The sequence below is a fragment of the Eucalyptus grandis genome, chromosome 3 (genome assembly GCF_016545825.1).
Source record: "Eucalyptus grandis isolate ANBG69807.140 chromosome 3, ASM1654582v1, whole genome shotgun sequence".
Classification (NCBI taxonomy): Eukaryota; Viridiplantae; Streptophyta; class Magnoliopsida; order Myrtales; family Myrtaceae; genus Eucalyptus; species Eucalyptus grandis.
This window is the reverse complement of record NC_052614.1, coordinates 30,953,204-31,025,292: the sequence shown is the minus strand read 5'-3', so window position 1 is coordinate 31,025,292 and position 72,089 is coordinate 30,953,204. Positions and strand designations below refer to the sequence as shown.

At 39.3% G+C, this 72,089-nt stretch overlaps 4 protein-coding genes across 4 annotated transcripts in view; 1 reads left to right on the top strand and 3 right to left on the bottom strand.

Annotated features, from left to right (window-relative positions):
* LOC104437095 (uncharacterized protein At1g32220, chloroplastic) overlaps positions 1-1,735 on the bottom strand; it is a 7,926-nt gene extending 6,191 nt beyond the window's left edge. The window contains exons 1-2 of the mRNA XM_010049983.3: positions 1,485-1,735; positions 23-140 (exon numbers count right to left, since the gene is read on the bottom strand). Of these exons, the coding sequence (XP_010048285.2) occupies positions 23-140; positions 1,485-1,540 (174 nt within the window). The 5' untranslated portion in view covers positions 1,541-1,735. The remainder of the gene's footprint in view (positions 1-22; positions 141-1,484) is intronic.
* A 12,825-nt stretch (positions 1,736-14,560) lies between these two features.
* Positions 14,561-16,313, top strand: LOC104437096 (zinc finger protein CONSTANS-LIKE 4). The gene is made up of 2 exons (XM_010049984.3): positions 14,561-15,423; positions 15,619-16,313. Exons 1-2 carry the CDS (start codon positions 14,707-14,709, stop codon positions 15,940-15,942), a joined length of 1,041 nt encoding a protein of 346 aa, XP_010048286.1. The 5' UTR covers positions 14,561-14,706; the 3' UTR covers positions 15,943-16,313.
* Positions 16,314-38,248: 21,935 nt separating this feature from the next.
* Positions 38,249-45,251, bottom strand: LOC104439420 (probable protein phosphatase 2C 59). The gene is made up of 9 exons (XM_039309208.1): positions 45,082-45,251; positions 44,636-44,922; positions 42,946-43,073; positions 40,948-41,046; positions 40,583-40,741; positions 39,712-39,798; positions 39,506-39,597; positions 39,011-39,085; positions 38,249-38,746 (listed from the first exon to the last, which is right to left on the bottom strand). Exons 2-9 carry the CDS (start codon positions 44,872-44,874, stop codon positions 38,588-38,590), a joined length of 1,038 nt encoding a protein of 345 aa, XP_039165142.1. The 5' UTR covers positions 44,875-44,922; positions 45,082-45,251; the 3' UTR covers positions 38,249-38,587.
* Positions 45,252-59,186: 13,935 nt separating this feature from the next.
* LOC120291810 (aspartyl protease family protein At5g10770-like) lies at positions 59,187-60,018 on the bottom strand. Its single transcript, XM_039309550.1, has 2 exons — positions 59,730-60,018; positions 59,187-59,656 (listed from the first exon to the last, which is right to left on the bottom strand). Exons 1-2 carry the CDS (start codon positions 60,016-60,018, stop codon positions 59,187-59,189), a joined length of 759 nt encoding a protein of 252 aa, XP_039165484.1.
* Between the last annotated feature and the right edge of the window lie 12,071 nt (positions 60,019-72,089).

Here is a 72,089-nt window from a genome sequence, read left to right as displayed (position 1 = left end):
TATCCAATGTCTAGCAAAGTACCTTTTCCGTAGGTGGTGGAGGCATATTCACTGTCTCTGCTTCCTCAACTTTAAAGGGTTCATCAACCTTGTTAGATTCTGTTGAAAGATGTCTCCAACTCGTAGACGAAGATATTTTACTGTTTGATGACAGACACCAAGACCAAGATATGAATATTACTTGCAACTAACAAAATACATCAGGACAGAAAGACATTATTCAGACCATTTTCTACCAAAACTTCCACGCATCTAAAATTGCAAAAGTACATGACTGGCAATTCCATTAATGTGCTGCACTTCTGCTTCTAATTTTTGTCACAATGTCAATTTGCTCAATCAAAGATTCCGAGACCCTCTTAATTCATGTCATATTCAGATAATCCTTGGAGTTCAACTCTTCTTAATCCCACCATGTTATTAGCATGCCATATGTTGAAAGATATAATTTTTTCCACTCAAGCAATGAAAACACATGTTTAAAAACTTCAAAAATCAAAAGATGAAGGAACACTGAGAAATTACTATACTTAGATACAGGGAACGAACCCCACCAAACAGCAAAGAAAGTAAAGCATTGCATATGTCAAAGCAGAACATTCATAGTTATTCTTATTGGATAAAAGAGGAAAATAAGTAGCTATCATCAGAAATATGCATGAGGTTGTCATCTTGAAGCAACCGCTGCTAACATCAGCCAACGTAAATGATGGTCTCTCAAAACATCCAAGGTTAATGGCAATTACAACAATAGGTTTGGTGAGACAAAGTTACTCAAGATTCATTTCCAAAACAAACTGAGATTATCAAATGAGCATCTCTCTCGACCCCCTAACAGCGATTCCAGTATAGCAACTACATCAAATCAGCTTGCCATCTCCACTAAGCACGTTTAGCTTCAAAGATCTCCACGGGGTATTAATCTAACATGCCATTAAAGCTTCAATCACATTAAGCAAGCATTGGTTTCAAATGAGTGGAAAAGCAAGTGGGCTGACAGAAACATAGTCCACTGCCCATCACATAATCACTCGTCAACACCATGATAGATCATAATCACGAAGCATTGACAGCCACACTCAAGAAGATAAAAGTAAAATCGAAAGAACCACCCTCGAGACCTTCAAGAATCACATTTCCCATATCCACTCGAACATTCATGATCAGTCCACACTCATCGTTGGTCCATTACAATACACACATAAACAGACACGGGCCCTCCAAAGCCACTCGGCCCAATCTGACCAGCTACGAAATGCGTGAAAACACAACACTCATGAACATCAAACCGCGAGTCTAGAAAGACATACTATTCGACCCAGAACCGCATTTTCCTCAATTACTCAAGAAAGACGACGAAAATCACAGGCACGAGCCACGCGATCGAAACCCAGACAGGAACTAAGCGCAAAAGCCATAACCCAGCACCCGCAATCCTGATAACAAGATCATCAAACAAGGGAAGAAGGGGCGAGAAGTAGTACGGGAATGAAGCCAACGACGACTTCGAGCAGGCCAGCCGCGAAACCACCGCCTTCATTTCGGGATTCAAGGACGAGGGGCTCTCTCGAAATCGCTTGATGATGAATTCGACGCTCGCGGAGTCTCGGAGTTCTCGGCTTTCGGCAAGAGCAGCGGGACGACGTTCAATAGGGAATCGAGCGAAGGCGAAGCAAGCTCGAGGCTCGAGAGTTTTGGTTCGGGGGGACACGTGGCGCTAGCTCGAGCTGGACAGGTCGCGAGCCCACGTGGCTCGTCCTGCGCCCGTGACATTTCCAGGGCTCGCGCGCGCCTTGGGGTGAGGAGGGTGATTAGGATCCGGTGCTTGCGCAGCGTAGGTTTGCTTGGGGTGCACCCCCCCACCCCGCGGCGGCCGTCTCGACGTCGGACGGGGGCGATCGATTTTCGCGGGAGCTCGGCGCACGTGGACCGTCAGATTATGTGAATCTCATTAAAAATTTAATGATTTACGTGAATTGAACCCGCGCGAATTGAGTGCATGTGCGATGATGCAGACGAGTTTTGGGGCTGCATTTGATTTAACTTTTGCGAGCAATTTTAGACCTCGAAAGTGTTTGGTTCAAAGTTCTCTCAGTAAATGCTCAGTACTCGGAGCAATTCTCATCCTATCTTGAGCTTTGAATATTTTTGAATTACCCGGTTTAATAAATTTATTACCCTTTCAAATTGTCCTTTGCTAATTTATTTAAGTTCCAAATTTGCCCTCATCCTTATTTCTGCTGCACATAGGGTTGCCTAGGGTCACATGGCATCCGCGTCGCCTCACATGGGGTTGCTTTATCTTTAGCAGCCCGTCTCCTAAGCTCTTATCCGTGCTCCAATTCATTTATTATTTTTAAATTGGTTTTGCAATAAATATTGTGTTTACTAAAGGCTATTTAATTATTAGGATTCTAGTGGCCACTCTTCTAATATGAAAGAATGAGATGAAGTGTTCGAATCCACACTTTCTCAGGAAGTTGGATATAAATGATTTAATTTCAAGTGTGACTTTTGTAGAGTAAAAATCTGAGAATGAAAGTTAAATTAAAAATAGAATATAATCGACTAAAAAAAATCAAATGCCATTTGCTTTTCTCGAAAATTCTTGAGTCAAAAAGTCTTCTGCACAAATGCAAAGCATTTGGGCAAAGCATGGCGACTCCCTTAGTGCGATGTATCCCCCATACACTTTCAAATAAAATTTCCTAAAACACCGTTGAGATAATTTCAAATGTCCCTCTCACTTTTGTTCACCCTGTCAATTTGCACCGCCACTTTTTAATTTCTACACTTTGCACCCTGAATTGCAGTACTGAATTTCCAGCTACGTCTCTCACTTAAAACCACTGTCTACTTATTTATTATATCACCATTTATTTTCACAAAAAAAAAAAAAAAAAGGAACCTAGAACACAAGTCTCTCTCTCCTTACATTGCTTCTTGCCTCGCTTAGGTGGCGTCACAACCTTGACCAACCTGAGATTGAAAGTCATTGACAATCGTGACCTCCATTAAGGCCCAGATGGAGGTCGGTCCCCACCTTGATCTGGTCATGCAACTCCGGTTTGAGGCAACTTTGAGAGCGGCATGGGCTCACTCCATCATCGGGCAATAAAAGGTATGGCACAAATGGCTGGTCTAGGGTTTGGGTGTTGTGGTTGGTGACTAGATGGAGAGGGTAGTATTTTCCCCTTGGCCCTTGTTGAGAGAGGTAAATTGGTCTTTGGATTATGGAGATTTTTGCATGGAATGGCAAAATCGATATTATGAAATGTGAGGGTGCAAAATGATAGGAGGGCTTAATTTGGTAATGGTATTTCCAGAGAATATTTTGTGTACAAGGTCATGACAATGAATCGCTATATGTTATCATTTCAAATCATTTTTGGAAACATCGGAATGAGTTCATTGTCCGATCAATCACGGGTCAGCACAAGTCCTCATCTCTGGAATCATCTAACGTAAATTATTTGGTAAATTTTCTTTCTTCATTTTAGAGATTGTTCTCTCCAATTTCTAGTAATTGAAAAGTATCAGGTGCCTAATCCAAATTAATTTTGCAAAGAGTACGTTATTGTGCAGATAGAGTTCATTTTCACGACCCAAGCTGGTTTAGCTTGTGAATAATAGTGAAGCTGTGATTGGAGAAAGTGTCGTGTTTAAACCAATTTTCTTTGTTTGTATAAAACCCAAGAATCGAAAGGAGGACATCCAGATGCAAACCCTAATTGAAAGGCATAAAAGCAATTTGAATAAATGTCTTCTTGCCTTCGTGGCAAGAAAAACTTGATAGAGTTTTAGTTATCGACACTTGATTGCAATTATATTTTTATTTTTGTTAAGGGTGAGGTGAGCATGGTCTGGGTTGGGTCAATCCATGGGTTGGGTCAATCCACCCCCTAAACCTAAGATTGACCCATACAACGATGGTCCTCAATTTTAGAACCGAGGACTGACTCTATTGAACTTGAGACCGAAAATCAGACTAACCCAATGGATTCGGTCCGGTTCCAAAGTCAACTCAAGACCAACTGATAATTTTTTATTTCAATTTTTATACTCCACAAAAAGGTGATTGAGGATTGGATCTACCCAATGGATTCGATTTAGTTTTAGAGTCAACCCAGGACCAATTGATAATTTTTTATTTCATTTTTTATACTCCTTAAAAAGGCAACTGAGGACCAGACCCACCCAATGGGTTCGATGACGAGCGAGGTTAGCTAAGAGAAGGGAGCGGCAAGCGTTGAGTGGGATGAGCGTCGAGTGTCTAGCAAAGTAAGCGTTGAACGTCGAGCAAAGTAAGCGTCAAGCGGGGAGAAACAAGCCAGGCCAGCATCAAGTGATGAGCAGCACGAGTGACCCAAAGCGAGTGAGGCGAGTATCAAGTGACGAGTGGGGAAGTTATTTCTTTCGATTTTAGCAAATTGAAAACTAAAATGACAAATAAGATAAAAGAAAATGAGTATTAGAGAATAATGTTGTGATGAGCTATTTATGTCTTTTTTAACATCTCACAAAAACATTTTCTTCATTTGTAAATTATAATTGTCGATGCCGTAAAAGATATTAAAAATCTAAATTATTAACCAATAGTGTAAAATTACTTAAACTCCTCACTAAGGAGCTATTTAATGTTGCTAACGCCGTTTATTTTTGGGTTTTTTCTATATACAAAAATTATAAATAATATTATATATATATAGAATTAAGGTTGGTCTAGGTTAGACCGGCCCTAAACTTCTAGAACAAAGGACTAACCCCTATAGTGCTGGTATAGGAATCCTAGGATCAAGGACCAACCTAATCTTCCTAGGAATAAAATCAAAATCGGTATGGTTGGGCTTAGGGGTGATCGGTTCTCGATTCGGTCCGGTTCCAAGGTGGAACCGAGAACTGGACCAGGAGAATCGATTCCCAATTTTGGGAACCGTGGACCGGATCATTTAGTCCTAGGATCGAACTGCACTTAGGACCATCAATTTCGATCCGGTCCAGTCCGGTCCAATAGAATCGACACTTTCTTTTTTCACTAAAGAACGATCATGCTATGGACCGATCAATCCAATTCGATTCCCGAGCAATCTAATAAAACTACTCGCACATGTTTCCATGAGCAAAATATTCAAACTTCACTTGTGTGAATATCAATCACAGTTTATGTGTTTCACGCTTAATTTTAAGCATAAAAGTCATGAACAATGTGATTAAAGGTAGTGCTTGGCTTAGATTTTATAGACAATCTCTCTTTCTATGCTTTGAATGTTTAGTCGTTATGGGACTCTTTGAGACTTGAAGTGCCTTGTCGTTTGCAAGTGAGGGGAGCAAGAGAGAGAGTGTGAGCATGAGGAATTCATAGAGCCTTGTCCTATAAACTAACAAGTAAGTTTTCTCTATAAATAAAGAGTAACAACAACCTCAATTACAATTCCGATTGCAATAAGTTTCATATATAATATTCTTATATTATATGTGTTTATATATTATATGTATAAAAATTATATTAAAAAAAAAAAATTGGTCCGGTTCGATCGATCTAGTTCCCACCTTAAAACCGGGAACCAGACCAACCCGCCGCCGGTTCCAAGATTAGGAATTGGGAACCGGACTGCCAACTGTGGGAACCACACAAAATCGGCTGGTCCAATCCAGTCCCGATTCGGGCGGTTTCTGTTGCACACCCCTAGTTGGGTTAGTCCATGGTCAGTCCAAGGTTGACCATAGACCGATGCTCACCCTTGATTTTTGTGGGAAAAGTATAAAAAAAAATCCTAAATCTATTATAATGATACTAATTCAGTTTTAAACATTTCAATTAAATCAATTTAGTTTTAACATTTTCATAATAATATCAATTGAGCCCATCCGACTAATTTAGGACGAAATTGATGACATAGACATTGGTGTCATACATGACGTGGTTGGTGTTGATGTTACGATTTTTTAATAATTTTTTGAATCGTTTACTTTTTATTTTCTTTCTTCTTTTTCTTCAATTTTTTTTTTTTTTATTGAGCAAAGGCCATGGTCATCAATGCCTGGCCTCCCCTAGGCTAGGGTTGCCTTCACCACCACATGGCATAGATGAGGGTCAACTTTATTGGGCCTCACCCTTGTGCGGGTGATGCGTGGCGAGGCCAACCCTTGCTTGTGAGGTAAGGGCAACCTCGGCCTAAGCAAGGCCCTCACCGGCCATCAACAGAGGCCATGGAAAAAAAAATGGAAGAAAAAAGTAAAAATATATTGAACAATAATGAAAATGTCCACATTTGTCCACATCAACAATTTTCAGTCTCAATTGGTCAAATGAACTCAATTAATATCAATATGAAAAGATTTATGATTAAAACAATTACATTAAAAAATTTAATATTGCTAATCCAATAGATTTAAGATTTTTTGGTACTTTTCCCTTATATCTAGAGAATTTACTCGTGAGGCCATGCCAAATCATTGTTATCCTAAAGCCTTTTTAATACGTTGCCAAATTTTGGAGTGATCATCCACTCTACCTAGAAATAATAAAATCAACCTGAAAATTTAAAAAGTACGGGTTTCAGACTACACTCTTTTACCGGAGGTTGGCTTAATGTCAAATTTGAAAAGTATGGGTTTACACAAGCAAGAAAAACTATTGAGCACCTACCAGAAGAATCCAAGTTGCATGTCATGGCTGCGTTTGGTTCAGCTTTGGAAATGGGCTTTGAGGAAATGCAAATATTTTTAGCTTAAAGGGTTTTGGGGAAATGCGAATTGCATTTGGTAAAAAATTCTTTGCAAATCTATCTTAACGTAAAGAGTATTTGACGAATCTTTTTTTTTTTTTATAAAGGGTTTTTGGATGTCATTTTTCTTTTTTAGTAGAAAATATTAAACTTTTTGTCAACCCTAGTAAAGGTAAGGGTAGTTTTGGAACAATGAGAGGTAAAACCGAAAAACTACAAAATTTATGATAGTAGTTTTGAAAAAAAAAAAAATTAGCATTTGGCCAAATGTTAAAAGCCTAGAACTAGTCCTTATTAGCATCATTGGGCTTTCAGCTTTCTTAAAGCCAGCATTTGATTGAAGGCCCTTTGAACAGGCTTGCCAAACACCACAGTATTTCCCTAAAAGGCTTTGAAAGCTGAAAGTCCATTGAGAAAGCTGAATAAAACGCACCTATAGAGCTTTGCCTTGTGAAATATCAACTAATTGTAGTACAATTGCAAAGTGCCTGATGGGTCGAAAAGAAAGCCATGGATTATTGGGAGTATCATCAAAGATTGCTAGGCTTTGCCAGCCCATTCAAAAATGGTGAAAGTTGCCCACTGCCCCCGAGAGACTGATCAAGTTGCTGATTGAGTCGCCAAGGCTTATTGAAACAAGATCCTCCCTACAAATTGGTTGTCTTTACCCTCTCTTCCTCTATGGAATATTATATGTTCAAAAACTCAATTGTCTAACCCCAGTAAGGTTCCTTTCTTTGTATGAATGAATGAATATAACTTTCAACCAAAAAGAAAAAACAAAATGGTCTGGGAATTTGAAGAGTATGAGGTTAATGGAGAAATTTTGTCAATTCACAACTTATTTAATAGATGAGAACTCTCTTAGATGATGTTTTGCAAAATAGTTTCACTTTATTCTAAAAACACATCGTGTTCGTATCTACAATTCTTGCATGTTTATGCTAATTTATTTTCCTAATTTAAAATACATTTCTTTTATTCGAACCGTTTTTTCATTAGCTCATTTGTAATAGGTCAGCACAAGATTCATAAAAGTCTTGATAATTGACATTGAGATAGGACAAGGGGTCGGACTAATGCTAAACCGACTTGAATTTTGCATTTCAAGAAGATAGAGGTCTCAAGTTCAATTCATATTAAGCATAGCCACTTAACAAAAGGAACCCTTCCTAATTCCACGTGGATAACATGCCTTTGATTAAAGTAAGGATTGCTTTAAAATACCTTCTTAAAGTACATCCTCGAATGAAGTGCATTTAATATAATCCAACGGTTTCCTTTGATTTCTTTCTTACTGTATGATCACATTTTGAATAACAAAAAGAAAATTCTTGTACTGTATGCAGATTGTGCAAGTATTTTACGGTTTATTAGGAAGAACTTCCTCTTTAGTCCCGTAAGGAAGCATTTCAGGCAATGATTTGCATTCTTTAACTTGGCATAACCACACCAATCACGACACATTTTAAATCCGACTAGCTTTACTCTTAAATGTACAACAATTTCATTCTAGAGTGACTTTTTTTGGCGTCATTGTCACACTATCAATACACAAAATAGCTTTTCGAAATGTTTTCGGCCAATTTTCCAAGAAAAGTCAAAGCCGAAATGTTCACGGGGTAGACTCACATAACCCGTGCCAGTTTTGGACTTTTTAACACCAACAAAAGTAAAATCCTGGGCAACAAAAAGAGGCTGCTTCTGGTGTTTCATTCATTTCTAGGTATGTTGCATTGGGTTGCTTGCATAAGTTCAAATTAGTGAAATTGGGTAAGTTCAGTTCCTCCTGTTTTCCATCTTTCGATGCTCGAAGAACACATAAAATTTTCTGCAGAGTGATGATTTATCATGCATCATTGCCCCAAGTTTAACCTTAAAAAAACCATTTTTCTAATGGTTTTGTTGTTAATTCATGATTCGACACGACAGAAGTGGCATAATGCGAACAACCAACTCAATTTAGTAAGCCCCAGAAAGCAAGAGAAAGTGATATCGTGATTAGTTAAATGGAGACCCACGCGTATGCACGGTAAATAAATTACATTTAAAAAAAATTATAATGCGGAATTATTAACTTTTATTCTTTATTCTCTTGAACAAACCACAATCATTGCGCGATATATGGAACACTATATTTAGAAAGCTACATATAGAGATAGAATGAATGTCTCAGTAATAATTATCTCACTAACAGCCTTCATTGGACATCGAAGATGGTTGGAAAAAAATAAAGTTGAAACTAAAAATTTCTAACTAAATTTGCGATCTAAAAATTCAAACTTAAGCAGAAAGATGTTGAAAATTCCTATATTTGCTTTAATATATGAAATATTTACAGAAATTGAATAAGAAATTATTAGAATTGAAAAGAAAAGATTGAAATATGCCATTTCAGTCCATGATCTCCGGATGATGCCATTAAATAACTTTAAAAAAAGTACAACTATATATAGTTTGAAAATGCTATGCAAGAATTCCGTGACTCTACGAGAAAGCTTATCGTACCTGCTTTCAAATGGCTGAGACATAGCTGGACGCGTTACCTTTTTATATATATAGACTTATAGACTTATAAAATATGTAGTAGGCTCCTTTACCAAAAAAAAAAAAAAATGTAGTAGGCTTGTACTATAAAAGGAGAAAAGAACAGTCCAAGTACTATAACTTGGTACAAGAGGATACTTAGGGTATGTATTGATTTCTAGCCAGAAATTGATTTCTCAATTTCTATTTCAGAAAATAAGAAGTTAAAAATTTTAGTTTCTGATTTATTCTTCAAATTTATTTCTGGAATATAAATCTGTTCCAGAAATAGAAAAATAAATTGTGTTACCAAACGGATTTTTATTCTAAACCTGTTCTGGGGAACAGAGAAATAGAAAAATAGAGAAATAGAAATTTTATCATACTCGCCCTTAAGTGCCAAAATTTTAAAAAGTGACACTTAAGTGTTGTTTTTTTTTTAAATGAGACATTTGAGTGTTACCTCCGGTGATCTTCACCGGAAATTCTATATGATAATTTTTTTTTTATTAACTTTGATTATCTACGTGGCTCGTTGAAGAGTTAACTTAGTAAAGAAATATAAAAACGACGTCGTTTTGGTGCGGATTTGAATTTTAATTTTGGTGACGGCAAGGAGGCGGCGACGGCAAGGGCTAACCCCCTCAGTCGTTGTTCATCCTCTTCCTTTTTTAAAGAAAAATTGATTTTAAATTTAATTAAATAATTTTTATATTCCTTAGTTTGCCATGTCAGAACAAAATGACATCGTTTTTACACTTGTCTAGCCATATTAGTGTACAAAACGACGTCGCTTTGCACTTGCATTGCTAAAATATCGCCATGTCGACATCTTCGCTGGATTTTTTTACTATTGGAACTTAACTGATCCATTTTACTCTGATTTTAACATTTAAGCGTTACTTTTCTAACTTTTGACATTTAAATATCCCCGTGCTAAGTTTTGGTACTTCAAAAGTCCTTTTGTCATTATAAAAGGCAATAAATTTTTTAAATTCAAATAACTTTTAATTAACAATTTGGATTTAATAGGTGAAAGAAAAGTAAAGTCATTATTCAACTTACCAGATAAATATATAATTAAATATGAATCTGAATGTGAAATATCTTCTCATAACTATTCACCCAAAAAGTAGATCGAAAGCCATTGAAACGAGTAGTCGTGCATTACAACAAGATGCAACTCTCATATGAATGGACATATTATTCTACTATTAGATGCAACTCTCGTATTAATGGAGATACTATTTTACTATTAGATGCAACCCTTGATAAAAGAAAACACAATTCTACTAATTATTTTGAAGCTTATCGATTTGTAATAAGAAGAATTACGATAATACAACCATGCCCCATGATAGTAGCATTTAGATAGAAAAATGGGTAAACTATAAATTGAAGAAAAGGCTGGGAACGTGAACATTCAATTATGTTTTTCGACAAGACATAACAATCGCTTTAAAGGGAGGTTCCGTGAATTACTCAAACAAAAAATCGGTCGCTTTCAAATCAAGTGTTAAATCATTCGATCAATTTCACCAACCTGGTAACTTCTAAGTCCCCTATAACATCATGGATAGCCCTAACTCGGTTGTAAGCTCTAACAAACAATTTAGACATTAATTGCAATCCCGGTCGCATCATCTTGCTATTGACAACACGAGGAGAGAGAGAGAGAGGATCTGGAGATATCCCGTATCAAAATCCGGTCTACCATCTCCTCTGTGTCCGCATACGGATCCAACTATACAACTTCAGAGCTCCAAAATCTAGCTCTCCATACGCATCCAAGAGCCCTTTTCAAAGCCAACACTCGCGTCGTCGCATCGGTACTCCACCGTTTCCCACTTCCCGTGGGTCACGCCAGCTAACAGAAACTTCCCAAAGGCCACCATCCCCGTCCTTCCTGCTGAACTCTGCCCCCACCAATCGCGGTCCCCAGGTCCCCTCCACTGACATGTACGAGGCGACCCTCTTTCTGTCTAGTCTTTTTCTTGCTTGGACCAAGACGGAAAGGAATTGGAGACTCTGTCACGTAAGATTCCGCTTAAATTGGAGACGCGAGGGAGAGGATTAGAACCTTTCCCATCTTATGCGAAAGAGAGATTATCATTCTCTCCACACTGGCAATCGCTCTCCATTGAGAGAATTTTCTCAAACCCATTTGCGATTAGAGGAGGATGCCAGAATGTGGAGAAAAAAGAAAGTGGAGATGGAAAGATCCGCAGGACGAGATCTTCGCAAGAATGTGATTCAAAGAGACACAAGTTTGTAGAGTGAAATATGAGTCCCGCATGAAAGGATATGGGCAACTTGGAATGAACCCAAAATTTGAAACGCTATGGATTAATTGAATTTAAGAGATGTTGGCAAAGTGATGGAGTGTTCGACTTGAATGATGTAATCCATGTTTGAATTACAATGTCTTCTCCTCAAATTAACCTTAAGGATCACGCTCCTCATTTGATTCACAAATGAGACAGCCCAGTTACATTTAGTTGCATAAACATGCTTGAAATAGTCAAATACAATGTTGTCCACGAAAGGGAATCGGCAGACCTAGGAAAAGTCGAGTGGCTAAGCCCGTGCCGTAACCGAACTGAAATCAGAAGCAGTCCAAGCTGCTGGTTGCTGACTATTCCATATGATTTTCTAATCACGTATGCCCAAAATAATCGTAATTAGAAAACCCTAATAATCTCCCTCCCTCTCTCCCTCTCTCTCTCTCTCCCCGTGCAGCAGCTGTTGACGACTTGACACAACATCACCGACCACTGTCACAGTCGACCCCAAGATCACTCCAATCACTGTGCTCATCAGCACCTCCTCAATTCCTCTCTCTCTCTCTCTCTCTCTCTCTCTCTCTTGTTCCCACCGCCCTGATAGCGCCGTGCGTGTTCCGTGATCTAGCGACGTCAATATGAACACATGGACCTCTGGCAAACTTGGAAAGGTGAGTTCCTCCAGATGGGCTAGTTGGTGTCATGAAGCCGATGCCGTGACCCCCGCTACATGTTGGTAGGGTTTGCACAAAAAAGTAATCAAGTCATCCATAAGAATATGCACGTGACTAAAGTACAAATTATTATTAAATAGGTGAACAATTATTGACGACCGTAAAATTAGTTATTGATATGGATGTATATTGAAACCATTAATCAGCTGCCAGTATACAATGATATATAATCGGCGGTTATTAACAAGGATATCATTAAAAGGGACGATAAATTATCGATTGAAACACCAAAAGAAAGCTGGACACCTAGAGCGTGTCAAGATGCAGTTGTGGAATTTCAAAATGGAAACCACAGGTGGATGAAGCAACAAAGACCAGGAAATCGTGGAGTAAGAATGGATGTTGCAATGGATGGTCATGTAAGATCGAAATGTGAAATTAAGGAAGCATGTCACAAGATTCTTGCAGATGAAGAGGCATCGCTATAACTATAGAAGAGCTACTTTAGACGGTTACAGCAAGAACACTATAAATACCGGTGTTTGCACAAACAAAAAATATGTTATGTTTCAATTATCTATAAATTCTTGCATACTCGTTATAATTTAAAACCTCGTGTCATCGATTAAAATCCGGCATATTTCTTAGCTGTAATTTTTAAATCCACATTGTAAATAAATTTTCGGTGTTTATATTTGCCGTATATCATGAGTGCTTCATTGTTGACTATATTTCGACATTACATCTCTATGTTTTGAGGCTTTGCATCGATTAAATTCCAACATAATTTAGATACGTCTTATTCCATTAAAGTAGCTACATTCTTAGGTTTTGTCATCGATTAAATTCCAGCACAATTTGTATACATTTAGTCTTGTTTGAAGTGAAGATATCAATTTTCTTGTCTACTTGTATTATTTCATGTTCGAAATTGTTACAGAACTTGTCTCCTCTAATAGAAACTAAAGAATAATTTTTGGTAAAGGATATTTTATGGCAAATCTAATTTGAGCGAAATAGGGGCACCAAATAAGCCCGATGCAAAAAGGGAGGGGAAAAATAGTTCGCTTACCCAAAAGTCGCTCGACAAGTAGTTTGCTTACCTAAATGGGAGGAGGGACTAGGGTTGCTTGATTTGAAATTATGAAACAAAGGGTTGCTAGGCTGCATGTTTTGGAACCTTATCAATTATACAATATCTTCCCTATGGAGTAATTGGGTTGACAGTACCAAATGTAGAGATACTTCAATCATGTAGCTCATATCAAGGGTAGTATGGCCTGATGTTGGTGAGATCTTCTTAAGTTGAGACTTGCTCTAACTTCAGTCATATATATAGTTTTAGGTACTATTGTAAAGAGGTTTAGAAGAAAATGGAGTGGCATAACCTAATTTAGACCGGCGGTATTAGCAAACATAGTTTTATTGACTAACCTCTTTAAAGAGATAGGCTTCTAACAATAGGGATCGTATCACAATGGATGCCTTAGTCGATATCTAGTACAATTTATGCATGACCCTGTTTAGAAGACTTAACAGGCTTGTTCTTCCAATGCAATTGAAATGGAGGTATATGACGTAGTATCTTGGCATAATAAGAGATTTGACGTTCAATAGGAGAATGGAATGATGGACTTCAATGGATGATCGAAGCTACCAAAGGCAGAGATTTGGCAGCAAGGCTTCTCAAGGTATCATTTTCTTAGCAACAATATATTGTATTAGATGGAGCGTAACCGCGAACTTTGCAAAACAAATCAAATGATATCCATATTGTTTTAGATAATGTGCATAAAATCATTAAAGGTAGAGCCTCACTCTACCAGGATGTTAGGCCTTCCCAAGTCATTGTCGTATTGACTACTATGTAAAGACTTCGTATCTCCATCTTCACCCATTATCAGTTCTAATTTGTGTGGCTGGGAGATGCCCAAAGCTTCTGTACTTCATCCAATAATTTATATTTACACTTATGCAAAAAAAAAAAAAAAACCTGATGCAGTGAGTTTATGCTGGTCGTGGAGTTACGTATCACGGGGACGGAAGCTGTCGTCATCCCAAACCAATTCTGCTAACTTGTTATTACTTCCCAAAACCCGAATGAAACGATGTGTCGAACGCTATGATTCGGTGAGAAAGGTTCACACGTTCCTCACGTGGGTCCCCCCACGGCGACAAATCGACAAATTTCCCCCGCTGGGTAATAAAACCCACCCTCATCCGGCTAAGCCAGTGCCACGCGTCTCCATTCTATTGGTCAGGACCCAGATCTCCCGGGGCCCACCAGATAGACCCGAACAAGTTCGTCCCGCTCTCCTCAAACCCTAATAATTGCGCAACTTGCTATTCACGAAGAGAGAGAAGAAGAAGAAGAAGAAGAGGGGGAGAGAGAGAGAGAGAGAGAGAGAGAGAAGAGCTTCGCATTGCCCGCCGATCTGAGCTGAGTCGAGTCGAGTCGAGTCGAGACTCGGTGCGAACGGTGAGGAAGATTCGGTAATGGCGTCGAAGCTGTGCGACTCGTGCAAGTCCGCGACGGCCGCGCTGTTCTGCCGCGCCGATTCGGCCTTCCTCTGCCCGAGCTGCGACGCCAAGGTGCACGCGGCCAACAAGCTCGCGTCCCGCCACGCCCGCGTCGTCGTCTGCGAGGTCTGCGAGCAGTCGCCGGCGTACGTCACCTGCAGGGCGGACGCGGCCTCCCTCTGCATCTCCTGCGACCGTGACATCCACTCCGCCAACCCCGTCGCCCAGAAGCACGACCGCGTCCCCGTGGTCCCCTTCTACGACTCCCTTCCCCCCAACCATCATCACCACCCCGCCGTCGCCCCTCCCTTCGCGAAGCCCCCGGCCGCCGGCGACTTCGTCCTCAAGTCGGAGGACGACGTCAGTAGGGAGGAGGAGGAGGAGGCCGCCTCCTGGCTGCTGCCCAACCCCTCGAAGGCCGCCGAGAGCCCCGACGTGAACTCGGCCCACCAGTTCCTGTTCGGCGACGACGACGTGGATCCGTACCTGGACGTCGACTACGGCCCGGTTGACCCCAAGTTCGAGCCGAGCGGGGACCAGAACAGCTCCGGCACGGCGGACGGCGTCGTCCCGGTCCGCAGCGAGGGCGTCGTTCACGGGCCCTTCGTGGGGGAGGGCGGGTTCGACCTGGAGTTGACCGGTGGATCCAAGGGTTACGGGTACAGCTATGGCGCTCCCTGCCTGAGCCACAGCGTAAGCATATCTTACGTGTTCTGTCAAATCATTTGATATATCGCTCGTGATAGACAGACCGAACGTACGACTTGTTCAGATTATCCTTAGTACGGGATCGATGTAAATTTACTGTTTCGATGTCATTCGCTTCGGAAAATGAAGTACGAACATCCGAAAATTTAGCTTGACCGGGTGGATTCCTCATCGTGGCAGGTATCGTCGTCCTCTCTCGACGTCGGAGTCGTGCCGGACGGGAGCACGGTCACCGACATATCAAACCCGGGCGGGAGAGCGGTCGGGGTGGGTTTCGAGTCCCTGAGCCGGGCGCTGCAGCTGTCGTCGGTGGACAGGGAAGCGAGGGTCCTGAGGTACAGGGAGAAGAGGAAGAACCGCAAGTTCGAGAAGACCATCAGGTACGCCTCGCGGAAGGCCTACGCCGAAACCCGGCCCCGGATCAAGGGCAGGTTCGCGAAGCGCGCCGACATCGAGGCGGAGGCCGAGCGCATGTTCGGGTTCGGGGTCGTGCCCTCCTTCTGATGTCATCTGAAGCGTTGGAAGGTCTCTCTCTCTCTCTCTCTCTCTCAAGAGAGAAATTTTGGGCTCTTTTCCTTGCTGGTTTTGTGCTGCTGCTTTTCTCTTGCAGCGATATCAGTCTGTTTTGTATATACAGTAGGAGACTGTTGTGTGCTCCCTGGATCTCTGACCGTTGCCTGATCTTGAATGTTTTATGGTGAATTTTCATGGAATTTGATGATGCAAATTGAAGGGAAATTTGCTGAAGCCCGGACTTTGTAATTTAGGAATAAAGTGATGATTAGGGAATATGATAATGTCTAGGCAGATCAAAAATCCGAATGATCATTGGTTTTTACGTGATGAAATCAATCATTGTGACTGTCTTAACAGTGCACTCTCTATTGCTTGCTTTTCTCGTTGCTTTATCATCGGGAGTTGGAACAGTTGGTAGAGATTTATCATCATTTTTTCTTTGAAAGGAAGGAAACTCTTAAAGACAGTATTATTTGCTTTATTCAAGTGTAAAAGGAAATAATGAGAGTTCTCATAGACTATTCCTGAACATTCCCTTTCTTTTTCTTTTTCATCTTTAGGAGCATTGACATTCGGCCCCCTGAATTTAAACTTTGGTCCCTCCACCAACGAGTTTATTCCCACTTACGAGTGCCGAACCCAATCTTTCAAATTGGGTGGTCATAACTTTTTCAATATTATCAAATATTTTTTTTTTTGTCGAAAATGAAAGTGAGGTTCGTTACTTCAAGACAAAAACGTAGATCAAACAAATCAAGTAAATTGAAAAAACCCACTTGGTAAGGTCTGTATAGACTCATTTCTTTCATAAGAATGGATCTATTATATAATGAAAGCACAATTGTGGCTGATCATCAAATTTTGAATCAGCATTAGTGATGAGTACATGTTGAGATTTTTCTCTCCAATAGCTACGGTTTTGCCAAAAGGCGGTGGGTACCTAAATTGGGCATCCCCAACACCAACGGGTTGAAAAATCACATATAACACCTTGTAAATTCCAAACCTAAATTTGACCCAAAAAAATTGGGCTTTACTAGCATAATAATAATTGGGGCATTATAAAAATAGCAGTTTATTGAGAGTTATAAATTTTTGAAAAAAATAGATTTTATAACAATTCATAATTATTTGTGATTTGATTTTTTGTTATTTATAATAAATTTATTATTCTCACAATAAATTAAAGATCGTCATGCAATTATATCTCAAAAAAATTCCAAATCTATATTTAAATTGGATTTAAAAAGCACCTAAATCTAGATCTAGCTTTGGAGTGATGGAGAAGAATTGCCAAAGAGACATCGATTGATAACATAATCACTTTTAGATAATCCAACTGTGAAAGACAGGAGTATAGTAGCCTCTAGAGGATGTTGATCGCGTTGTCTACATAATCAACGAAGAAGTCTTGAAGAGAGAGAGAGAGAGAGAGAGAGTCCCTCTCTCTCCCTTCGGGATGGAGAATCAAAACATAGGGTAGGGCGGGCAACTTTAGAAGAGAGAAAACTCTTAATTTGATCAGTCTAGTCTTAAATTTTTTAACGATTTTTAATGTATTCCTTTTAGCTTATTTTTTACTGTAAATTGTTGACTTGGAGGCCGATTATCCTAAGTGGTATAGTCAATGTTTTTTTTTTTTGGGTCGAAAGTATAGTCAATGTTGACGTAGATGATTTTTGCAACTTTCTCAATTTTTTTTTCTGAATTTTTAAATTTGGTTGAGGGTGTTGCGTTGTTAAAATCATCCACATCAACCGTCTTCAACTATGCCACATAGGACGCCTAACGTTTATATTAGCAACTTTTGGCCAAAATTGACCAAAAGATTATATTGAAAAATTATTAAAAGGTTAAGGGTTAAATTGGCTAAATTGAGATTGAAAAATTATCCAAAGCATTTAGGACTAGATTCATTAAATTGAAAAGTTTATGATTAAATTAACTACCATTGCAATAACTTTATGACTTTTTAGACATTTTTTCCTTGATTTTGAATGGAGTTCACTAGTCAGAATTCTGAAAGATGCATCCAAATTGCATATAATTTAAATTACCTCCAAAATCATGTTATAGAAATACAATCTTTCGTTCAAATGCCTATATGTAACACAAAAATTTGTTGATATAGCTCAATGGAATCTTTTCCCATGGATCTACCTCAGACATCCTAAGTCAAGCTTTTCCTTATCAATTAAATGATGAAGAGAGGCAACCAATGCTAGCAACTCCTGGTTGACAATAAAGGTCTCACATCTATTAGAGAATGTATGGTCTTGAACAATGACTATTTCGCTCTACTCGCACTCTAAAGACATGAGGGTGGCGAGCCTTACACTGTAATCCCATCAAGATTCCAACAATCAAGAAGTCTCTCAATATAAGATATGCCACAATTAGGTAACATTACGCAAGCTATTCAGAGGTTTGCTTATGACGTGAATCGAATTCGTGACCTTGTAGAAAATGATAACTCTTTTGTCAATGGGTCAATCACTTGGTGGTATCCAAATTTAGCTTGACGTTCTTCATTGTGTCAAACTCATCTTATGTTGAATAAAAATTAAAAGTACGTGTGTTATCCATATAGAAATGCGCACACAAAGATTTATGAGATTGGGCTAGGGTGTTGGGACTTACTTTACAGAGAGCAGTAAATCCACTAGGAGATTACAAGTTTAAATCTATGTTTCTCTCAATGCTGGCTCTCACAATCTTGACCCAGTGTTTCACCCGATCTTTCGCGATTTATTCTTCTCAAAACTACATAGAAAACCCTAGAATCCATCTCGACGGGCTCTAGTATGTAATTCGACTAAAGCCCTAAGAAAATCAGCTTTGAAACGAGTCTCCAAAAAGTTCACGGCATTTCGTGAGCATTCGTATGTGTTTGTCCAGTTGCTCTCTTTACGCCCAGTGCCCCAAGCCTTGTCTGGTGCCCGCGCTCCCGGCCCTTGGCCATTAGCCACGGGACTATGGCCTGGCTTCACCAACCATGGCCGGCCATAGTTTAACTATGGGTGAACACAATGCATCCTTCGATGCCTCGCCAAACTCCTCAGGCCTATCCGACATCATTGGGATTCGATCCTTGCTTGAGTCCTCAGCCTAAACTTGAGACGTACACAACAACCTCCACCTTAACTTGAGTTTGTAGCCAAGTCATCGTCAGGCATTCGGTATTGTCGTTCTCTTAGCGCCCTCCACGGACACTTACCTACCTCAAACTTCTACTGAGCCCAAGTTGTGCTCGGATGTCCTTACAATAACAAACCTAGTCTACTATGTCCGAGAGATATTTCATCACAAGATGAAGCAAAGGTGCTGGTTTCTAACTCAGTTATCCTGTGATGCCATCGGCCAACATCGCTAACCAAGTTGCTCGATCACACAACCTTTTCTCTTCTTCTACCATCGCTATATTATAGGCCACACTCATGAACGAAACCACCATGATCTCTCAACGGCGCCTTCTTGCTCACAGCACTGCTCATGAAAGTAAAGGCACTTAGGTACAAACCACTCAGAGATCGACCACTTTCTAGCCTCCTATTTGACTCGGGTCAAAACACCTAGCTACTGGCACACTACCTAACCAACATCCTCTACAACACAAACTGATGTCTGCAGTTCCTAACAAAACCAGGAGAATCCATTTCATAGCATCACAACACAAATATGGATCGGCTGTATGCATTCTCCTAACAACATGTGATTTATTAGGCCTAGTACTATCAATGACATAAATTAGACGATCAACAATACTAAATGTAAAGCAAGGGTATATGTTCGATCTTTACACCAGTGCACTTTGATAGTATACATATTAAGTAGTAAATGAGTACTTACAGATTTTACAAACTACTTGCTGGAGTGTTTTCACACCTCCCAACTAAGTCATTTGCAACATTTCAACAATTTTCACTCCCTACATCTCCACGGCAGAACCATCCATGTTGCCCAAAATCATCTATCTCAAAAATTTCGTTGCATTATCACTCTAGCTCATCCACCTTGGTTTGCCAAAATTCGAGGCATACTTAACAAAACGGTTGGTCTTGACATGGGACAAATCAATATATTAAGATGATACATAATTGGTTCTAGGAAAATTACACAATTCTCCCCAAATTTAAGGGTAGTATATGTTTAGCCCTAGACTTTCGACTGCAACACACTACCCAGTTTTTTTTTTTTGGACGAAATTGCATCTACTTTCATTTACTTAGATAAGTTTGAAGCTAATACATTGGTAACATCAACACTTAGTAAATCTAGTAAGGCTATCGGGGGGTAGGTTACTCAGTTACAGGGGAGAAATTGTTGCCGTTGGGCTCTTGCAACCCAGTCCGCGGGCCTATTCGCTTCTCTGCTGCAGTGGGCCAAAGTTAGGCCCGGAAATTTTTTCATTTGCTCTCGGATCCGGTCCACCAGCCCTGCAACTTCCCAATTTGGTTTTGTCTTTTGTTGAATTGCTTGCACGAGTAGCAGGGAGTCAGAATGTACTTCCATAGCTTTGGTCGATCTGTTTGAGAGATATTCTAGGGTTTCCATGAGAGCTTCAACTTCTGCTTGTTCAGCTGAGGAGGTTGCAATTGTTTTCGAAAATCCACCCACCAGGCTACCCCGCGAGTCACGACAGATGCAGGCGATGGCGCTCCTATACTCGGTCTCTCCTCTGTTTGCCCCAAGAACTGGTGCGGTTTGTCCTTGCGACTCCAGATCTGGTGGTTCTTGCTCATGCCCGACAGGGGAGGCTTCGAAGTCACTCCAGTTCGCAATCCCGATGGGATCTGCCTCGAGGGCTTGGATAGTCGATTTTGGCTTGTTATTCTTATATCCTCCGGTTCAGCTGCTTGATCGAAGACTTCATTGGCAGCCCCTGCCCCTCCTACCTTGTACATGGTCGCTCCTTTGTTTTCCCCGAGAGCTGGTTCTTTCCAGTTCATTATGGTTACTATTTGTCTAGAAGCCTTCAAATCTGGCGGTTCTCTTTCATCCTTGCTGAGGTAAGCTTCGAAATCATTCCCGTTCGTGGTCCCTGCGGATTTTTCCTCGGGAGGTTGGGTCACCGCTTCTTGTGTTTTCTCCAGCTCTACTCTTTTTTCGGAGCTTCCGTTTGAATGCCCTGCGCAACCTTCCTCTGTAGCTAGTGTGCTTCTTTGCTGTTTTGTTTCTCTATAACCCTCTGGTGGTGTGTCAGCTGTTCCATCTCCAACGAGATCTTCTCTGTTCTCCGCCACAGTTCGACTTTCTCTGTACCCGGTCACATGACTCCTCTCCAGATCTGGTTTGTCGACTCCTTCCCCGACAAAAGAAGCATCTATATTGATGCTCAGTGTGTTTGGTGGCGGTGGAATCCATCCGTGCTTATGGGTATTGTTCTCTTTTGCTACTGCTGGCTTGCTGTTACAGCTCGTATAGTTCTCATGTAGAGATATTGCTTTAGACAGGGTCTGATATAGAGACAGGGGATGATGTTCAAACACAAATCAGTTTCGATCCTTCCAAATGCACCACATAGCCATGGCAATTAGGTTGAAATCTTGATCTTTACTTGGGTTTTCTCTGTTCGAGTATAGCCATTCATCTATTTGTGTCAATCCAATTTTGGAAATTTGGAGGTGCAGGGGACTCATTCGCCATAACTCTATGGTCCAGGGGCAAAGCAGTAACGCATGTTCAATAGTTTCAGCTTCTTTTTTGCAGATTGGGCATAGAGGATCAGGTACAACTCGCCTCCTGTGTAGGTTTTACACAGTAGGTATGGCATTCTGACACGCATTCCATAGGAACTGTTTTACTCTAGGTAGAGTATTTGATTTCCAAATGAGATTCCAAAGATCTAGCTTTGTTTGATGAGAGGAGGATGCTGTTGTGTTTGTTGGGTTGGCTGTTTGATTTCTGCAGTAGATATACCCGCTTTTCACCGAATAGTCCCCTGATTTGTTGCTCATCCATACCATCTTGTCTGCTGTTGACAGTAATCCTACAGGAGTTTCTAGGATTTCCTTAACTCTGATGTCATCGAACAAAGACCGTAGCATTTCCACATCCCATTTCTCATCCCGTTGCTATATTAAAGCTCCCACTTTTTCTGGCTCATTTCTTGTCGCTGGCCCTTCAATAGTTCCGCTTTTCAACCATTTATCTTCCCGAATTGATATAGTTTGTCCATTGCCCACTGCCCACATGACTTGAGGAGCTATCAAGTCTCTTCCCACGACGATACTTTGCCATCCCCACGACGGTCTAGATTCTTTTCCAGCGTTCCAAAAATCACCTTGTGGGTAGTATAGTCCCTTTATTAGTTAACTTAGGAGTGAGGAAGGTTGCTGGGATATCCGCCAATCTTGCTTGCTCAACATCGCCTTATTGAAGGCCAAGAGATCTTTAAATCCGAGCCCACCTTCTTCCTTCCTGAGTTTTTAGATTCTCCCATTTTTTCCAATGAATTCTAGCAGCCTTGTTTCCATTCCGCCACAAAAAATTTGCTATTCTCTTCTCAATGGCTTTGCAACTTGACACGGGGAGTTTGAAAATGGACATAACATATTGTGGGATAACCTGCACTACGGACTTGATCAATATTTCCTTCCTTGGTTTTGACAGCAAGTTATCTTTCCAACTCTCTAACTTCATGCTTACTCTTGCAAGAATCCATGGAAATACATCTTTTTTCGAACCTCCCAAATTTGAGGGAATCCCTAAATACTTCCCTGTTTTCTCTATTTCTTGAACTCTTAGCATCTTAGCCATGTTTCTTCTCAAAATTGTGGGGCAGCCTTTGCTAAAATGGATACTTGATTTGTTGAGATTAATGGCCTGCCCTGTGGCAAAACAATATTGGTGTAGGATGGCTGCCAAATTCTAACATTCCACAACAGTGCCGTGAAGGAAAAATATCGAATCATTCGCGAATAACAGGTGTGATAATATAGGGCAGCAATTGTTTAGCTTAATTCCTCTTAGGGTGCCATTCATAATTGTTTGTTTCATCAGGAGGGAAAGAACATTGGCCACTAGAATGAATAGATATGGGGAAAGTGGGTCACCTTGTCGTAGTCCTCTTGTTGGCTTGAAAAATGGTAGGGATTCACCGTTGAAGTTTACGCGAAAGGACACCGTTGATACACATTGCATCACCCATTTAACCCATTGGTCAAAATCCCATCTTCGTTAAGCTTGCTTGTAGGAAGTCCCATTCGATTCGGTCGTATGCTTTTTGCATATCAAGCTTAAGGACAGCTTGGAATTTACTCTTCCTCTCCCAAGTTCGCAGCTTATGTAACAGCTCCTGTACAATCAAGATATTGTCTTGGATTTGTCTTCCCCCCACAAAGGCACTTTGTTCTTCGGCAATAAGGCTTGGTAGTAAGGGTTTTAGTCTATTTGTCATTACTTTGGAGATGATTTTGTATATAAAATTACATAGGCTGATGGGTCGGAATTGTTCTAACTTTTATGGGTTTTGAACTTTGGGAATGAGGGTGATTAGGGTTCTGTTTAGGTCTGGGTTAAAGTGTCCTATTTCAAAGAAATTATGTACTTCGCTGAAAATCCCCTGACTTAGATCTGGCCAATGATTTTTGTAGAACAGCCCATTCAACCCATCCGGTCCAGGAGCCTTATTAGCTCCTAATTGCTGCATTGCCTTTGTAATCTCCTCTATTGCAACAGATTTCACCAACCTTTGATTCATTCTTTTGTCTACTAAGATTGGAATTTGTTGTATGACAGGTTGAAAGTCGCGAGCCCCCATTGACAAATATAGGTTCTTGAAGAAAGTTTCTGTCATTTCTTTTAAAGGCTGATCTTCTTTCACCCACTCACCGTTGGCATCCTTGAGTAAGGTAATTCTGTTTCTATTTCTTCTCTGAATGGTTGTTGCATGGAAAAACTTTGTATTTCTGTCTCCCCATTTTAACCAGCTTATTCTTGAGCGCATCCCCCAATACATCTCCTCTTGCTGCCAGAGCTTTTCAATCTCCTGATTTATTCTCTTTGCTGCCTCACATTCTTTATAAACTTCAGTTCCATTTGTAAGACTTTGTAATTCACTTTTCAGCTCATCTATTCTCCGTCTGCCATTCTGAAATATGTTTTTACTCCACTGTGCCAATTGTTTTGCCACCTTCTGCAGCTTTTGAGCTATGTTCAGCCCTTGAGATTCCCCTTCAGCCCATCCCTTTTTAACTATTAGCATACTTTCTTCATCTTCAGCCTAGAATGCTTCATAGCGAAAAATCCTCCTCTTCTTTTCTCTCCTCGCTTGTAAAGATATTAGAATAGGGCTGTGATCAGACCCTATAACTAGTAGTGCTATGCTTTCTGCATTAGGATATGATAATCTCCACTCGAGATTGCATAATCCCCTATCTAGTCTTTCCTTAACAAATTGTTCTCCTGTTCGGTTGTTGGTCCAGGTGAAAGTGCAGCCTTTGGATTCCAAATCCATTAAGGAAAACTTCCCAAGAAAATCCCTGAAGGTTGTTAACCGATAGTTTTCCGCCCACTTTTTCCCAATGATACAATACTTCATTGAAGTCCCCCAAGCAAAGCCATGGTAAGTAGTAGTGGCTACTTGCTCTATAAAGATCCTCCCATAGTTGTATTCTTTCTCGGAAAACATTAGGAGCATGTATGAAAGTAATCTGCATTTGCTGTCTGTTATCAATTACTTGACAGAGCACACTTATATGGTTATTGGAAAATGATTCGATTGATAACTCTACTTGGTCATCCCAAAACACAGCCAAACCCCCTGCAAATCCTTCTGGGTTCACGACAAAACAATGCTGAAATCTCAACCTCCTCCTTAACTGATGTACCTTTTGCTCTCGATTCTTAGTTTCCATTAAAAATAAAACACTGGGCCTTTCTTGAGTCACTAGGACTCGCAGTGCTTGAATTGTCAGGGGTGTGCCCAACCCCTGACAATTCCAACTTAATAGTTTCATGGCTTTGTTGGTGGCTTATTAGGGCTAGCCACCAAAGCCCAATGACATGACTTCTCCACCTCCTCAATCGGGGTCTCTATTAGCTGAGTACTATCGATCTCCGGTGTTCTGGAACTTTGCGTGCCATAAGGGCAGAAACGCTTGCCTTTTTTAGCGGATTGGTGCTTAGTACCTTTAGATTTATGCCTGATCAGCCTTTTCTCCCCTGTTTCAGCCTCTAGCATTGCTCTTTCTTCTTCCTTTTGTTGTTCTTCATATAGGACCATAGCTGATGCTTCATCAATACAGCAGCTCCCTCTCTTTTGTGGGTTGTTTTCTCCCATGAGTTGTATTGCTAATTGCTATGCGGTTGAACAAGTTGCCTTCTGAGTTATCTGTTCTGCATTTTTCTGTCCCCGTATACTGTTTAAGTTCTGATCTTGCTGCTGGTTATCATTCTTTGAAACAGAATGCATAGGAGTCTCTGGCACACTCTCTGTTTCTTCGAGGATTGGCTCTTGTTTGCCATAAAAGATTTTCCCATACGGGCTTAATTCCTGCACATCCGCTCGAAGCCAATGCCCAAATCGTCCTGGTAAGTCATCCGGCAGCCCTGATTTTTCATATGGGATTTCCTTACATACAGTAGCATAATGCCCCATTCGTTCACATGAGTAACAATAATGTGGTAATCGCTCATATTTGCACTCTACCCATACTTTCTTCTTTTCCAAATTCACAAGTATTCCCGTTTTTAACGGATTTTCCAGATTCAACATCACCTTGGCTTTTCCAATTTTGTAATGGCTCTTGCCTCTTGCTTCTAATTTCACCTCTATGACTTCCCCCAATTTAGAAGCTATTTCTCGGATGACTTCGTTAGTGACTCTCCGAAACGGCAAACCATAGAAATTGACCCAAAATGCATAGTTGTTAAACTCATAACAGATTTCCGGGGTGTTAGGGTCACATTCTTTTAATACTAGTAAATTACTGGAGAAGCACCATGGCCCAGTATCCAACACTCTCTATTTTTCTTCTTCCGATTGGAAAGCAAATGAGAAATGTCCTGGTCCAAGCTGAGTGCAAGTAACCCTGTCCACTCTCCACACATGTGTCATAGTACTCACGAAAGTTGGGAAATTCACATTTGGTCTGGAGTACAGCTTCCCAGACAAAGTTTTCCGGCATTCAATCAATTTTTCTTTTGAGATAGCGCTTTTTGTATCGACAACATCATTCTCAGACCATAACTCACATACGCTTTTGCACAGGGCTGCAAGCCACCTTTCTTCCTCAAGCTGAGCAGCCATACTTTCACCAGGATTTGATTTGAGGGGAGCTTCGAATGGGGAACGGCACCACTGTGTTGATGGAGACCAAAAAAGGGGGGGCTTGCCTATGGGTTTCAGTCGACGGCACCACTGTGTAGATGAAGACCAAAAGAGGGGGGAATCGACAATGGGTTTCAGTCGGCAAAGTGGGGTTTTCTGGATTTACCCATTAGGAATCATTAGGGTTGCTTTGTTGTTAGTGTCATTTGGGGTTTAGGGTTTTGAGTATTTCAAAGTAGATTCGAATACAAGGAAAATCGGCAATATCAGCCGATGGGTGAAGGTATGACCATGTGAGGGTTTCCGTGGGTAAGAGGATTAAGGAGAGAGCTAGGGTTTGGCATCAAATAAGAAAAATCTCACCGTGAAGATGGGAAACCTACCCAGCTGGTAGGGGAAGACTCGCCATTCTGCGAGAGGTATTCGAAGCCGCCAAGAGCCCCCAGCACATGGACTCTGAATCATGTGATTTCAACACACTACCCAGTTGAACTTTTATTTTGTTGCATTTTTAAACCTCTGTTATATTTTCTGTTTTCAGGTGCAATGCACGTGATTTTTTTAGGGTTAAAAGTGTGTATCCATCTAATTTTTTAATGGAAATTTTCTTTTACCCTTGATTTCTAAAAAAAAAAAAAAATTAGAGAAGATAAATAAAATAATATATTCATATATATAAATATCTAAAATAATATTTAGAAGAATTGTTAAAATTTGAATATTAATTGAACTAATAAGATGTTTTGAAAAAAGGAAACACAATAACCTAAAACGCTGAAGGACTATATATAAAAAAATGTCAAATATTACAAAGGTTAGATACTCATTATGTTTTTTTTTTTTTTAATAAATTGCTAATTAATGCAAAAAATCATTGATCGATAAGAAAAGGTGAGAAACCACATTGGATTTCGATTAATTTTTTTTTTTTTTTTGAAGACATCATTTACGTTTATTATTATTTCAATGTTTTATTAATCAGTTATTTTTACATGAACTAACCCTTTGAATATGAATAACCAGTAACCCATTTTTGGCGTTTGACCTTTCTGTTATTAAAGCCTTTTTTGTTCCTTTTCATTTAATTTGTGTTTATTCTTTTTCTTAAAAAACAGAAAAAGAAAACTTGTTAAGTTCTATTAAAGTGGGTACATTTATCAAATTTTAAAAATTCTTATTGCTTGATATTAGTAATGGTATTTATTTTTTCTGTAGTACTTTAATTAAGGGATAGTACCATAAGAAATCCCAAATTGATATACATATAACATATTTACTTGAGACTAGTTTTTCGTGTTACAAAGAATCTCAAACTAATATACTCTTAATAGATCTATCCTTTGTTAGTTTTCATCTAATGTCTCCATAAATTGTTGACATGGAAATACACGTGGCAAGTAACTTGTTTGATATGGATCCAGTGTGAAAATTGAGCATAAATGGCTCATTAAACGACATTGTTGTGGGGAAGCCATTTATGAGGAAAATGAACTCATATTGGGCATTTGGACAAAAAAAAAAAATTGAATTTGCTTATTCTCTCTCCCGAATCACCAAAATTTTAGGACAAAATAGGGGCGAAATTAGGGATTTTAGTATATTTCCATAACATGAGGGAGTTATTGTTCGGAAGAAAAATTGCTGGAGATTAACAAGTTGAAGAGGAGTTATTGTTCGTGACCATCAAGAGGGTGCTCAGGGACATGAGGTGAGGAAGGATCTGCAAGGCTTCGTAGACTCTTCGCTCAATAACAAAATCCTTTGGACTTAGCATTTGCCATGGCAGAACTGGCGAAGAGATGCGTTGGGAACGATCTAAATGCTTGCCCTGAGAGGGCCAAAATTTTGTGACTCCTTCCAAGATCTTCTCTTTCTCATTGGACTAAAATATATCGGACAAAATTGAATTTCTAAGACAAGTTGTTTCCAAGAGATATTTATGCTGAATTTTCACATATAATCCACATTAGACAAGTTTCTTATCAAGTGTGTTTCTACGTGATATAGAAGCTAATGGATGATAGAATTAATTGGGGGTAAATGTGTTAATAGTATACAAGTTTAAGATTTTTTGTACACAAAAATTAGTTTGGGGTAAATGCGTTATATATGTTTCGGTTTGGATTTTTTGTTGTATTATTCCTTTAATTAATTTATATTTTCCCAATTTGTATATTTTTATCATTTAGCAATTAAGGGTAAAACAGGGATTTCGTTAAAAAAGATGAAAATAAAGTTTTGCCCCTTATAAATAATGTGCATTGCACATGTTAACGAAAAAAAGTAATGAGAAGTTAGCTGTGCGCCTTTTCTTGCTTAGTAAAACTCTTGAAATTTTTTTTTTTACAAAGAGAAAACCCCTTGAGATAAAAGTTTATTTGCAAGTTTTCAAATACCATCAATTTTAAATTACGTATAATTGCTCTTAGAAAAAAAACAATATAAGCTAAGGACCAACAATTCCAACACATCTTATTGGAATCCACTATTTTATTTTTGATAATTAAGAGTCCCCAATAGTCGTGAACAAGTCATTTCGACAATGGTGTATCATTGCAATATGATCTCTTGGTTGACGAGAACTCCCATGTCTTTTCAGAGTTCTCTACTGAGAAGTAAAATGAATATGAACCCAAATGACATGATTATATCATAAGCTTGGTTAATAGTAGAGTTGCCATCGCTAATGAGAGTAGAGCATGACGCATCAAGCATAATCACTAAATTAAGAAGTGGTCTTAAGTGAGGACTCCATCTTGTATCACCTACACATTTTAAAGGAGAAAAGTACATTACATATGACATAATTTTTGTACGACGCTAATTTTAATATCAAAACTTTAGTACTATTGGTGATTTGATCATTTGAGTGGCAAAAAAAATTCTAGGAGTGACGTTGTTTTAAAAATAAATGGTCTAATGTGACTCGCTTGCAAAGTGAAGCCAGCAAAATAAAGGCTGAACCACATTGTTTGGCCCGTATCTTTGTCCCAAATTAACGAATCCCAACCTCCAAATTGAGGACCTGAGGCAAAATTCGGAAGCAACTCGCGCACCTTACAAGCTAACTTGCTGGCATTTCTCCGTCTCCTTCCTGTTGGATTTTGCATTTCAAATGCCTTTCAGTTTCCGAAGATTCTCCTCCTCTGATGTCTGATTCTCATTGATATACCACAACACCTACAAATTAAAAAGAGTACCAAAAAAGTCATAAATTTATAGCATTAGTACCAATTCAATTTTAAACTTTTTTTTTGTCAATCCTACTCTAATCTTACTCTAACACTCATTCTTAGACTTTTGCCATGCCCCCGTGCAGGGCGTGGGAGTCGAAACCCACTCATGAAATGAAATCGTTCCCACCCCAATCCCTCCTGAGAAGGTGGGGATTTGAACCCCTCACCTCCCCCTTTCAAGTTGAAAGAGTGGCCACTGGGGCGAACCCCCAGTGGTTAATTTTAAACTTTTCAATTAGGTTAATTTAGTTTTAAACTTTTTCACATTAGTCCCAATTAAATCCATCTAGCCACATTTGCCCGACTAATTCTGACAATGATGTTAGTCGGCCGATGAACGCAGATATGGCAATTTTAAATAATATTTTTATTTTTATTTTCAAAATTTTTATTAATTTTTTCCTTTTTTTAATTTCTTTTTCCTTTTCATTTTCCTCTTCCCTTACCCTTCTTCTCCAGGAGTGGCTAGCAAGCCTTTGATGGCTTGCTAGCCACCAGGCGAGGGCGGCAAAGTCCTCATTGGTCGTCAGTACGGGTTGTGGCCCTCACCTACCATCGGGCCTCGCCCAAGGCCGTGGGTGAGGCCATGGCGAGGCTGGCCTCGTCTAGATCTTGGTGAAGCCACCTTGCCTAGTGGTTGGCGAGCCTCTTCAGAGGCTTGCTAGCCAATGTTGGAGAAGGGCAAGAGGAGGAGGAAAAAAAGGAAAAAGAAAGAAAAGGAAAAAAAAAAAAAATTTCAATATATATATTCAAAATTATCGGTCAACGTTCGTCGACTAGTCATCATTGACGTGGCTGAATGGATTAAATTGTTATTCATGTGAAAAAATTTAAGACTAAATTGATCTAATTAAAATATTTAAAACTGAATTTGTATCAATATAATGAATTTATGATTTTTTTTTGATATTTTTCCACCCACAGACTCAACATCTCTATTCCCAAACCCCACAGAGCCCTCCACGGAGCCTCAATTCAAACCCCCGTACACAAAGAATGATAGTTCTTTGACCTCGTCTGCTACGTCGCGGCTTTTCCACTATACATCGTGAAAGCAGTGCGCGCACAAACACACGGAGAGAGAGAGAGAGAGAGAGAGAGGGAGTAGCGTGTTGTCCGTTCCTTTCTTCGTTCCAAGGTCTGTAGTGAAGAAGGTGAAAATTAAGATAGAGACAAAAGAATAAGAAGAAAAGGAAAATTAGTGAATTAATAAGGCCATTTGCCAGATCATCTTATCCTCTGTCCACGTTGGATCCACATAGGAAGTAATTATTGTTTCTTTTGAAAAGGCACATTGAACGCATTGCCGAAATTTTTATTAGAGACACTTACAAGATACTTAGACTACGTTTGATTATCCGGATTTCTAATCAGGATAGAACTAAATAGGATATGATATGAAATCCTGAGATTTTTTTTATATCCAGTCTATTGTTTGGTGAACTGTAATATTAAAATCGGATATATTCAATTATATCATGTACCTTATATATATATATATATATATATATATATATATATATATATATATATATATATATATGGCATTTAATTATAAATGAACCTAAATATTCATATATGGAGATGGTGAAAATCTCTCGTAACATTATTTCTTAATTTATTTTTATTTTATTTTCCTCTTCTTTATATTATTTTCTTTATTATTTCTTTTTCCCCTTTCATCATTCTTTAATAAAATTTTATCAAATAGTAAATTGTACAAACATACCTAAAATATATAATAAATATAAATATTTAATTTATAGATTGAATGTTTATTATAATATAGAATTAAAGTTGAATATATAAATTAAAATAAGATTAATTTAAAATAAATTTCTATTTTTTTTCAGTTTTAATTTCTTAAATTAGAATTCAAATATTATTTATATTGAAATATAATTTTGAATTTTGTTAATTTAATAAGTTTGTTATTTGAGAAAAATAAATTTTTTATTATGAACATTAAAAATCCTATCTACCTTTATCCCATCTCCTCCATGGGATAATTTTATCCTGCCTATATTCTCCTTATATCCGACTTTATTCTTTCCTAAGCAAGCACCAAACATAGGATATAATAAATCATATCATATCTCGAATTTTATCCTGACTACTAAACGCAGCTTTAAATGATTGTCTTTTTACGGAAAAAATGTTAAAAAAGTCATAAACATTTTGTATTTGTGCCAATTTAGTCATAACCCTTTTTTTTTATGCCAATTTGGTCCTAAACATTTTTACTTAGTGTCGATTTAGTCATTTTTCACCAATTTTAGCCTGATTTGGCTAATTGGACACTGGTTGGCTGATGTGGTCTAATTGGTTCGACGTAGACAACTTTTAATAATATTTTAATAATTTTAATTTAATTTAATTTAATTTTTATTTTTCCTTCCCTCCTCCAGCTGGTTGCCGAACCTCTTGCGCTGGGCGGCAAGGCTCACTCTCACCGGCGTTGCCTAGGCTGCGATTCAGCGAGGTCAAGCCTCGCCGGCCAGGGGCAAGGCTAGCCCTTGCCAGCCCAGCGCTAGGTTGCCCTCGCGGCCTGGGCGGTGCTGGCAAGGCTTGACCCTCGCTAGATCCGGTGAGGGCGAGCCTTGCCGCCCAACACAAGGCCGCCCTTGCGGCTACTAGCGAGGTGGCCGGCGAGGTTCGGCGAGGTCGATCTCGCCGGCCGTTGCCTGTGGCTAGTTGCCGAGGTTCCGGCGACCTATGAAGCCCGGACATGTTGCTGCAGCTTCCGTGTTGTTTCCCACACGTGTCGATGTGTCTAACATGCTTGGACACGTGCGGACACAGGGTCAACACGTGTCTGATTTTTCGACACGTGGTCAACCTTTCTCGACATGTTTCGCGTGTCGAGAGAGGATTGTTGAAGAAGACAATGGAAGGTGGAGGCGAGGCCGAGGGAGGGTTGACGGTGAGGCTGCAGCTGCAAAAGAAAAAGGGCCAGAGGCCTTTCAGCGAGCGACTTTGAGAGAGAGCTATGCAACAAAGCGACTGGGAGAGAGCTGTGCGATGAGGAGGAAGAAAGGCCGTGGCTAGGGTTTTAGCAAGAAGAGGGGGACGGTGGTGGGGGATGATGGAAAGAAATTGGGACCGGAGAGGGGGTGGCATGACGACGGAAAGAAATCGGGGCCGGAGAGGGCAGTGGTGTGGGGTGGGGGAGAGATAAATCGAGGAGGGGAAGGGGTGGGCTATGTCCGTGCTTCCGTATCGTGTCCGACACGTGTCGGAGCATGTCGGACACCTCGACACGCTCGGATACGCTCGGATACGCTCGGACACGCGGTCAACGCGTGTCGGATTTTTCGACACGAGGTCAACCTTTTCCTGACACGTTTAGACACGCGTGTCCGGGAGGGAGCAAACCGCGAGCGACGGCGAGAGACGGCCGAGCTTAGACTGAGGCGAGGGCCAGCCCTGTGATGCTGCGATGGATCCGACGAGGCTGCAGTTGCGAGGGAGAAAGGACCAAAGGTGAGAGGAAGAGGAGAGGAAGGCGGTCGTGCGGCGAGCAGCGAGGAAGGGGGTCATGCGTGCGGCGAGGAGCAGCGAGCGGTGAGCGGCGAGGAAGGGGGTCATGCGTGCGGCGAGGAGCGGCGACCAGCGAGGAAGGAGGTCGTGCAGCGAGCGGCAAGGAGGGAGGAGGAGAAGAGGAAGGGTCGCGAGCGGCGAGGAGGAGGAATAAAGGAGCTAGGGTTTCTGAGAAACTCAAAAGTAATTAAAAAAATGGGAGTCTATGGGTACCTATTTTGGGGGAGGAAAGTGACGGACAGATGGGGGAAATGGACGAATGTGGGAGGGAAAGGAAAAAAAAATAAATTTGGGTGGGGGAACGGACGATGGTGGGGACTGGGGAGGGAAAGGAAAATAAATTTGGGAGTGGGGGGAAATGGATAAGGAAAAGAAGAGAGTGGGGAATTTTTTTTTAATCAGAAAAATAAATAAATGAGATTAAAAAATAAAAGTAAATTTGGGGGAGGGGGATTTCGAAAAATAAATATAAATTTGGGATAATGAAATAAAAAAAAAAAGTGTAAGATTTATTAATATTATTAGTATAAATTCATTGTAAACTCTTTATTTATTTATTTGTGAATTTGAATTAAATTAATTAAAAATAAAAAAATTATTTAATATTTAACGTGTCGGAACGTGTCGAAATTCTCTACTTTTTTAGAAATGACGTGTCGTGTGTCGTGTCGTATCGCGTGTCCGTGTCGCCGTGTCCGTGCTACATAGGGGTGGGGAGGGGAAGGGGTGGGGGAAGGAACTGAAGCGGGGAGGGGGAGGGGTGGACGGGGAGATTGATGGGGCCGGGGGGTGATTGATGGGGGCGGGAGCAGATGCTGCGAGGAGGGAAGAAATCGACGCGAGTGGGGAGCAGGTGCTGTTGTGCAGGGAGGGGGAGGGGGAGAGAGAGAGAAGAGAAAGAGAAGAAATCAGGGAAGATTTTGGGGTGGTGTGGGGAGCAGGTGCTGTCGGGGAAGGGGAAGGGGAGGAGGAGGGGGAGAGAAGGGAAGAAATCCGGAGAGGATTTTGGGGTGGCGTGGGGTGACGTGGGGGATAGGGGGAGAGAGAAACGGGGAAGAGTTTAGAGAGAAAAGAGAGGGTTTAAGGGGAATAATTTTGAGCAGCAAATTATTTTTGTTATCAAAATAAATAAATGAGTTAAAAAGTGATTTCGAAAAATAAAAATATTGAATGTTAAATAATAATGAATTTTGATGATTATAAAATATCTTAGATTTATTTAAATAAAGTTGATTCTATTTTTTTTTGTTAGTCATTAGTTTTATTCATAATTTTTGTCAAAGTTAAAAACACGTTCCCAAATATGAGTACGCATTAATTATGAATATATCTTTTAAATTTTCTATGAATACATTTATTAATATTATTAGTGCAACTTCATTGTAAACTCTTTTTATTTATTTATTTATTTATGAATCTGAATCAAATTAATTAAAAATAAAAAAATTATTTAATAATAACGTGTTATAACGTGTCGGAATTCTTTATTTTTGATAAATGGCGTGTTGGCGTGTCGTGTCGTGTCACGTGTTCGTGTCGCGTGACCGTGCTACTTAGCCAGCGACCGCCTAGAGGAGGGGAAGGAAAAAAGAAAGAAGAAAAAGAAAAAGAAAAAGAAAAAGATTCAAAAAGATTCAAATATTATTAAAAATTATTTACGTCAATACCAATCAGGTCACGTCAGCTGGATGGCATCCAGTTAACAAAATTAGGCCAAAATTGGCCAAAAAAGATCGAATTGGCACTAAGTAAAAAAGTTTAGGACTAAATTGGCACAAAAAAAGATTTAGGACTAAATTGCCACAAATACAAAAGGTTTGGGACTTCTTTTTTTAACTCTTTTCCCGTCTTTTTACCGATGTAATATTTAAGTGATTTGTTAAAATACTTTGGCACTAAAGTGATCGCCTAATGAAAAATTGGCAATCATAATGTCAGTTTCCCCATTTTAAAGTCTGTTTTGAATCAACTTTTTGCTCTTTAAACCCTAGGTTAGGCTTTCCTATCCTTTCCCTTGAGGCCGTTGTCTCTCTCTAGATTGTCCCTAAGGGACCTCTCTCTCACTCCCTCGTTTCCCCTTTTCCCTCTTTTGAGACTTTCCGTTTTTCTTTTTTCTCGCGATCTATTTTTGGAGTTTGTATGTGAATAAATTTTTTGCTAATGATTTTGGGTGAATGTGAAGTCTAGTTCGGTCATTTGTGCGATCGTTCATAATATGACTCTACAACTTCTCAGAGATTAGGCTGCTCCCCTCTTCCCATTTGCATTTGGGTTAAGTTTTGGGAGTTTTATCCTTTCGAACTAGATCTAAATATAGATCGGAGAGTTCTTTATGGGTATTTAATCTGTGTTCTTTCAGCATTTAATATTGGTGTCTTTGCACGACAATGCTGATGAGTACATTGAACCTAGAGATTGTAAGTCATTGCAATTAAAATGGGAGATCTCAGTGTGTGCTTATTATTACATTTGGTGATCGGCCACCAACATTATGGTGTTAGATATATTCTTGAGGGATGAAAGTGTGTTTTTAACTGCAAAGTTATTTGTTTTCTTGCTTTTGATTTGTTCCGTAGTTATTTGAAATTGCTAGGTTTGAAAGCCTTAGATGTATCTCTTGAATATTATTTTAATATATGATTGGTATCTTTCTTTCGACTCAAAAAAAAAAAAGTCCAATTTGAATCAAACATTATCAACCATTTATGCTAATTTAGGTGATTGAGCATCTTGCAATATCGTGCTCTTTGCAAGAAGATACCAACTAATTTAACAGGTAAGTGTCAAAATGTGAAGAATTGGTTGGTAGGAATGACCTCTTTAGATGTTGCAATCAATATAAGTTGGAGTCAATGAGCAAGCAACAGATGAAGTAATTGCATATGCATAAGAAAAAGTGTTAAAGAAGTCATAAACTTATTGCATTAGTGTTGATTTAATCCTAAATTTTTTAATAGTATCAATTTATAACTTTTTGACCAAGAGCCAATTTAGTTCTTTTGATTTATTTTAATTAGATATTGTTGACGTGGATGTTGGCCATGACAAATAGGCCGGCTAGTGTTGAAGTATATAACTTTTAATAATATCTTAATAAATCTTATTTTTTATTAATTTATTTTCTTTTTCCTTTTACTTTTTTACTTTTCCTTCTTCTTCTTTTTCCTTTCCCTTTCTCCAATCAATTGCCTCGACGATTGGCTAAAGGCAAAGGCTAGTGAGGCTCGCCCCCACTAGCAATGGTGAGCCACACCATGGCTAGGTGAGTGTTGATTCTCACTCGGTCCGGCAAGGGCGAGCCTTGCCTAGCCCGACATGAGGCCGCCCTTGCGGTCTTTGCCGAGGCATGACCTTATCAAATCTGGCAAGGTTGAGCCTTGTCCATGGCTGACGAGGCTCAACCCTCGCTAGCCTAGCATAAGGTTGCCCTCATGGCCTCTAGTGAGGGCTTGAGCCTCCTTAGGGGTTAGGCAACGCTCAACCTCCCCAATGGCTAGTGAGGTCCCTCGCTAGCCTTCGCATCTGACTAGTCGCTAAGGTCCGATAACTAGCTAGAGGAAGGAAAAGGAAAATAGAAAAAGAAAGAGAAGGAAAAGAAGCTATGGGACCTACGTGCTAGCCAACTGCGCCACCCCCTTTAAAAGAAATATGAAAAATTATCAAAATATTATTAAAAATTATTTACGTTAACATTAGGCTACATTCATGTTAGCAATATCTAACCAAAATTAGCCGGAAAGATTGAATTGACATTAGGTCAAAATGTCAAAATATTTAAGATTAAATTGATATAATTAAAAATTTTATGAACAAATCCCCATAAATGTAATAGATTTAGAACTTTTTTTAACAAGTTCCCTTCATCAATTAATATAGTTTGCAATCCATTCCATTCTCCTTTCACATCCTTGACCTCCACCATCTCGAATTCAAAGATTACAACGAGAAAGTACCTCGCATATTTCTCTCGTCAAGGTCGACGACAAAGTCTCTTTGACACGAACTTCATCGAATAAATGTTGGCGGATGAAGCTTCCTTTGTCTACAGATCTCGACACGATGGCCCACGGATCTTTGCAGTTCGCTTGAGAATACGATTCGACTTCACTTTTGAATCCTTGGTAGTACAGAAGATTCATTTTGAGGATTTTTTTTTCCAACACTATGGCTCCGAATGGTACCAAAGTAAAATGTCATCGATTAAAAAGACATGTATGAAGTTAAAAACAACGCTAATCATTTTAATCATGTGAATTTTGCCACGTCATCTGCCGATCGATTGATTTTTGAACATAGAAAAATTATTTAGGTGCGAACGCTGAATCTCATCCACACTCGACAATATCTCCGGGGCTATTTAATAATAAAATCTGATAGTTTCATCATTAACTTCTGGCGCTCTGATGATCATTTATCTTTTCGTGTTTTTGCCATAAAATCATATTCTTTTAGATAATTGAAAAAGTAAGACCAATCTTTCACAATGGATGGAGTGACTTTTTTTTTTCTTTTTAGTCGAAGGGATGGAGTTGACAAGGATGACATCTTTATTTTGAACAAACAGCTTCAGAACCACCCAACTTTAGAGTCGATTTACCGTAAAAATTAAAAACTTTGGAGTCGATCCTTTGACCTCACCAGCTCTTGGCCATTGACTTACATCCCCCTAACCCGGGAGGTCATCGGCTGCAGCACTACGATGACGTGGCTCAAGCTTTAGCAACATATGCCTGCAATTGCATAGGTTGCTAACACGGATTGCAACGAGCAAGACAAGGAAGAAGTCCAATCGAGAAACCTAGTCCCTAGTACCCAGCAAGTACGGAGGAACCAGGATGTCCTAAGACTCATCCTGAAGGATACCTACAATACATTATTAGAACGTAATACCGGTCCAGACTTCCGCATGGCCACGAGCCGAATTCTAAATGGATAGCCTACTATTTTTTTTTTTTTTTATGCATAATTTAATGCGATTTTGCCAATAAACAAATGGAGTGGGTAGTCTCGACCACTTCTTTCGCCAGTGATCCAATCCATCACTCATCTTTTATCAAGGTGGGACAGACACACCTTGCATGTTGGACACCTCTGGAGTGACTTCAGCGACAAGAGTTATCCCAAAAGACTTTTGCATAAAGCCGATAAAAAGGATCCACTGCCGCCGATTAGACCGGCCAACACTTTAACTCCAAAAGCGGGTGTAGACTCACCTTGCATTTTAGACTCTACTAAAATACATGGGGAGAAAGAACAAAGAGCATATATATTGAAGGACTGAACTTGGAACCACATTTACAAGTTACAGACATAAAACAGCTCCAACTCATGAATATTTCTATCTAAGATTAAAGAAGACTCAAAGTACACGTACTAAATCCACACGTGGTTCTATTCTAGGAAGCTGCTGATATGCACATTAGCAGTCTGGTAAGGTTTCATTTTAGGTCTCTATCTTTACCTTAGTATTACGCTACTGAAGAAATCCTATGTCAAGTTAATTGACCATACTTTTATTTAGCATCAGAGCTTTTACCAAAGAGGGAAGAAATCCTTCAGAGCAAGTGGTGGCGTGGGATGGCGATTACATAGAGCTGCTTTGAGAGGAACACCCCTGATTGGCCAAGAAACGGACGACAACGCAAGTAATGTTATCTGCGCTCCCTCTCTGGTACGCTTCCTGCATGAGCCTTTTTGCTGCCGCCTCTGCATCTTCGATTGGCTTAATCATTGCAACAGCTTCCTGCGCAAATTAAAGCACAGAAGTAAAAAGTACAGTTGCAAACCTCATTCGTTCATTCCAAAGAAAACATCTAAAACTATAATGTGCTCGCCAAGACTCTATGTATGTGGATAAAGAATATCAGAGTGGCCAATGACAACTGGTACCGAAAAGATCTTAGGTCAACCTATAACAGCAGGAAGCAAATGTAATCTAATTATTTGGGACAGTGCTGCGATAGTTCAAGAGACAAAAATATGAAGAAAAATTAAATGAAACGCCAACCTCATTTGTGACAACATCCCACAGCCCATCACTAGCAAGAATGAGAAACTCAAGTGAGCTGTCAATCTTCTCCTCCTGCAATTTTGAAAGGATAATAAGAGGCTGAGGCTCAGGCAAAGAAGTGCCACCACAATAAAAGCAAATCAAGTTCCACTCATTCAATCATCTCTGAGATAAATAGTGTAAATCAAAATATGAACATATCTCAATAAGACATCCAGTGTGATATTTTGTTAAAGAATCTTTATTAAAACACTTCAGTGTAAAAAGGAAATTTGACAGAAGCTGTCTTAAAATGAAAAATTGTTCATGAATTGATTGTAATGTGCTTACTAAAACTATAAGTCATCAATATTTTGATTTAATTATGACGTAATTTGTTTACACTACAAGAGTCCCTGGTAAAAGTTCTTCGTTTGAATTCTCGTACAGGCTCTACAAATACACAAGTGATGTAAGGACAATGCAGAGGCACATAGAAGAGCTATACTAGACCTGAATTTCAGGATCAGCCACCACATACTGCTTCAAAAGCCTATCCCCAAAAGCACGTGACACGGCAAGTACACCTCCGACTCTCCAGGTACCTATGTGCAGAAAGTCCAGTGATCATCCAAACACAGAGCACCCACAAGATTAAAATGTGTGCTCACATACATTTGAAATCGATATTGAGGAATGATATGAATGAAGAATCTTACCAGCCCACATAACAAATCCTCCAGCTTCTTCAATGCGTTGACGCTCATCTGTTTGATCCGGTTTATGGTCTCGAGAAACAGCAATAGCTGGAAAAAGAGAATATAAAATTGTTGGTGAAAAAGTCATCGTAAAACCATGATAGGAAAATCACAATAATAAAGGAAGAAAGGGATAAGATGCAACTTGATTGACTTATGTTTTTGAAAAAAGACATGCCAAGAGTGCAAGGAAAGAATAATATCCAATACCTATACGCAGATAAGCCATTTATCTAAAACGCTAACTATCAACCATTGCGCTAAACCTACTTGCCATTCAAACTTACATAGATAAATCAACTGATCAAAAGGGGAACGACATGCAGGTTGCAACAAATTGATCCACTTCATCTGCATTCACTACCCATAAATCTGATCCCATTAATTCTCTTAAGTCATCATATCAGGTATAATTTGATCAAACAACAACCACGAAGCCAAGGCCAAGTGTAACACTTAGAAATTTGAACAACTGGTAGTTTTTACAGAAAATGACCCACAAAAGATGGTTTCACCTAATATCAGATTAGTGAAAGAATATTTACAAAGAACTTAAATCTCAACTGGATAGGATAATTTGTAGGAGAAATTTGAAATCATATGATTTGCGCATTATTTACTGTCCTATAACTTTCCCCTAAGTCAGCCCCCTCCGACCACTTCCTAAAAAAAAAAAGTCTCCTTCAGGAAGCTTTTGGATAGATGATGCCCATTGTTGGACGACAATTTCAGATCCCAAATCCTCTGGGTGGACAATCAAAATTGCCTAAGTACCTCAAGTTTTCACTTTCCAATGGAACAAAAATTGAGCATCCATACTGATAATATTTACCTTCACCGCCCCTGCATATCACGGCTCTAGAATCTCCAACATTGGCAACAAGCAACCGATCACCAACAAGGATGGCAGTGGAAGCAGTTGAGCCAGCATCTCTATTCTGATTATTTTCTGATTTCAAAAACTCAGAGTCCGTATGGTTGTATGCATCAGCTGCAATAGGTTGATAAAGAAGTATGAGAAGAACATTTATGAATTTCAATAGTCAATGAGAATACATAATAAGGAATTATGAGAATGAAAACTTGATCCCGAAAATGTGCCACAACCACCATGGGCCTTTCTTATACGAAGTTTGTTTCACCGATTGATAAAATAGAAATGTCAAGAGCCCATTTGTTGACAGTGAAGCCACAAACCTATAGCAGATTTGGTATCAGAGATGAATTTTGGATGCCTGATTAAATTACTGAAGAGGTTTTGTTTCACATATTCAGCAGCTCGTGCACCCCCATGACCTGAAATAACAATTCAAGGAAAAAAAATTGTCATCCCTAATTCCTTTTTTTCATGAAAGATACATACAAACATACAAAAATATATATACATACTACCCCACTAAACGGGTTGCTACATATTGACCAAAAAAAAGGGTTGCCTATAAAAATCCAGTCCCAACATTGCACAGCAAAACCCAATGTAAAAGTTGCTAAATTTGAAAGGACAAATATATAAGAACTCAAAATTTCACAGAAGCACACCAAGGTGGATGCTGTCCCATTTCTCATAATGCTCCAAAAAAAATGGAGCACATATAGCCAAAAAAGAAAAAAATCCCAAACCATGCATCCATGATTAAATCATATGTTTCACGTTTTTCTTCCTGAACAAGCCAAAAGTTGGAGAAATAAATCATGTAGATGACTATTTTCTCTTCCTTGCAAGCTCTAGTTACACGCCCACAGCTCTCTGCCCTCAACAGTCTTCCAGGCACAGACGAAATGCAGGTGGGAAAACATTACAAGATAAGCTACCATATGGCTATGGATTGTTGACTGTTTGTTCCTCCATTTACAAAGAAAGCACAAGCGGACCAGCATTTTCCTTCTCTTTTCAAGATTGTCAAAAGCAACAAACACTGGAGAGAAACTCGTCTACCCAATGCTTCTCCCATGGGTAATTCCATCTTCATGCATGGCCAGCCTCATCCTGTAAGCAGCCTTGATAGCTTTTCAAACAGATGAGATCCATTACTACTACCCCAAACCAACATCTCCAGTACATAATTCACTATCTGCCCGCATAGGGTATCAAAAAAGTTTGTGAGGGATTCCACCTCTGAGACATTTTTCAAAGAATTGACATACATGTAAGACCATTCTTCCATTCATAAAGGTACCAAAAGAGCAGATATTACTGTTTTCCCTCCAGCTGCATTGCATATCTCCTGGTAAAGAGTCATCAAAATGGTGTTCCCATGCTATTTATCACACAAATATTCTGATTTGAGGTCAATTTGCACCTCAATTTCCACGTGATTCCACATTTCCTGCCAGCCTTGTTAAATTTGTTGAACACACCTTCTCCATAAGCACCCTCAAATTCTTTAAAGATCCATCCTGCACCTCTTGGATCAAGCTTTGCCTCTCCTCCACAAATAATCAGCACCCTTGTTATAACACCAAGCCACTGGCTTAAATGCACTTGATTGAAAAGGAAAAGCAACTTCTTTCCCAGCCCTTCCCCATACATGGCAGTTTCGCAACTTCCTATTCACCATCCAAATTTCTCACCATTACTGTCATCCCACCTCTTGCACCTCCTTAGCAAGCTAGCCAAATCAGATACTTCAGTTCAGCAGAAATTACACAGTTTACCCTACCAAATCTCTCATCCTAACAGCCTTGCACATGCACGAAGGGTTTCAACCTCAAGTATTGCAACAAGCAGATGGAAACCTAAAGTGCTTTAGCTTTTCTCCAGTATCAAGCCACATCCGATGACTAGCAGTCCATGACCATGAAACCCTCTGGGGACATACACAAATCAAAACTCTAATAGGAACCGTTCATATGGTGAAAATTTTACATGAAATTTTTGAAGAAAAATGTACACAAAACTAAATTGATAATAGGGCAAAAACTAACAACAATGTAAAATGCTGATCAAATCCAGTTTGAAAAGAGAAGACTGCAGCTACGTTGGATCACTGAAATTAATGACCATAAGCAACTGTGTCCTGTACAGCAAAAGAATGCCTCTCTATATGGTTGACAAATATCAAGTCTAGAGTTCCCATGGTATATATTTATAAGAATGCCTAATTTCTACAACTGAAAATCACAAACAAACATCCACACATTCATACTCCCAACACGTGCGCGCACAGAGAGAGAGAGAGAGAGAGAGAGAGCTACCATCAAAAACTCCAAAAAGACCAACTATCTCCCCTTCTACACCATCTATTCTTGTCTCATAGAAATCTTCCATCGAAGCCCTTTTCCCAGGAGAGCTTGCATATCCATAGCTGAATTTCCCATTCTGACTGTTCCATGGACAAAAACCTTATGTCAGAAAAAACTGGCTGACAAACATAATTGATGCTTTCCTCCAAAATATATGAAGAAGTGATTTTAAATCAGCAACCATACAATGGACGGTTCATGCTAATTTCAGCGTGTATTTAGCTGCCTGATGGCACTAAATGGATCTACTGAACATTAACTTTCTTCATCAATGAAAGAAGTTGACTTCTCAATTCATGGAAAGTAATAATTTCACAAGAATAAAGTTTGCAAAGTTAGAAGAAGAGGTTCTAAATCATAACACTGCCAACAAAATAATAGCATAAACGAGAGAGAGAGAGAGAGAGAGAGCTATCTTCCATTGTCTTATATTGAGAGGCCATAATACACACGATTTTTTGGGCTTGCAAGTAAGTTACAACCTATATAGCTCTTTTTTAATTGAAAGACCTTCTACTATGGCAGGTTACCAAATATGTAGCTCTTGTTCCTTGAAAGACCTTCAATTATGGCAGCAGACACAATTTATAAAAGTCAGCAATATAAGATCATGTTGTCAAAACAATAATCAAACCTATTGTCAAACTTGTTGTCAGGCCTCACCCTCTGAATTTGACAAAACAAAATCTCCAATTACATGATAGATCTTGAAATTAACAGCAGTTGCTCACTCGGTAAAAATTTAGGTCAGAGCTCTGCATTAAATCATGAGAACAATCCAGAACCCTGCAGGGTGTGGTAGGGAAGCTTTTAATAGGTCCAGGTTGGTCATGAACAAGCTAGAAGCATGGTGCTTTTCTAGACATTCTGGAAAATCCCAGGATTAAATGAGAAGAAGCTTCTACAAAGTCCACTATAAACCATCTATCACACTTTGCCCAACAATTTCCCACTGGTGATCATTGCGCGGTTAACATATCAACGTGGGAGACAGGGCAAGGAGGACTAAATGAAAGGACTTCAAGAAATATATGCTGATTTCTTAATTTTTTCGGTCGATAGAAACTCTTGCAATCTTCCCCATATTGTAAATCGAAACTGAAAAAAAAGACAATAGACGTTAATGCATCCCGAAGACTAGGGAGTGCTACATGCATTTAATAAACGAAAATTAGCGGAGCAGCTCTCTTTTGAAACCAACAGACAGGTTTGGATGAGGTAAAGAGGCTTTTGACATAGCTTCTATCTTCGAAAAATCGACCATTTGCTCTACGCAAGTTGCAAATTAATGGTTGGATACCATCGATTAAACGAGAAGACCCCGAAACGATCAAACTACGTGACATGAGGATCTTAAAATCCAAGTCAACCGCAAGTATTTACAGGTTCACGAGGCGTTTTGCCGAGATCGCGAGCCTCTGATACGCAATGTCAAGTTCATGTTTGCATAGAGAAGAGATCGACACAAAAAAGACACAGATACGGGGGTCTCGATTTCGATACCGCATGCGAAAATTACTCACCCAAATCATAGAATTTACCATATTCAGGACAAGCAGGAATACGTAAGATTCACCACAACGGCACAACACACGAATCCAAGCACTCGAGATCTAGCTAGCAAGGGATAAGGGGACCGAACCTGAGCCCGCCGCCGCTGACCGGGGCGTCGTCGGCGTGAATCTGGCTCGGAGACGCCAAAATCGAGTTGAGGTAACCCATCCCGTCGCTCGGATCCACGGAATCCAACAGCTCCGCGCTCCCTCGGATCAAGACGCAGAAGGTCGACAGCAGAAGAAGCAGCCCGCGCTCGGCCAAGCGATCCGTTATCTGCAGACTATCGCGACAGCAATCGAGAGGCCCCGCGGCCCTAACGTTCATGAGATCGCCTCGAAATCCCCGGGGGATTTCCTTCCGGCCCTTTCCGACCTGCGCGAGAGACCCAAACCCGTCGTCACGATTCCCGCGCGCGGATCGCGTCGGCCGGCGAGGCGATCGGCATCGACGGACGAAGGGAAGGAGGAGGAGGAGGAGGAGAGAGAAGGTTCTAGAGAGAGAGAGAGAGGAAGAGAGGGAGAGGGAGTTTACCAGAAGAGAGTGCGAGAAGAGAGCGGAATGCGACGGGGAGGAGAAGGAACCTTCGCGAGGGTGGGGGGCGTTAATGGAGAAAACGACGCTGGATTTGAGGGGAGAAGGAGACCTCCATCATCATCGTGTCTAGAGAGAGAGAGAGAGAGGGGAGTGGAGGAAGAAGAGAAGAAGAAGGAGAACGGAAATAAACAATGGCGGAATTCGTTTTCGAGGGGTCGTTTGTTGAGACTAGACGCAATCGGGGAGGAGAGAGAGAGAAAGAGAGAGAAACAAATTCCCTTCTAATTTTATAAAAAGAAAAAAACAGTATTTTTTTATAAATAAAAGTAAAAATAAGAATTCCTAATTTCGAAATAATAATTTTCTGGATGGAACAATAAAATTAATAATTAATATTACGAAAAAACCACAAATTAATATCATATTAATTTTTTGACTACAAAACTTTGAACTATTAAACTTATAACAAAATTGACTTATTATCGATTTTATTGTTGAATTATTAAGTTAGATGTTACGTCATGGATAATGATGTACGGGTTTAAGGTGAAACCCTTATTTATTATAAGTTTATTAGTTTGTAATGTTTTGATAAATTTATTATATGTGTACTTATTCGAAGTTTTTTATAGTTGAAAAATTGGTTTTAGATAAACTTTTCATAAGCGTATTAATTTTAGGTTTTACTTACTAGTTAAATAATTAACTTTTTGGGTGGGATTTTCTAGTAATTCGGCGAATTATTTTGGATTTGGAAAAAGTTAATGGGGTAATTAAATTAAATTCAAATTAAAAAAAAAAAAAGGTGGGATTTAAGGCTTGAAAATGGGAGGGTGGGGTTGGTTTGTTTAGAGTAAATGCCCGGAAACGGGGGTACGCACGCGTCACGCTGGTTTGTAGGCCACGCAGCCCGAGACGGACCCGGTCAAACGCCCCCGAAACGGCCGGTCGGGTCGTCCTTATCGGGTGGTTGGGTGAGTACACGGCGGTCATGCAGGTGGGCGGTGGGCCCCCACCCACGGGCGTTAATTATTGGCCAGGGGAAAAGTACGGTTCGTTGGTGAATTTTTCAAAGCCGGGGGTCGGTAAACCATCGGTCAACTTTGGTTGTACGAAAAACTCAGAATTTGAAGATCATTTTCGAAAGATTAGTAAGAAATAACCTTTTGATTATAAACGATAGTTTATACCTAATTATTTCCGTGAATAGTGAAAATATTTTTATTTGTCCATTTTTATAAGTGATACAAATAATTATTTTTTTAAATTATTTTTGAAATGTTGAGTTTTTCGTAAAACCAATGCATCCTTAATAAAAATGGTTAATACTTAAAAAACCCCAAACTGGTACACTTGTGACAAATTTACCCCAAACCATTTTTTTGACCACCAAAAACCCCAAACCGGTATACATTTGACAAATTTACCTCAAACTGGTACACTTGTGACAAATTTACCCTATGTTAGTTTTCGTTAAATTTTATTCTAAAATTATTAAGTTAAATGACACGTGACAGTTAACCGGTATACCGATTTAGGATTTTATGCTCCGTTTGTCACAGTTTTCAATTTTTGTGATTTTTTTGTGGTATTAATCTAATTTAGTATATGGTATATTTGTCACAAATTTATCAGTTTAGGGTTTTTTGCAGTCTAATAAATTAGTTTGGGGTAAATTTGTCATAAATGTACCGGTTTATGATTTTTTATAGTCGAGTCGGGGTAAATTTGTCACGGGTTTACCGGTTTGGGGTTTTCATGGTAAAAATAATAATTTGGGGGTAAATTTGTCACAAGTGTACCGGTTTGGGGTTTTTCGGGGTATTAACCTAATAGAAATAAGAGATTTATGATTAAATTTTATTTGGTTGAAGTTTTTTGATAATAGAGAACAGTTTTGGCAACTATCAATCACATTAATTACTCTGATTTTGATATATTTCCTTAGTAATATTTTCATATGTTGGGGTTATTAGGTCAAAAGTATTTTTGGTCGGTGTGATTAATTTAAACGATGTGGAGTCAATTTGAATTGGACAGCAACAAATTGTAAATACAACAACAAATTGTAAAAGCAACAAGTAGTCTAAACTATTTTAAGGTGCCTTGGCTCTTGAAATTAGATTAAATTATTTTAAGGTGTCTTGGCTCTTGAAATTAGATTTAAACTTCTTACAATGGATACATAAGAATTAATATATTCTAGTGTACTCATAACTTAATCCTTTAAATTTTTGAATGAAAACAAGTCCAAACATGAATATGCTAATGGGTGAACTCAAACTTTTCTCTAGGCGAAATTGTCCATTTTTTCACTGCACATGCCCGCCCGACGTAACTAAGCTATCGACTCATAAGGTCAAATTCGAGAATGCTTTGTTACGATGATGAAGCTCTTTTGAGTTTTGTGGCTTCTTCACAAGCTGAAATCCTAACTTCTAGTTTCCCTACACTAGGGATGGTGGTGATGGTCGAGACTAGTGAGTATTATGGTAGCAAGTGTGTACAAGAAAACATGTGGAATCACAAAACTTTGTGGAACTCACATGACAGGATAGGCTTTAAATCATATTTGCTCGGTACCAATGTGGGGTAATTTGTAAAATTGTAACATTTAAGTCAACATTTAAATATGGATTTATGATTCTCCCTTATTAAAACCTCGAGATATTACAATTTTAAACCCACTGAACGATCTCAATCTAGGTTGAAATCTTATATTGATAAAATCTTGGTAGAATGTAAATTTAAATCATATAAATTTTCACGATCGTACAAATGATTTTCATCATGTCATAGTCTTAAGTTTGACATAATTGTGTCAAATTGAAAAATCATTGCGATTTTACCATTCTTTAACCAATTTTACATGTAGTTCGAAAAAGAGAATACTTGAGCCAAATTAAGTAGCAAAGGCCTTTGAAGCTTGGCTAAATGATAGACTTGCTTAACTTTTTGGGCACGGCTTAGTGATAGACTTATGTCAATGGTGGACATGATGAGTGTGGTCTAGCCATAGAGCTAGAATTTGATGAAAATGTTGATTGCGACTTTTTTCTTTTTTCTTTTTGAATCATATTCAAAGGGCAATGACATTGCAAGTGCTTGAATTTTGTCAGTTTTATAATCTAATGCTTTCATTATTGTTAAAAATCTCCTAACAGGTAAAAGTCCAAGGCAAATTTCTATCTTCCGCACCACCTGCTTCTTCTATTCCTCCTATACAAGAAAAAAGAAGATCAATTTCAAAATTCAAAGAGTTAAGGAAATACAAATAATTTACTAACCATCTAGTTGGCTGCCTTAGAGGAGGCCTTCTCGAGGAAATGGAAAACTGAGGCCGTGTCTCAGTCTGATAGAAAGATTGACGCTGACCCTCAATCGTGAGGGTTTGAGGGATTTGATGATGAATATCGGGAATAAGCATGCCATTAGAAGAATTACTATGATTTGCCAATCACTGCTGAAAATCCAATTGGAATCCATGATCACAGAGAGGACCGAAGCCATTGTTCTTTAAGTGAGGAGTGCGCTCCTCCTTATACAGTCTAACTTGGAAGACATGATCCTCCTTTATTTCTGAATTTCAACGAGTGGTTATTATTGGAGGGAGAAAAGAAAAACAGAGGAACAAGACTTAGATCTTCCTTTTGCTGAATTAGAAATAGCTGTCAGTGCACGGAAAAAAATAATAAGAAAAGGACCTCCAAATTTGGTGAGCAGTTATTAGTGGAGGATTGTATCGCATCAACACACGCATTCATCGTTTGTCTTGCTGCAGAGCCGAGATGAGTTGAGCCACACAGGCTGGGGAAGAGGGTTAATGGGCTTTCATTGCTATGGGACTTTTCCTTTCTGGGCTCAATTGATTTTTGGTCGAGCTAAGTTCTTAGGTTTTTAATGCTAAAATTATGTGTTTTGACGTGGGCTGAATGCGAAATGGACTAAGACCGAATTAAGATCTCCTATTATCATCATCTTAATATTAATTTTAAATTTTCAATTTTTTTTTTTTTATTTTATTTTTTCACATGGTTTTATTTATTAATACTTTCTTCCTCGAACCCGTCGTTGTTTTGATTGCACCAAGACTCAAAACAGGCGATTGTGTTGGTTGGTGATAAGGTCAGTGTTTCTATCACAAAGAAGCCTTTGGTGGAGGAAATCGTCCACATACCTTGATGTGGAATAACATGTCGAATCGCCAGGGTGAGGTTTTTGACTTGCATTCCATTAATCAACATGAAGTCAAAATCAACGGGACAAAAAAAATCTCCTAACGGGTAAAAGTGGGGATAAGTATATTATAAGTGCCAAAAGTTGCGTAGGAAGCTTACGTTGGTGTCAAAATTTTCATGGGTTCACTTAATTGCCAAATTGAAGAAAAAAAGATTAGTTAAGTGCTAACGGTGAGAAATTCTAGCCAAATTAATTATGTGATATTTATAATTAAAATTATAATATGACATGGTAGATTTTCTAAAAACTCCTGTCCATGTGGCATTTCCATGTGGCGTGCTTGGCATTGAAATGATTGTTTTTCAATACCAACTAATAATAAAATGATCACTTTAAACAAAATTTATTACTCAAATGATCACTATTTGTAACTTTTAGATAATGTCGTTTAGGGTTATATGTTGACTATGCACTTCGACGAGCTATGTAGAATAAAAAATTAATAAAATATAGTCACATTGAATTTCCGACGACCCATATCAGAGTCACTTAAATGTTTTTTTAAAATAAAAAGTAGCACTTAAGTGATCAATTTTTTTTTTTTGGCACTAAAATGAGTGTCGTACACAAATTTTGGCATTTTTAGTATACTTATCATGTAAAAGTCCTAAGATGGAGTACCCTGAGTTAAAAGTCAGCTGTGGTTAATAACTAGTGTCAGAAGGAAGCTTAGTACAAGACGGAGGATAGTAAGAGATGACAGCATAGGACGAAGACTCAGAGGAATGAAGATTGGCTCAGTCTGCTCATAGCAAGACACTGCGTATGGCTTGCATTGGGTCCATGTGAGCGCACTTCTTGTGTTGAACAAGATGGTTAGGCTCTTCTTTGGCATGCGGAGTCCTATAATCACTGAGTAGCTCTTGCCGAAAAGTAACCATACTTGACACTGACGACTGAGACATTAGCTGTCGGTGGCATTGGTGCCGTAGAATTTGGATCGAATCCACTTCACTCTTGCAATGTCTTCGAAAGGGGAGAGCTTGGACCGTGCTTGTAAACTAGCTTCGAGGTTGAGTTCACTGCAAATGGAATGAGTATTCGATCATTTTGACGGCCTTTCAAGCAATTGACAAGGACTATAAAAGATGAAGAGTGTCTCACGATGAAAAGGAAAATACCGCCTCCTCCTGAAACACTTTGTCTCTCCTTCTATGACATCTCACTTTTCGTGTCTACCTCCTCAACGAACGAATCCGCTTTTCCCATTGTAGATATCTCTCTTATCCTGATTCATTATGCGGAGCTAGATTCCCCCATGTCAAATGCGTGAGTCTTTCAGAAGATTTTCCAATGGCTTCGCTCAACTGGTCGAGGAGTGACATAGAAGTCCAAGAAGTATGACCGTCGAGGTGGTCCTTTGGCCTTGGATGGCGACAATTAGAATAGTTTAACCTAGAATAGCTTAGATGTAATTAGGTTAGCTAGGTAATGAACTTAGGTTCTAATTAGTTTAGGCCTCATTCAATATATTCTAGCTTTATAAAGAAAAATTAATTAGACTATTTTCATAATAAAAGATTGTTTAGAATAGTCTAGTTTTGTCACTAGTAAAATGGTTAGATATAAAGTCAGCTAGATAGGTTTAGTCTGTAAATTCAAGCTGATGGTGGTCTATATCCGGAGGCTTATAACAATCACTTAGCTAGGTGCTTTCAGTTTGGTGTTTACTTTATCTCATTAGATACATTGCTTGAGTACTAGTTAGATAATAGAGAAAACAACCCCACAAAAACAACATTTGAATGATCACTTAGTATTGGCGATGTGTTCAAGATCTAAAATTAGTTATCAAGATTATGTGATCAAACTAGTTTAGTGGAATCGAAATGTTCAAGTCTCCAAATCTCTGGTTGGGTTTTAGGCTAGCGATCCCCATTCCAAGAAATAGTTAGGCTTCAAAGAATGTAAGTGGTGCCCGATGGGAGAGCTGACATGATTGTGGACCATTTGTTATGGAATGTATGCAGGGGTGGTGATCGTTTAAATTAAATGCTTTAGCATTATTAGGAGGTAATTCCCTCTTGGTCCTGTTCGCTCATCTTCAGTGGCCCCGCTGACTGCCCGAGGAAGAGGAAAGTCTGAGAGTCTGAGGGGTGAAACTCTTTTGAAATCTTAAGTGCGTAAATTTTCTTTGGTCTATTAACTTTTAAGAGCGATTTCTTTATATCTTAAGCATCGACTTTGGGTTCAAGCATGCTTGCGAATGGTTTATGTAGGTACCTTGGATACGACGTGTCTAAGGGGAGACTAATAAGCCCGGGGTTCTAAGGAAGCATTAGGATCCTAGTTTCTCCCCCAAAGTTTCGAACCATCTAGTTACTTTAGAAACTATTTTATGTTTTTCATAGTAAGATGAATTAACAAAAATAAAGAATATATTAATGTAGGAATGTCAATAAAAAGTAAAAAGAATCATTCTTAATTTGTACACTAAATGTAGTTGCTGGCCGTAAGACTTTTGAATAGGGGTCCATAAAGTTTGATGAGTGACTAATATGCATCATTAATGTTTGATGTAGTTTTCAATTTGCCTATGATGCCCCCTTGCTTGGATGGGATGGGAAAGGTTAGTTTATGATTAGGCTTTTTTTTTTTTTTTTTCACACATGAATATATGGCTTTGAATTACGTTAATCCCCATGGATTTTCCTCTATGTACACTTGATTTGCATCATCTTTTTCTATACATGTTTATTTCAGACGCATACAAGTAATAGGTTCGGTTTTGCTAGTATTCTTTGCATTAAGGAATTCATGTCACTAAACCACGTCATTTTTCAGTCTGAACCTGTGTGGGGAAAATAAAATATTTGGCCTTTGATAAGTAATCATTTTCAGCATACTTAAGTTCCAATTAAGGTGTGTTTAATAACCATTTTGTTACCGATAATAATTTTGATGAGAAATGGTTTTTCTGATTATGATTTCAGAAATAATTTATGGGCAAAAGAACACGTTTAGTAATTGGATAGAAATGCGTTTGGTAGGATTCTTAAATTCTTTTGTTTCTTTTAATTTTTCAATAATTTTATTATATATAAATATATAATTTTTTTTTTCGTTTTCGTTTTCTCTTTTTCTTCTTCCTTTTATGTGGCTGTTCGTCGGCCAGCTGGGCGAGGTTCGATGAGCTTGCTGAAGGCTTGTCATGGCCAGGCACCTTGCTTGTGGCTAGGCAAGGCTCAGCCTCACTAGTCGGCGCGAGGCTTGGCCTCGCTAGGCCGGGTAAGGTCGAGCTCACACTGCTTAGGTGAGGCCGAGGCTCACCGTGGCAAGGCAAGCCTTCGGCGAGCTCTCTAGACCTCGCATAGTCGGTTGGTGGCGGTGGTTGGTGGCAAGTGATGACCGACTGGGACTGGAAGGAAGAAGAAGAAGAAGAGAGAAGGAGAAAGAAAGAAAAGAAATAAAAGAAAAGTTAGACTTGATTCTTGAAATTTTTCCTAGGAACAAGAAGTAACTTTTTTTTTTTTTCTTCTTGATTTTATTCTTAAGAATAAAAAATAGATTTTTGTTTACTGAAATAAAATTTTTACCAAATATATTTCTTTTTTTTTTTTTTTTTTTGAGGAAGAAAAAAAATAGAATTAGTTGTTTTGAGAATGGTTACCAAATAAGGCTTTAGTATAGAAGCATGTCATAATTCCTTTGTCACGACCCCAACTCCATTTGCAGGGTCACAAGCGATGAGGGGTTATTTTTGTAACGTCGTCCCGTTCTTTTTATCTTTTCATCAAGCACATGCGAAAGCATTACATACAACACCAGACAACAATAAGCAACTAGGAAAACAATCATTTAAAAACATACAATTACGTCAGCTACATTTACCAGCCCCTTTTGTCACGGGCCGTTATATTTACAACCACTACATTTTCTATGCTTCAAAGGCTAGGTAAACCTTAGCTCCTCAAGTAAGATTGCAACTCCAGCACTAGTGGGAGAGACCTTAATGCCTATAATCCTGAAAAACAATGGAGTGAGTTGTGAACTCAATGAGTAAAACCTACTAATTTCTCGGTAGGAGGATGCCTCGCCTATCAACAAGCATATAACTCATCCAAAACATTAGTCGATGACAGATCAATAGCAAAACAAAAGCTTTGTTTTGGATGCTTTTGTTTTGGATGAAACATGAAGAATCCTCAATCAATAGTATGCAAGCATAGACCAATATTCACCCACAACATGAGGAACTCGTGCCTCACTCAATATTGTACAAGCATAAACAAGATCCATTCCATAATACGAGGAACTCACGCCTAACTCATATGCAAGCATTAACCAAAAATCTATTTCATAGTGTGAGGCACTTATGCACACGAGATTCATTTATTAATAGTTTAAATCCATTGACTCTTCTAGAATCCGCCGGGCATCCGAACTTAATCGAGCAACGTCCCTAATCAAAGGGTGACGGCTAGAATTATCACAACATCTCGTCCTTCCGATGAGGCATCTCGTTGGTGTGGGGGCATCTTGTTGGCGAGGGGGCAACGTCGTTGAATCCATCAGTTGACAGCCAGAAATTAGTCCATCATGTAACCATGCATCAAGCATCACAATCAAGTTCTTATCTTCACTTTTAGTTCAAGGGTCCAAAGGTGTGCCATGCATAAGTGTGTGAAATGACTTACCGAAATCGAGACATTAAGCATGCCGAGCATGAAACAAGGATCGTGACTTGATCGACATGTTTGAGCACCGATCTAATACCCAACTTGGCTCGAGAATGATATACCTCGATATTGCACCGAGACCATGATAGACCGGCCCGTCGTGACATGTTTACCGACTTAGTACCAGACTTGGCTTGGGAATGATACACCTTAATATTGCACCGAGACCATGAAGGACTAGCTTGTCGTGACATGTTTACCGACCTAATACCAAAGATTGCTCGGGAACGATATGCCTCGATATTGCACCTAGACTAAGAAAGGACTGATCCGTCATGCTCCCACGTATGTCAAGGCCGACAAAGCCCTTTTTTTTTCGAAGCTTGGGGCGTGAACTAGAACATGCACTTGTGAAAAGGTTTGAAATAATTTTGTGAGGAAATAGCAAATTTTCACAAAAACACTTTTCAAATCGGTTTGAGTCAAAGCATGACCGAAGCATGTCAAACAAGTACACAAATTGAACTTCTTTTAAAGCAATTCAAGCCAAAGAGCCAAGCTCAACAAACAAGAACCGAACTCAATTAAGAAACCAACCCAACCTCAAGCAGCAACAAATCAATCAACTTTAGTCAAGGACTTGTTAAAAGCTCAAAATAGCGTCACACAACACTTTAACCAAATATTAGTAAGTTCTACTTACTACACTTCAAGGGACGGCCTTGGTGATTGAGCAACATGCGGGCTGGCGAACGAGTAAGAGGGCATGGCCATGAGAAAGAGAGAGGGCGATGGTGAGGGTGAGGTTGAGAGAGCGAGGAAGAGGAGGTTGTGTGGAAATGAGGGGAGGGAATGCCTCTATTTATAGGCAAACTCCTCATGATGATCCTTTCAAATGGACCAATCATCTTCATGTAGATGGGCAATCTAGGTAAAGGTGGCAAGTCTAGTTCCTAAGGGCGACACTTGCTCATCTTTCCATTGGTCCATCTAAGGGGTTGAGTCATCATAAAATAATTACACATAATTATTATGAGGACACCTAAGCCAATGACTAAGCCTTGCCATTTAATGTTTGGATCTTGAGTAATTAGGCTAGATATCTTCATATTGCAAACTTGCTCTCCAAGTTTTTAGGTTAGGAGGCATTATGGCCTATTCCTTTAAGGCACACCTCAACTTGGCATTGAAGAACTAGAATCCAAAGATACTTAATGCATCCTTATCCTAAATTAAGAAGACTCTAGATTAGCCTTGCTCCTTAAGTTGGACGTGCAGCCCTTTCCTCTTCCAAGTTGGGTGTGTGGCCCTCTTATCTTGGGGGTGAAAACAACTTCGAGCAGTTTTCGAAATCAGCATCAATACTTTATCAAATTGGCTTGAAAAATTATAAAATTTTAATGTGTTGCAGATAATACCTTAAATAATATTTTTCATGAGGAAGTCAAGTCAAATTCGTGCTGTGGAAAGAGCAGCAACTCATTGAACACAACCCAATAATATGCCCGTTAAGCAGATTCAATGGTTGGAGAGAGACTCATTTGAAATCTAAATCTTCACAAACTCTTTGAAATTTCTATATATTGTAGATATAGACGTCCTTTAAAACTTTTATCAAGGAATCATGGTTAAATTTGAAACGGAAATTTTATAAAAATTCTAGAAGGCAACCTGGTCATTGTTTTCACTACACTGGACAGGTTCCAAATGGTGAATGATTGGGCCTTAGTCCCTACCATTTCACCTCAGAAAAATATGAAATTTAAGTATATTTTAGATCAAGATGTTTAGAACAACTTTATGAAAAAAGTTTCTTTAAATTTGCACCAAAAAAATTTGTGTGAAATTGGCAAATAGCAGAGGCCCAGAAATTTCGAAAATCAAAGGTTGCAATCCTTAATTGGGAAAAGGAGGCGTCCCACTTGGTCAAGAAGTATTAATTGGCATCCTTATCTCCCAAGTTTCTAACTAAGTCCTAGGTTAGCTTGGCCACTTCATCATCCTTAATTTAATATAGAGATTCTAGAATTCTATTTTGCTTTATCCTTTCCTTCCTTAAGAAGGCGGGCTAGAGAATTCTATCGTCCAAATTGATTCTAGGACTGAGGAAGGGATCATTAGTCACACATCAAAAAACCGAATCACGTAGACCCGAGGTTCGGCCATTACGTTTCATATTTGTCTAAACCATTCCTTTGGACGGTCGGTTGGCCAATAGGGTCGATTGTCCTTAGATCGGTTCAAGACCAATCCTAAGGCTACCCATGACTTAGCACTAAGCCAAGACACTCATGGACTTTAGATTTAGTGATGGAATAGTTGGGTCTATCCCTAGGCTCATTCTGATCGGCACTCGATCCACTGGTAGGGTTCATGGTCGGTGTGTTACCAATCCATGATCGGACATTACCAATTCGAGATTCCATTCCGATCACTAAGAATTAAATAGGGAATGATGTATTTTTGGTCAAAAGATGGTCACATTTGAGCAATTCGGATCGTCCATATATCGGTGCATAACCGGGGAATCACTCGTGACCCGGATCGGTCGAATTGACCTGTGACCATCCGACTACCCAAAATCATCTCGTGATCAATTCTCATGATCAAAAGGTCATCTTATGAGCTAGTGATCCTATCCCATTGGTATGGTCAGTAGAAATTCACGGCCGACACCTCAACCAAATCATGACCGGTCGGTTAGTCCATGACCGATCCACAATTCCTTGCGATCGAATTGATCGATCCATGGCCAATGGCTCATGATCAATCTTTTCAGGACCTTATGGCCAATCCTTACAGGGGGGCCGGAATCGAGGATGTTACATCCTCCATGTTGATTTCGCATAGCGTCCATGCGATTTACATGTTTAGATTGGTTTTACTTCAAATTTCAAGATTTTATTGCTTTGGTTTCATTATTTTCGGTTTGCACTAACCCTGCTCTCGGAGGAAGTTTAAGGTTGAAAATCCAAGAGCGCTTAGGTCGATCCTTTCTGCCAGTTTTCATGAAATCCATAGTTACATTACATGGTAGTTCAGCATATAGGTTGATTTATGCATACAGGTTATTTTTCATGCTTACTTGAGCATGTGGTAGATTTTCAGGTTTTAATTCGTTTGTTAGAGATAAAATAAAAATAAAGAAAGGACGAGAAAATTAGATTAGAATTGCATCTACATTGCAACTAAGACGATCATTGCACCGTGGGATTAATTAGGTTGTTACTATTGCATAACTAATCATGTTAATGTTTGCATATTTTGCACGCTAAGATAGAATCTCATGTTTTATTTGCATCTTGATAATGCTTTATCAGAAAATTAGAGTTTTAATGAATAATTGTTTTCGTGCATATTTAGCATATTTCGATTGCATCCTCATAAAAAGATTTAGAAAGAAAAAGTTCAAGAATGCGTGTGTTTGGTCGTTTGAATTTCTAGTCCTGGATAAGACTGGATAAAATTATAATATAAAATTTGGGGATTTTGCTATATCATATTTACTGTTTGATTAATCGCAGTATTAAAATTTGATATTTTCATATTTTATTATGTCTATTGTTTGGTAAGAACTGTATATCATTTATACTGCCCATGAAAAAATATTATTCTTTGTATGTGATCCATATCTGATGAGGAAAAAAAAAAAAACTTTACATACAAACTACAAGGTAAAATAATAGAAAAATGAAAAATAATTCTAGAATTAAAATGGGAAGATTCTCACTAAATCAATCCATGAGTATTGATGGAAATGCACAAATAACTGTTGACTCTTTCTCACATTTCATTACTAAAGAACTCGAACAAGAACAAATGAAAATGATAAGAATCTCTCACGTTTCACCAATCGAAATTGCACAAACAGACACAACTTTTAGCCCCTTTATATACCCAAGCTTGTCATCATTTTGAATAAAGCGACCATATTCTCTTTCTTTTTTAGCCTTAAAATATGAATAAAGATTTCTTTTCGCTTGCGCCTTCGACGCGCATAAATATGTTGCCCCAAATAAATGCTCCTTCATGCAATATTCCCTTCTACTATTCAATATTCCTCATCCAAAAACTTCCTTTTCGCTAGGAAATATACCCCTCAATATAAATGTATACACACACATATTATGAAAGATCCACGCCATATTATTCTTTCTTTTTGTTTCCTTTCATTGGCCAAGTTTTCTTTCTATGTTCTTGAACGAATATTGGAAGAATGATACTAATTTTTTTTTTTCCAAAATATACTAATTTTCTAGCTCGTCATTTCTCAAGTCAATTTTTGACTATCAAAGAAGGATGAGCTTGGGTCAATTCCCTCTCTCCATAAGCCTAATCCAACTCATTAAATTAAAACTTAGAACCATCAATTCAAACCCATTTGTTGCCGGCCCAAGAAAATGCAATAATAAAAAATAAATACTCTTATAACTCTATGCTATGCAACTTAATACCGATATTTTTTGTTTGTTTAGGGGTTAAAAATTAATCCTAATTTTTATGCAATAAATAAATAATCGGGTTGGTGTCAACATTTGGGATTTTTGGTGGTTTTTTTTTTCTAAATAATAAAACGGAAATAAAAAGGAAAGATCACATGGTAAAATTTTTTATAAAAGAGAAAAAGGTACATAAAACGGAAATGAATCTAGTGTAACCAAGTTATCAGAGCCAAATCTCTTGTTCATATTGAGGCAAGCTTCTGGCTTGGCTCTTAATTGACAAGAAATGTTAGCGGCAATTCATAAATCTAATATAAGATTAATAATTAAGTAGGAAAATCAAGTTGTAATCGGTAGAATTAGGAGGGCCCACGGACCACGGTAATGCAATCGCCACCTCGCAAAAGGGATTATTTCGCCCACCGGTCTCCTTCGAAGTCCCCCACGCCAAAGAAGAAGAAAATCCCGAAGACCAGGCATTCCTAATCGCGAAAATTCTACTTCAAATAAGATAGAGCTACAGAATACTTAAGATTTTCCAAATGTTCATCTAAAAAGGGTTACGTGGATTTCATAAAAATCCTCGTGATGTTTCATTTATCTCCTTCCGATGGAAAACAAAACACTCACAACAGTCACTATACCACACAATCACGATCGTAGCGTGTTTCGACTTGAAGTGACAAGGAGAACGACATTCGTTATTATTCTTCAAACCTACCAAGTACTACTAGAGCACACACTCGAATGATTCCTTCTCCTTCCGAGAACTCAAATGCAACTCGAGGGGACCATGGCCATCTTAGGAACAGCCCTGGGCACCAAACCCAATTTGTCCTCCGGGCACATCATAGATCACCTCAAATGTCCTCTGCTGTGTGTTGCCGTAGATGACTGTATCCGTATCTGCGTTGTTGGCCACAAATGCTAGACAAACTAGCGACGGATCCAACACGTAAAACATCCCGCTCACATCCAAATCCACGTTAATTGGCCCATCGAAAGAGAACGTGATCGCTGGGACGGTGATGTCACTAAGCATACTGAAGTCGTAGCAAGTGTCTAACGGCAAAGCTGGAGGCGCACTCGTGTAGTTTGCCATTGCCTCTTTGAATGCCGACTGGAGGGCGGTGTACGCAGTTGGAGGCAAATACGTAAACGTGGTCCCCGAGTCTATGATTGCGCCGGCATTGGAAAACACAGTCGACGGTATGGAAAGTGGGTTCCCTCCTACGCTGATTCCTGTTATGTTGATGCCGTAAAGAGCGGATTCTGTGCGATTGTCACCATCGGCGTGAAGTTCAACGAGGCAGATGTGACTGTACCCTTTTCAAAAGTCAAGTACCCGGTGCCGCTAGTTGAACGAGGAATGCAGTATGAGAAGTATCGGCCATACTGGGTCGCGCTTGCTCTATGATCGATACTGGGTCTCGGGCGAGCCCAAGGAGTCCGGCGAAACCATCGAATGTCCCTTGGTTGTTCTCGCCACAACCGAATTCGAAGTTGGTAATAACATCCGTCGGGGTTAGGGTCAGCGTTTCCGTGGCAAAGAACCCAGCCGTGAAGGACGCGTCGCCGTATGATGCCCGTAGACGCATGTGGATCCGCTGCAGCCAGTTAGCTGATCTGCTCATCATTAAAGTTGATTTACAAAGCGATTCTAAACGTGTTTCTAGAAACCTCTCACAACTAGCAGTCTTCTTCTTTGTCTTTATTCTGTTAAATAAAAATCTCGCCAACATGGTTGATCGGGCTTGTTTCCGGCCATCCATGAGAATGGAGGAAGGCTTTCAATTGGCAACTTACAAACATTGACACGACTGATCATTATTCTTAATTATTACGTGCTGATGATGTCTAATTTTGTAATCCACCAATTAAAACCTGATTGGACATGAAACACGTGCCTGTCAATTATTACCTGTGCCAGAAGGAAGCTGAATGCACGATGGCGCGGAGCAAGATATTTGGCATAGGACGAGGATTGAGAGGGGTTGAAGATTGGCTCGGTCTGGTTATAGCAAGACCCGATGCAAGGCTCACACTGGGTCCAAGTAAGCGCACTTCCTGTATCGAACGCGAGCGTCAGGTCCTTCTCCGGCGTGCCAAGGCCTATAGTCACCACATAGCTGCTGCGGTAGGGGCCGTAACTCGCTGGGAGGCTAACGGCGGACTCCTTCAAATCACTGGTGCCACTGATGCTGTTGGAGATCTTGGATTGGATCCATTTCACCCTTGCCATGTCTTCGAGAAGAACCTGTGTGTGGTTGATGGGGCCACCATCGAACAGCTGAGAGCATGGTCCATACTTGTGAACTAGTTTAAGGGTTGAGTTCACTAAGAAAGAAATAACGGAAGTCACAAACGCATTAACAAGAGATTATATTACCGCAAGAACTATGTTAGATGCAAGGAATGAGATATCATTGGCAGCATACTATTGAAAATACTCATCAAAGCTCTCATGGTATCTAAGCAATCAAATTTTATGTTTATGAGTAGCTAATTAATTAATTGCAATGTGGTTGGAGTGTAACACTCTTTATTAAGTAAACTATCCGTCACTTCATGAATGATCATGCTATATTTTACGCTCTCTTCATCCACCAACCTTATGATTCAGGATCGTTATCCTTCCTTCTAAATTATGCTTTCCTATAAGCAAAAAAGAACAAGCCATTGGCTTTGTACATATGTTTTGTCTCTACACAATGATCATTCCTAACTTAGCCAAAAGTTGAGTCTACTTAAATTGCACTTGGTAGTTAAAATAAAATTGAAGATAAATAAAATTTATTAGGTCTCGTATTTGATGCCTACTTAAGAGAGGGTAAAGTTAGATATAAAAAGGAATACAGTCGAATAAAATTATCCCACGAGAGAAATGAGATAAAGGTAGATAAGATTTATAATATTTATAATAGAAAAGTTATTTTTCTTGAATAACAAACCTCTTAAATCACTAAAATTAAAATTATATTTCAATATAAATAATATTTGAATTCTAATATAAAAATTCAAAATAACAAAAAATAACAAAAATTTAGTTTTTTTAATTTAATCTTATTTTTATTTATAATATAAATCAATATATAAATTATATATTTTATGTATTTTAGTATTTAGGTATATTAGTATAGTTTACTATTTAATAAAATTCTATTAGAGAACGATGGAAGGGGAAAAAGGAAATAAAAAAAGAAAATAATTTAAAAAGAGTAGAAAAATGAAAAAAATGCAAATAAAATTGAAATAGGTAAGAGTGTCGTGAAAGATTTTTACCATATATCTTTTGTGCAACTTTTAAATTTATTTACATTGATACGGCCTTTACCAAACATTGCATATGATATGACGTAAATATATGCAATTTTATTATTGTAATTCGCTAAATAGTAGATAGGATATAACAAAATCCCTATTTTTCATATTTAGATGACCAAATGTAACTTTAAAGACTTGAACCCAATTGATTAAGTGGAGGAAATAAACAAGTACACTTTTATCTTATCTTCGGTACAACTCACCCTCACTGAGCATGCAGGCCTGCATTTATCCTAGCTCAACTCTTCTAAGGTCTTTCCCTAGTTTCTCGTTGATAACTCTGTCTTGCCCACTTCTGAAAGACTTTCAGCTCAATTCAAGGCTGTTAAATATTAACGTATCTGCTCTGAGGGTGTGTAGTATATCATAATTAATGATATTAGCAAAAAGAAACGGACTCATTCCCCTACAAACACATTGTTACAACTTACAAGAATTAGTTTGGATGAACTTGTGGGCGGTATACCATAAATGAATACTGATAGATTCAACAGATCACAACCTAAAAATCAATCGCTCATCATTTTTAAGATTGTAGAGCAGTCCCGCCGAATACCACGTTTACACACACATAAGCACAAAGATACATAATCGGGGAGGGAGAGAGAGGAGGGGGGGCGGGGGCGGGGAAGAGAGACCATTGTTTGTTGAAGCTGTGCAATTGACAGAAGGAGAAAGAGAGCTGACAGGGACGGTAATCTGAGCTCCATGGACAAGAACCTTCTTCTCAAAAGAGCTATGAACGCTCAACACAAAGGCACACAGAAAAATCCTCATCAACTCCGACAAAAGAAGAAGCCATCTTTCGCATCTTCTATTTTCTCTCACAACTAGGGCTCTTTATAACAACCGCATGTACAAGCACATCAAGAAAATTACCAAAATAGTCCTAAACCTATTACAATTTTTCCAATTTAGTCATACACTTTTTTTTTTTCCAATTCAATGTTAAACCTTCTACATTTGTGTCAATTCGGTCCATCTAACTTGTTTTGATTGACTGGCGCTAATGTGGACACTAATTGACGCTAGCATCTCAATTTTTTTAATATTTATAATATTTTTTTTCCTTTTCTCTTTCTTTTTTTCTCCCTTTCCTTCTTTCCCTAGTTGGTTGACGAACTGACTAGAGAATAGGGGACCTCGCCGGCACTAGCGATGCTACCCCTTGCCCATGGTGACTAGCCAGAGGCTAGGGGACCTTGTTGGCAATGGCAAGGGCCAGCCTCACAGTCCTTTGCAAGGTCAAGCTCACTTTTGCCTAGATTTGGTGAGGTCATGCTTCACTAGGGCTGCGAGTGAGGTCGACCTCACTCGCCCAAGCCTTTGGCCAATCTGATTATCGTCTAGAGAAAGAAGGAAAGAAGAAACGAAGAAAAAAAAAGAGGAAGCAAAAAGGGAAAAAATATTAAAAATTGCCACGTTAGTATTGACCAAACAGTTGGTGCCAACTAGCGTCCATGACAGTGCCGGCTAGCCAAAATTAGCATATCATTTTATAAGCATTTAGATACCCAGCTATCCTGTAAATGATGCCCTTCCTCTACGTCACACCCGTGCTAAACTAGCAATTATGGGTTTGCGTTGACCTTCCACACAGGCACGTAACTTGCAATAAGACCAGGAACTTGCAACTTGATTATTTACTCTATCCCTCCAATAACATGTACACGCCTGCCTGATTACATCTTGATTAAGGTGTAATCCCGTTGACATGAAACAAAAAAAGAAGATTCAGTCTGAACTTTTCTACACAGGAAGCTCAATTGTGTTGAACAAGGTAGCTCAATTTTCCTTACATTATTTAATAAAAAGGAAGCTCAATTACTTGTTTTATTAAATTACGTAATACTTTGACAAAAAAATTACGTAATACAAGGTAACTCAATATTCCCTTCCGTCGACATCCTCTTCCTCGGATTTGTATAGAGCATACTACTTGTAATCTAATACAAGAAAAAGAAAAGAAGAAGAACAAGCTTAAGCATGACTGACTCTTTTGTTTATTTCATGTCAAAAGGATCACACCAGAATCAAGTGATGTAATTAGGCAGGCCTGTAAATATTGTACGTGATAATGATTTTTTTTTTTTTCAAAAAGCCGGCATTATTATAGATCATATTAGTGGAGGGATAGAGTAGAATCAGTCATTAACAAATTCGTCGTTGAGTAATTAAGTTTTTTAATGTTTTATTATTTCAGGAAAACACCACTAAAATCCTTGGGAGTTCGCCCGCTACACCAATACTTCAAATTTTTTTTTTTTTTTAATGTTATCAAAACCCTCAATTTGTACTAGTGTGCAAAAATTTCAGTTGTCTACCATGAAAAATCATGAATTTTGCCCATTGTGATACCACTTTGGAGTTATTGATGTTGGGGCTAGAGTTATCACCTAGAGGGGGTAAAAAGGAGATTAAGCAAAATTTAAAACGATTGAGTTCACTATTGCAAGCGACCAACGACTGAAGATGAATTGTACAATGATTAGACTTTACTGTGTACAATAAACTATCAAACAAAATAAATGAGAGTTTGAGGGAGAGAAAAAATTACACACAACATTTACAGTGGTTCCGCTTTATGATTAGCCTATGTTCACTTTCCTGCATTGACAAACTATTGGCTGGATTTCACTAAAGAATCAATTAGAGGTTATGAAGTCTAAGTACAGTAGGTGCAATTGTATCATCTAATCTCACACTCAACAACCTCCCAATGATTACAAATTGAGCTCACGAAGATGAAAGTGTAATATCGAAGCTCTCTTTGAACTTTGGATTTGTAGATTTAAGATCGTGTACTTCCTTCAGCACCACAATCTCTTTTTATACTCTTCTCTATTAAGTTGATTGTTGGACAAAAACTCTCAAGATCATTCATCCAATCAACCCGTTAGACCTGAATGATATGAGAAGATCTGATTGCTTATAGGATTGCAAGATTAGAGTCTCCCCTAATTCTGTTGCTCATACGATAGTAGTTGGGTTTCCATAAATAGAGTTCCTCATTTGGGAAGAGCATCTCATCTCCAAAAGATTGTCACATGGATCACGAATCCTTTTTTTTTTTTTTGATGAAAGATCACGAACCCTTACTATGGAAGGATTATGTTGATATTGATCCTTTCTAAATAGATGGACGATATGGACAATCAGCACATCTTTAGAAAGAAATCCAAGCCAAGGTTACTAGACATTGCGCCTCACAAAATCAAACTAATAATAAAAATTTGAAAACTTCTCGTAACGTCTGATGTTGTGTATCATCTTGATAATCCTTGTGAATTAGATTGTCGTCTTTGATTTTTATGTAATAACAATATCTTTGATGTAAGAACCAAAATTTCTTGTATAAATGATTAAGTCCGTGAGTTTGATAAATAAGGTCTGAACAAATTTCCTTCAAGAGTTTCACCTAGAATCTTGTCATCAGAATTATAAAACACTTAAGGAAGGTTTTGTCAATTTTCAAAATATAATGGGAAGTTTTCTCAACAATCTTCATCTTTTGATTATGACAAAACTTTTCAAGTAGAACTAATAGAGAATTTTGGAAAGATTTAGTGAAAAGATGCTCTCTTGAAAGCATGATTGTACATAAGCGCAATATAAAATCTATAAAAAATTTTGCAAAAAAATGTAAGAGATTAGCACATAGAAGATCAAGCAAATCAAAGTGAATAAAATTATATAAGAATTTATGCGTTATAAAAAGAAATATAAAATAAGAGTTTAAGAAAGTTTAACCACTCCCCGTATAGGTCCCAATTCTAGCATTACTCCCCTTACCTATAAAGAACATATAAGCTGCAAAGGCATTTATGTATAAGTTTTGATGATAAGTTGTCATGCCTTGAATCTCGAGCGCACGCGCATCCCTTGGTGGTCAATGAAATTGCGATGTCTCAGGACGTGTCACTGACCCATTCATTTTATTGCACATGCGTAAACAAATAAACAAATCCCATGACAACAAATAGCATGTGATAGAAAAAGCAGGGATAACAAATTCACAAACAAAACACGCTTTTATATACAAATTGAGTTATATACAAAAAGTTTACAAAAAGATCTATGTACAGAAGTCTAGATCAAAAAGGGGCTACAAAGATTTCTAAACTCTAGGCTCCCTAGTCCTCGGCTCCGAATCCTCCACAGCACCATCAGGGGTGTAGATATCCAGAGGGTGCCCTATCTCTCACTCCCTAGTCCTAATAGGAGGCCCGTCAAAACCACCTGAAGGACCCTCCCGACTCCCATCAAGCTTGTGAAGGTACCACGCCTTGAAGTGATGAGGTACTAGGTGGGGGTTGTCACGCCCCGATCCTCGGGCACGCACACATCCTTCTCACTTGGTCGATTTTATAATGCGATATCCCAGGACAATGTATCGCCGACCCTTTTCATTTTTAAGCACATGCGGAAGCAGTTAAAATCCCCAGACAATAAAACGATGGGATAGAAAAGCAGGGCCATATTTTTCATATTGAAACTTATAACCAAACTTTTATACAAAAGCAAAAAACCGAGAGCACTTCACAACTTTTACTCTAAACTCTATTTACATCAAAATAGAGATCTCAAAAGAAGATAGGATCTCAATCCATCCAGTAGTACTTAAGGCCTCTCTCGACATCTTCTTCTTCCGAAAATCCTTCTCCTCAAGTTTCACCTCCGAATTCTCATTCTCGGACTCTCCTCATCAGCTCCTCATCGGGGTCCTGAAATGGTTTTCCCCAACCGGGATGAGACTACGTCTCAGCAAGTTCTACCCCACTAAGCCCGATTAGCAAACTATTATACTACAGGCTGCCTAAATACGCACAGGGCAGAGGACTTACCTTGGCCTCAGATCCCACCTGCAAGTCAGTACAATTTAACATAGGCACCCAAACAGTCATATCATCGATGGAAGCATCGATCAAATCGACCTAGTCGATTATATGCCAACAAGACCACTCACGGTCATCTCCATTCAGTCAATCAATTCACAACATCAAATCAAAGCAAGGATTAATCGACCTAGTCGATTACATGTCAGACGGACCATTCTAGGTCATTGATTCCACACCATATATTCTTTCATCGAGTACTCGGTCACAGAGCCACATCAATGCTCTCGGGCGTCAACCGCCAAGGTGACGTATCCACTAGACAATTTGTGTGCGTTCTTTAAGGCGCCGTTTTCGCCAGGTGATATCCCAAATCACCGAACCACACATGCCTACAATGATTTGATCAATAGACAATTGCGTGCGTTCTTTAAGGCGCCGTTTTCGATGATGTCCTTATCACCAACCACGCATGCCTATAACCATGTACTCACTAGACAATTGTGTGCGTTCTTTAAGGCGCCGTTTTCTTGATGAATTCCATAATCACCCGAACCACACATGCCTATAACAATGTGTTTAATAGACAAGTGTATGCGTTCTTTAAGGCGCCGTTTTCGCCGTGACACCCTCGATGTCACCGAACCATACATGCCTATAACAATGTGAGTACTAGACCGATACGTGCGTTCTTTACAGGCGCCGTTTTTCGCAGTGATATCCCAATCACCGAACCACGTAGGTCCATAATAATGTATGTACTAGACCGATACGTGCGTTCTTTAAGGCGCCGTTTCGCCAGTGATGTCCCAATCACCGAACCACGTAGGTCCATACACCGTGTACGATTGGTTCAATCCCAGAGTACTTCTGATTCACTCTCATCATTCTACTCCCTTTACAACTCAACAAAGCACTATAAATGCTGAATAAACATACTTGGCCATTCACCAATCAATACTCAATCAAATAATTAAATTAACTCAACAAAGCATTATAAATGCTGAATAAACATACTTGGCCATTCACCAATCGATAATTCAATCTCAATCGATTCCAATCAATTTAGGGTAAATCCCTAAAATGTCACAATTTATTCAATTCCATACAACGTAGAGCTCAAATAAATAAACGGACTGCGCCACGACGATCGGCACAAGATTTCGGTCATCGGCCATCAAAATCTTAATTTCCGAAAAATAATTAATTAATAAATATTAAAAATTCAATTTAGTACAAAATAAAGATTAAATAAACGGACTTCACCACGGTCATCAGCATAATTTTCCGGTTCCAGGCCATCTCAGTTGAATTTCCGAAAAATAAATAATTATTTAATTTAATTCCGAAAATTAATAATTAAATACAAAAAATCCACTTAGGCCCGAAAAGCCTAATTGGAGCCCACTAAGGGTAGGGAAAAATCCCGAAGCACTTCCAATAAATAGTAGACCACGTCTACTTGCTAATTACACAATCAATTTATTTAAATCGCATCACAATTGACTAATAATTGCTAATTTATTCTAATCTAACAACCTAAACATAATTAATTAAATCTAAACCAACCTTAAGCATAATTAGCCAACTAATCCAAGATTAGTGAGATTACTCACCAAATCGCGCACAAATCGGATCAATCCGACGGCGCGACGCGAGGAACGATTCTTCCCAAAGCACCGCTCGGGTTCGGGGCCGGGAAACGGCCAAAATCGGCCCGAACCAGCTGGAAACCCATTTCGTGGGTTTCTACCCATGGCTGGTCGGAGCAGATCCGGCGGCAAAACGGCGAGGGAAGGCCGGCGGAAGGCGAGGGGTCGCGGGGAGGTCCGGCGAGGCTAGGCGGTGGCCGGAGGTGGCGAATCGGTGGCTAGTCGGTGCGGAACAGAATCGGGTTGGCTGGATCGCGCGGAGGAGGAGCGGCAGCAAGCGACGGACGGCGGGACGGCGACGGGCGCACGGCACGGGCGACGGTGCGGCGGCGGGACGAGCGGCGGGCGGTTCTCGGCGAGCTGCGATCTCCCGAGCTCTGGTTCGCACGCGAAGAAAAGAAGGAGAAGAAAAGCTGGTTCTGTCGTGAGGGGGAAGAAAGAAGAGAGAGGAGAGAGAAGAGAGAAGATAAGCTTGGACTAGTCAAAGGGAAGAGAGAGAAAAGGTGGGCGGTGGGGGGCAATTCGCACGAGGGGGAGGGAAAGGAGAGGAGAGAGAGAGAAAAAGAAAAAGAAAGAAAGAAAGAGAGGGAGAGAGAGAAAAAGAAAAGGAAATACATAATTCTTTTATGCAAATTTCCTTTTCTCTTTTCCTTTCCTTTCTATTTTCTTTTTGATCTTCGATTTTTCCTCCGATAATTTCTTTCTTGAAATTTCGGACTCGCCGATAATTTGACTATCGATGAGACAAGGTCCTAAAAATGAATTGTGACACGCTCGGATTTTCGATTCCCAAACCGAATTAAATTTCATGATTAAAATCGACCGAACGTGATTTTAGTCCAATCCAACAAATTAGGTTGCTTTTAGGGATTTTACCGCGGTTATATCCCTTAACGGCCTCACCCAATAGGTTAGCTAACTCGTGAGTGATCAGCTCGAGAGAAAAGGACCAGGCACGCCGACGATATGCACATTTCACTTTATCGAAATGGAGTCGAATTCCAGGATGTCGCGGGGTAGACCCTCATTGACCTAGATAGTGGACTCAACAAGCTCACGGGTTAGGCTAGTCTCGGGAACTGGGAAATAGGAACGTTGGAGGTCTACCTCCCTTGGAACCCCATAGCGTGCGTGACGCTGCTCCATCTAAGGACCTAAAAAAATTGAGCTTATGATGGGGTGAGACAATGTTTTAGCAAGTTCACCCCCAAAACCCCGACTATGAAGGAAATACGCCTAGAGGCAATTTATGCACACAAGACAGAGGACTTACCTCGCCTCAGTTCCCTCCTATACATCGATACATTTATATACTTAATCAATCAATCCATCGGTCGATCAATTCAATCAATTCAATCAATACAATCGTCACAGGGGTTTCGATTATAAGACCAAATTGTTATGATACGTCCCATACTGTGTCACACAATTTCGTCCCATAATTTGGCACTTCAATTTCAATCAATCACATGTTCCAATTTGATTATTACTCGCATAAGCATGACATACCGATGCACATCGGTCTTTTGGCGTAGCTAGGGATTATTGCTTGCACAAGCATGATATACCGACATACATCGGTCTTTTGGTGTAGCCAAGCTTCATCTCGCACCATCGAGCATGGCAACATCCACCGACGCACATCGAGGACGACATTCCCGAAGGAGCTTCGGTCCAGAATCTATGCGGCCGTCCGTTGTCCGAGGCATCCCATATAGGGGTAATGTCCACCCGACGCACATCGGGGATGGGTTCTCTTAGTCGCACGCAATCAATCAATACCGGCCAAGGACATTGTGCTTTGCACTCAAATGCCTCAATTAAAATAATGAACTTGGCATATTTTCTTCGTATTAAAACACCCGTTAAAATAGTCGTGTGTGGGTACACGGTCAATTTGAACCAGAAAAATTGATATCGTCCCATTTAAAATCCTTCATTTGATATAGTTTTTAAAATCATTTTTGGTGTCAAAACCGACACCTGAGATTTTCTAATTAAATATCAAAATTTCACAATTTTGGAATAAATAACCAAAATTCTAATAACCACTCAATTTGCACAAATTAACAAATCAATTGTATAAACTAAGCACATCATTGCAATCGGCACGAAATTCCGGTCACCGACTATCCCGATATAATTTTCGAACAATATTAGATAATTAAATAAGTTACAAAATAATTAAATAATGTAAATTAAATACAATAAATACCAACTTAGGCCGAAATGCTAATCTAATCACTTAAACATGCCTAGAAAATTTCTGAACATATCTATATAAATAGTACAATCTATCTAGTCCTTAATCAATCTATTCTAACCACCTAACATGCACAAATAAGTGATTAAATTACTAATTTAAACTAACTTACCACCTAATCCCTAATTAGCCTAAACTAATCACTCCTTAAGCATCATTAACTCCATAAGCAGAGTTTAGCAAGTAAATTCACCGGTTTTGTAATTCGGTGAGTCCATGGCGATGGCGATGCAGACGTGAGTGACACTCAAGCTTGTGGCAACACCAAATGGGGTTCGGACGGGCCTTAAAATGGGCCACGAAGCCTCGGTAAATGGTGAGCTTCGGCTTTTTGCTTGCGGCTGAAGGAATCGATCGAATGGGCTACTTGGCTCGGGAAAGGGGCACAATGAAACGATGATGGCAGTGGCGGACCAAGCGAATGGCTTCGGCGACAGACGATGGCTGAATGGTGATTAGGGAGCTGCGACGGTGGCTGGAAGGTGTCGAAATAGTGACTGAAAGGCTCAAATGGGCGTGTAGACGTGCGGGCTGGCATGCAATGGTGCGGTGTGCAAGCATGCACAGCGGTGCTAGGGCGACAACGAAGGGGTGTCGACGGGCAAGGGGGTTGGCTTCTCTGGCTCTCTCTAGAAATTTTAGCTCACAAAAGACTTCGAAATGGAGAAAGAAGGCTCAATGAAGAAGAAGAAGGTTGCTGAAGCAAGGGGCCCAAAAGCCTTCAAAGTCCACACAAATATCCCATTTTCATCATCACACATGCCGCACCAGCTGTTGCCTTCAATCCTTAGCCATTTGCACACCCAAACTTCCCCAACAAGCCAAAATGGTCCAAAAGTTGCTGCCCCCAAGGACTTACGAATTTTGGACTATTTCCCTCCAAATCCACTTCAATTCTTCTCCAATTTAATCCAATTGATGCCCCAAAATTTCAGCCAAGGTGGCTACACTTAAATTCACATTTTTCCTCATCAATTGAACCAACTTGATGGCCAATGGTGCGCTAAAAATGGTCCTCTAATTTTCCTGGTCCAAAAACGGCCCTACTTCGATTTTTCGCCCAAAAACTCGGGTTTGCAGAAAAATCTTCGGAGGATGAGTTGACGTTCGTAAAATGAATCGTGATATGATAGAACTTTCAATTTTTGAAATCGGGTTCAATTTCGTGGTTAATTTCAATCGGGTGTGATTTTAGCGTGAACTAACCTACCGCATAGCTTTTAGGATTTTTAGTTCACTTGACTTATGGTCGATTATTTTCAAGCTACATTGTACTTCTTCGGCATAGTGGCGACTCTCGGTTGTCGTGAAAATTTCGATATTTTAAATACAGACACAGGGTACCAAAACGAAAGAAAATTGGTCTAGTGCCGATCGACAAAATTTTGCAATTAGGTGGAATCACCCACACTTAATCACATGACTACGGTGATCAACTTATCTCTAGTCTCTAATCAATTTTTAAGTGCCATAATAACCCATACAGATTAGCACGGTCGAGCAGTCGATTCCTAATCAAATTCTCAAGTCTATTGCATTTAGATTCCTTAGCGGCTTCACTTGATAGATTAGTTATCTCGTGAGTGGCCAACTCAGAGAAAAAGGCTATGGGTGCGTCGATGAAAAGCCCA

Bases quoted from the DNA above. Each gene is read 5' to 3' on its own strand.
- LOC104437096 (XM_010049984.3), top strand. From the start codon at position 14,707: ATGGCGTCGAAGCTGTGCGACTCGTGCAAGTCCGCGACGGCCGCGCTG. The intron at 15,424-15,618 runs GTAAGCATATCT...TCATCGTGGCAG, and splicing joins CTCCCTGCCTGAGCCACAGC to GTATCGTCGTCCTCTCTCGA.
- LOC120291810 (XM_039309550.1), bottom strand. From the start codon at position 60,018: ATGAGCAGATCAGCTAACTGGCTGCAGCGGATCCACATGCGTCTACGG. The intron at 59,657-59,729 runs GTACTTGACTTT...ACAATCGCACAG, and splicing joins CGTTCAACTAGCGGCACCGG to AATCCGCTCTTTACGGCATC.
- LOC104439420 (XM_039309208.1), bottom strand. From the start codon at position 44,874: ATGAACGTTAGGGCCGCGGGGCCTCTCGATTGCTGTCGCGATAGTCTG. The intron at 43,074-44,635 runs GTTCGGTCCCCT...TCCATGGAACAG, and splicing joins GTCAGCGGCGGCGGGCTCAG to TCAGAATGGGAAATTCAGCT. The intron at 39,799-40,582 runs GTAAATATTATC...CTCTTTTTCCAG, and splicing joins GATATGCAGGGGCGGTGAAG to CTATTGCTGTTTCTCGAGAC.